The sequence below is a fragment of the Triticum aestivum genome, chromosome 2A (assembly GCF_018294505.1).
Source record: "Triticum aestivum cultivar Chinese Spring chromosome 2A, IWGSC CS RefSeq v2.1, whole genome shotgun sequence".
Classification (NCBI taxonomy): Eukaryota; Viridiplantae; Streptophyta; class Magnoliopsida; order Poales; family Poaceae; genus Triticum; species Triticum aestivum.
In genome coordinates this window covers 331437025-331509113 of record NC_057797.1, presented here as the reverse complement: position 1 = coordinate 331509113, position 72089 = coordinate 331437025, and the positions used below count along the sequence as shown (strand labels likewise).

Sequence of the window (72089 nt, the reverse complement as noted above, 5' to 3'; positions counted from 1 at the left end):
CATTTTATACTTTTGAATATATTTATAATTAATGAAAATTTACCCTTGGACTGTTCTATGATCTTCGGGTGAGAAAAAAGGAGACCCGTGTTGCGTGTATCAACGGAGCTCGTGCATGTGTGTCGGTGGCTGGGGAGGTTACCAACCTGTTACTACTAATGTTGTGTGCTGCATGTGTGCTAAAGATTGATGGGAGAAGAAAAGCAGCGGGAAATATGTCATTGATTGAGGTTTGCTGCTGGTGTGTGCTTCTGTGCATCAAATAATGGTGGGGCCCTCTCGAGAATTTTATTGAGAGAGAGGAGACTGGGAGACAATGAGCGAAACTTGGTTATCTATTTTATGTGGTTGCTGCTCTGTGTTTTGTGCTGTTATGCTTTGTATGCTCCTGCCAAAGTGGGATATTGCTATTATAATCAGTTGTTTTTATTGTTGCTACCCAATGCACACTATTCTGACTGAAAATCAATAGTTTGTTCGATATTTTGCAAAGCAATGTCAGATCGAATGATTGATTTAGAGTGAACCACAACAAGTCGAGGATCTTGAAGATGGGCCTGAACAACCTGCAGTCCTATGGAAGGAAGCTCAAAGGGGTGAAGCAATTTGAGTGAGCTTGAATTGATGGATGCATAAATATAACTCACAATTCAGTCATAGAAGTCAACCAGTCTCGTGCGTGTTATTGGAAAAGTAAGAAGTCCATGTTTTCTTCCATGCCAACAAGCAAGAAGATTCAGACCGGTCTCAGAGTTCTCTTCGATATCTTTGGAGTGTTATCTGACTACAATGGATAGGTTCCGTCAAAGGGGAGTTATTTACTGAAAACCACCACACTTGGGGCTAGGGTAACAGCTTGATATCAGATTTGAGTCAGGTCACAAAGAACCACCAGTTCTGAGCCTAATGCGTAACACGGAGCACTGCTGCTGGAATTTGGTCGTGAAAACAGTAAAACCGACAGGTGGGTCCTGCTTGTCAAGCCGGCATGGCAAAGACTAATCCAAGTCAATGTTTGACCCGCTGAGGTGGACAGGGGACCCATCAGTCAGCCACTCATCTGTTACTCTTATACTCCTTTTGTTTTCTACTTCCTCCCGTGTTACTCTGCCCTGCGGTGACTGATTCGGAGCAGAGGCAAGCATGCAGGCGTGTTGGCGGGAGATGGCCTTCGAGAGGAAACAGAGGAGGCGCGGAAGGGCCCGCCAGCGGCGGCCGCACCGGCAGTAAGATGCTAGGGTGTCCAGCAGCATTAACGGTGGCGAGCTGCGCGGTGGCAAGCAAGCGAGCGAGTGAGCTAAGCAGCTAGATGGTATCGCTGGAGCTCCATGGTCTCTGTACAGTGCTCAGGCACAATCAATTCGTGCTCAAACAACGACGGTGGAGAGGCACGACGGCCGGAGCTCTCCGGCATGGCGGAGGAATTAGTTACAGAATGAATTCTACAACGATAGAAAGGGATAAAAGGAGAGGAGCTCATGGCGATTCAGATGAGCAGGCTGGCAAGGTCATGGGTGCTCTGAAGATGTTGGATTCAACAGCGACGGCTGGCGGCTCCGAGGTTGAAGACGCGGTCGATTCAGTCATTGTGCGGCTTATTCGCTCATATTTGTCGTCAAGGATGACCAGAGTGAGGAGTCAAAGCTCTAGGACACCGTGTCTCGGCGAAACTATGGTGGTGGCCACGCTAGTGCGGAGCGGCGTCGACGGCCAGCTCTCAGACGGCAGGGGGAGGGGGCTGGAGGATGGGAGCAAGCTCCACACGAAGGGAAAGGGAGAGGACGATCTGGACATCGAGCTAGGGTACGCCTAGCTTGAGCAAGTGCTCGGCTGTCATGGCCATGAACCTCCCAGTTCGCATGGGCTCGACCGCTCACAAGCTGCTCGACGCAATGTCCATAGAAATAGAGATGGGATGAAGATGACCATGTAGTCAATGACTGGCGGGGCCCGCATCTCATGTGCCACCTCAGCTGGTCGAAGTTGTTTTTGTGCTTGGCCTTTGCCACGTTAGCTCGCTAGGTGGGACCCACCTGTCGGTTTTGCTGTATTCGCGATCAAATTTCAGCATCAGTGCTCCGCGTTACGCATTAGGCGCAGTTTTGGTGGTTCTTTGTGACCTGGCTCAAATCTGGTACCAAACTGTTACCCTAGCCCCAAGTGTGATGGTTTTGGGTAAATAACTCGTCAAAGGGAGAAATTACAGTGAAAATGTGTGCATCAAGATACGCGTAATCATCTACTCCTTCCATTCCATAATGTAAGATGTTTTTTAACACTAGTATAGTGTCAAAAAACGTCTTTCATTATGGGACGGAGGGAGTAATATTTATGAAGCTTCGTTGAGCAACCACACACTTTCTTAGTGGCCCTCAAAGCATGTACTAAAGTTAGTACAAAGTTGAAACACTTATATGCTACGACACTCAAAATGCAATAATTAATTTAGTGAACACACATAAAAAAAGGGGGGAAATGTTTTTGCCACTCTAGATTTTGCCAATTTTCCTTATGCCCATCTAAAATTTGTCATTTCACTTCTGTCACTCGTAGGTTTTGACAATGTATCACAATAGCCATTCCATACCAAAGGTAAAATAATTTGATTTCACTTTTTCCACTCTTAGCTTTTGACAATACATCACAATTTTCACTTTGAAAATTGGCAAAAATGAAATTCCAAAAGTGGCATAAAGAAAATTGGCAAAAGCTGGAGTGGCATAAACAAAATTTTCCCCAAAAAACATAAGACTTGGTATAAAATGATACCTTCCCACACAAGGAATAGAGTAGAGATTGGCTTGGATGATCAACTCAATGCACTTTTAGGATGGAGCAAAACAATCAGATGCCTCACCTGTTTTTCAGAGACAACCACTAATAATACGGTAGTACCTTAGGAATCATAGGTTATGACTGAAAAGTCTACTTCGGTTGCAAAGAGATCGAAAGCACAAAAATCATATCTTCATTTACTACATACTACAAAGATGCAAATAATTTGTGAGAAAATATCTTTATTTATTACATATTATAAACATGCAAATAAATTGTGAGATAATTAATAATTATAGGCATGTCACACAAGAGCAGACCCAATATCATGTTCTATGTTTCTAATGAATGATTAATAATATCAAAACTGCAGCTAAGGGAAACAAGTTATGCAAGCAGAAACCAGGATAAATGACCATGTGTTGTCCAACATTAGCCTATAGAGGCATCAACCTCTTCCTCCCTTAGCTATATAGGATTGATAATTCCTTCTTTAGCACTTTAACTTCCGAGGGGTACTATCTTTACCAAGTAAGGGGTATGGACTTAACAATATAAAATCGTGAAGTGTGCACACTGAGCAACTCAAGAAATCTAGATTGTATGGGTCATTTTTCATGTTATGGTTAAGCTTAGGCACACAACATCTACAAGTTGAAGCTCAAACTTAAGGAATATCAAATGTGACGCCCCCGATTTGACCATACACTAATCATACACGCAAACGTGTACGATCAAGATCAGGGACTCACGGGAAGATATCACAACACAACTCTACAAATAAAATAAGTCATACAAGCATCATATTACAAGCCAGGGGCCTCGAAGGCTCGAATACAAGAGCTCGATCATAGACGAGTCAGCGGAAGCAACAATATCTGAGTACAGACATGAGTTAAACAAGTTGCCTTAAGAAGGCTAGCACAAACTGGGATACAGATCGAAAGAGGCGCAGGCCTCCTGCCTAGGATCCTCCTAAGCTACTCCTGGTCGTCGTCAGCGGGCTGCACGTAGTAGTAGGCACCTCCCGAGTAGTAGTAGTCGTCGTCGATGATGGCGTCTGGCTCTTGGACTCCAATGTCTGGTCATAGCAAACGGGTATAGGAAAGGGGAAAAGGGGGAGAAAAGCAACCGTGAGTACTCATCCAAAGTACTCGCAAGCAAGGAGCTACATTACATATGTATGCATTGGTATCAAATGTAATAAGGTTATCATATGTGGACTGAACTGCAGAAAGCCGGAATAAGAGGGGGATAACTAGTTCTGTCGCAGACTACGCTTCTGGTAACCTCCATCTTGCAGCAGGGGAAGAGAGTAGATGGTAAGTTCACCAAGTAGCATCGCGTAGCATAATCCTACCCGATGATCCTCCCCTCGTCGCCCTGTGAGAGAGCGATCACCGGTTGTATCTGGCACTTGGAAGGGTGTGTTTTATTAAGTATCCGGTTCTAGTTGTCATAAGGTCAAGGTACAACTCCGGGTCGTCCTTTTACCGAGGGACACGGCTATTCGAATAGATCAACTTCCCTGCAGGGGTGCACCACATTTCCCAACACGCTCGATCCCATTTGTCCGGACACACTTTTCTGGGTCATGTCCGGCCTCGGAAGATCAACATGTCGCGGCCCTACCTAGGCACAATAGAGAGGTCAGCACGCCGGTCTAAATCCTATGGCACAGGGGTCTGGGCCCATCGCCCATTGCACACATACACATTGCGTACATGGCCGGTGAGTAGACCTAGCAACCTCCATTACGAAGGAAGTTGCGTTACGCGGTCCAACCCGGCATGCGCCGCTCAGTCGCTGACATCACGAAGGCTTCGGCTGATACCACGACGTCGAGTGCCCATAACTGTCCCCGCGTAGATGGTTAGTGCGTATAGGCCAGTAGCCAGACTCGGATCAAATACCAAGATCTCGTTAAGCGTGTTAAGTATCCGCGAACGCCGACTAGGGCCAGGCCCACCTCTCTCCTAGGTGGCCTCAACCTGCCCTGTCGCTCCGCCACAAAGTAATAGTCGGGCGTCGGGAACCCAGGCCCACCTCTACCGGGATGGAGCCACCTATCCCTTCAGCCCCCATCTCCAAACAGTATCACCGGTAATGTAACAGTGTAAAGTATATAGTATACGCCCGTGATCACCTCCCGAAGTGATCACGGCCCAGTAGTATAGCATGGCAGACGGACAAGAGTGTAGGGCCACTGATGATAATCTAGCATCCTATACTAAGCATTTAGGATTGCAGGTAAGGTATCAACAGTTGTAGCAACAATGTCAGGCTAGGCATCAGAATAGGATTAACGGAAAGCAGTAACATGCTACACTACTCTAATGCAAGCAGTATAGAGGAGAGTAGGCGATATCTGGTGATCAAGGGGGGGGGGGCTTGCCTAGTTGCTCTGGCAAGGAGGGGTCGTCAACACCGTAGTCGATCGGGGGTACCGGCAGCGGTCTCGGGGTCTACCGGAAAGAAGTAACGGAGGGGGAACACAATAAATAACAGAGGAAACAAAGCAACACAAAGCATAACATGGTAATGCGCGGTGCTAGGGGTGACCTAACGCAGTATGAGGTGATACCGGTGAAGGGGGGAACATCCGGGAAAGTATTCCCGGTGTTTCGCGTTTTCGGGCAGATGAACCGGAGGGGGAAAGTTGCATGTTCACTATGCTAGGGATGCGTGGCGGACGAACGGGTTGCGTATCCGGGTTCGTCTCGTCGTTCTAAGCAACTTTCATGTACAAAGATTTTCCATCCGAGCTACGGTTTATTTTATATTAATTTTAAAAGATTTATATCATTTTTAGGATTTATTTAATTATTTAATTCAACATTATCCAGAATAGTGTTTGCTGACGTCAGCATGATATCAGCAGTTGACCTGGTCAACCTGACAGCTGGGTCCCACCTGTCAGTGACACATCTAATTATCCAGCTTAATTAACCTAATCAGCATTAATTATGGGGGTGGGCCCCACTGGTCATAGACTGTTTAGTTAATTAACAGTAGTTAATTAGTCATTAGGTTAATTAATTATAATTAGTTAATTTAATCATAATTAATTAAGTTAATTATTTACTTAACTAATTAGTTAATTGTTTTTAATTATTATTTATCTATTCATTTTTTATATAAAAACGTTCTGGAGATGGCCCCACTTGTCATTGGCCCAAGGGGCCAAACGGGCGCAGGGTGTCGGGCGCAGGCGCCGGGTGCGGGCGCACCCGAGCGGGCACTCGCCCGCAGGGCGGGACGAGGCCGCCGGGGCGCGGTGAGGCTCCGGCCAAGGGGAGGTGGTGGTGGCCGTGGCGGCCGACGGAGAGGCGGATGCCGGCAGCAGCAGCGTGCAGCAGGGGGAGCGACGGCGCCTGGCGGTAGCAGGCGGAGCAGGGGGGCGCAGGGGCAAGCTGCAGGCGGAGGCGGAGCGCGATATGGGCGCAGGCGGCGAGCGCCAGAAGGTGCGGTGGCGGGAGGAGTAGGAGGTAGCGGCAGCAGGCAGCAGCAGCATCGACCGGACGGGGCGCGGCCTCGGTGCGGTGAGCGCGCATGGGTGCATGGGTGGCCGCGGGCGGAGCGCGTGTAAGCACGGCGTACGAGCGCGGGCGGGACAAGGCCGCGGTGAGTACGACGAGCGCGAGCGCGACGCGTTCAGCGCAGGGGGAGAGAAAGCACGGGGCGGTGCTCATTATCGATGCAGGGAAGGGGCGGCGTGGCTTGATGGCGTCTGGCGAGGAGGAGGTGGGGACGAGCGATGTAGGGAAGGAGATCCGGCGAGGAAGCGCTCCGGCGAGGCGGCTTCGGGCGACGGCGAGGTTGAGGGAGAGGAAGGAGACCAGGAGGGGCGGCACCGGTGAGGTGGCGTCGCGGGTGATGACGGAGGCGCCACGGGACGACGACCGATGAGGGCCGGCAGCGGCAGGGGCGGGGCGCCGCCCAGATCAGGAGAGGGGGAGGGGGTGAGTGGGAGGAATGGGGCGATGGGGTCGGGGCGCTTGCTCGATCCAGATGGGGAGGAAAGGGGGGAATGAGTGCGAGGGGTGGGGGTTTGGTCTAGGGTTAAGCTGTGGTGGGGGTTATAAGGTAGGCGGGGTGGGCCGGCTTGGTGGCCCAGTTAGGCCACTTGGCCCAGTGGGGTGGGGGTTTCTTTTACCTTTTTTTTGTTAGTTTGTTTTCTGGTTTTTGCGCTTTCTTTTCTTTTTCTTTATTTCTTTTACTCTTTTATTAAACCTTAGTATTTATACAATACAAAAGTTGTATCAAAAATAGTATTAATAAATGCCACTGCCACGATTAATTTATGATTAATTTGGCACCTAAAACAATTTAGTTTGAAATTGTTTATTATTTTAGAAGCATTTAAATAATTGTTCTTGCTAAGTTTTATTCATTTTAGAGTATTTAACTATTTTATAAAAGTGGGGTTTCTCCACCATAATTACCTAAGCAATATTTGGTTCACTACGAACACTATAGTTTTAATATTTGAAAACTTTTATTGTTTGCTTGATTTTGAATTCGAATTTGAATCGGTTTCGAACTAACGCGAGATTAGCAACAGTAATCGAAGTGACGTGGCATCGCTAGCAGAGAATTATTGTAGCTGAATTATCCAGGCGTCACATCAAAGTAAGCCAGTAAGTTGTGATAGCTAGCCTGTTACTACAGAACAAACTATGAAAGGCAAAATGAAAGCTCTTGGAGACACTGGAGCTCATTCATTTGTCCCTAAATGCGGGGATAAATAGATAGTGAAATATTTTGTAGTATGCTTAAACAAAGGTGTCAATATTATCTATATAGAAATATCCTTAAACTAACTTTTATGTTAAACCAAAAAGAATATGAAGTGAATTACTAAGCTATTTCTTAAGAAGGTTTACAATTGTTTCCTTCTGTTGGCATGTACAATGTGTATTTCTCAAATGCTATGTAACTTTCTTTTGTTGGCATCTTTTTTTACTATTCACTTATCCTTGATATGTTGCAAGCCCAGAACAATAATAACCATATCTATAGCCTGGTTGCCAAGTGACAAGGCAATGTACATGACTACCAAAGGAAGGACATGGAGATTGTAAAACTGTGCGTGCAACTATATGCTTGTGATGGCAAAAATTAAAATTGTAAAAGCAATGACATGTCTATCTATATAGTTACTGTAAAATAGAGTACTTACTCTATGCCTTAAAAAACTTCATTTTAATTGTCAAAAGAATTTTCTGACGGAAAAATAGTCATTTGTTGCGGTCATGCCAATAGTATGTGTTACCTATTACTTTAAACAGTTTGTAGTTAAATCATGATCATAATGCAAACTAAAATATGACCCATGATAATCACACCTAGACATCAATGTCTCTAGATACAGTAAGTGAATATCTAGAAGTAGTAACCTGAACAACATGATAATCACACCTACACATCATATAATGAACAATCCAGAAATTGCAGACCGTAGACCCACCTTAGTCTTCCATAGCACCTGATCTTGATTGTTGTTGCCGGATGGAAGAGTGATTTGTGGGCGCTAGTAATGTTGAACCATAGATGGACGGAGGTACGTATCCATGGTGCACGGAGAATTAGGAGATTGAGTTCGAAACAAAAAGCTACTCCCTCCATTCCAAAACATAGTGCGTATGCGCTTCCTGAGGTCCAACTTTGATCATAAATTTAACCAACGAGACCGACTGCGGTGAGAGAAAAAATTATATATTTGGAAACTTATTTTGAAAACAAATTCACTAGTATAACTTTTGCTCCCGTCGTAGTCGGTCCCATTGGTTAAATTTATGATCAAAGTTAAAGAACGGAAATAGATAAAGCACTATATTTTGGAACGGATGGGAATAGTAGATGCACAGGAAGACACAGTTGACCATGTAACTCATGTTCCCTGAAACGCGTAGTTGGTCATGGTACAGTCACTGTTGCAGGTATTTCGGCACTGCGCACCCACCCGAGGTGCAGGAATCGCAAGCTTTTCTATAAGGGCATCTCCAACAGTTTGTATGTTAGCTTGCTGGTAAAATACGCCATGTCATTAACCAACACCTTAGCATACAACAACTCCAATTAATTGTATCTAGTTTGCCCAATAGGATGTGAGATAATAAATAAGGTGCTCTCTCATTCTACATTGGAGCTTGTGCAAGGGTGTTGGTTCATGTACATACAATCTTCCTCTCGTCCCTCATATATTGTATGACACATCATCAAAGACCCTATGTGGCAAAGTCTACCAACAACTATCTTAAAACCATTGGAGATGCCTTAATTTGAAAAGAAAACCCAAATTACGAAAAACTCTCGCAATAACGCTGCAGCACATACTCCTGCTCCAACAACTGCCCACCTGCACCTTGCTGCAAGATGGGAATTGGAGTCACAGGAGCTTTTTTCCATGGCCTCATAAGAGGTGACCCGGCTGCTGACCAAGGGACGAACTCAGGGAAGATGCAGGCGAGGCTAGGCTAGTTTACCATGTCGGAGTATCGTATCGGAGTAGTAATGACCGCCGGCAATGGGTTGTTCTGTAACATCCCAAATTTTCAATTTGGAATGTTAAGCATTAGATCATCATTGCATATCATATTTTATTGCATTTTGGCTTGATCCTAGAAATTCTGCGCAACTCAAGGACCCACGGAGAGAGTTGGGAATTTCGTTATTTTCATATTTGAGTTTAGTCGAATTTTGAAAAAGAGGATCGTTTGATTTTAATTATTTTCTCTTCGAATAGTTCTTTTATAAAAATAAAAGAGAGGGGATAAAATGACTTCCTCAAAATAAAGAAATATTGGAGATTTAATATTAAAATCAAATATGATTTTTTTTATTCGGAGTTTTATCGCTATTTTATTTGAATTAGGAAAAATATGTATTTTTCAAAATTGCATTAGAGTCCCAAATAAATGTTCACCTTGTCTGGTAGATTTTTAGAGGACGGGGAAATTTTATTTCAGGACTTTTGGAGTCTGTTTGGTATTTCTTTTCTTCATTTTTCTGTGCGGATTTATTTTTTTAAAAAAAGAGGTTGAACCGACTTGGGCCACCGTGGGCGACCGGACTCCGCCTCGCCCCAGGCTTTATAAGCCCGCGACCCCGCCAGCCCTAGCCCACCCCAGCCGCCGCCGAACCCTAGCCGCGCCTCGAGCCCCGCACCGCCGTCGTCACTGCTGCCGCGCCCTGCGCCGCCGCCGGAGTTGACCGTCGTCGCCATTTTTTCTTCTTCGGTATATTTCGGTAAATCCTAGATCAAGATCCGGCTTTTTTAAAATTTTCCGGTTTATTTTTTTAGGTTGGTTTTCCGTTGGTTTATTTATTTAGCGAACGCCCGTTCGTTCATTCGTTTTAATGAACGATTTTCACCGTTTAGCCGCAGACAGCGAACGTTTGTTCGTTAGCCTTTTCGTCAGTTTTCCTTTCTCTCGGATTTTTCGCGATTATTTTCGATTGCTATTTCTGATCCGATTTTCGTTTTAGTTTATCTTTTCACTCGCTTATCGGAATCAGACGATTCAAGCGCCTAGAGTTTCGTCTCGAAGCCCTCTTTCTGTTTAATTGACTTAAACAATTTTTTGTTACTGTAAAATTTTACTTTAGTCTAGATTAGTAAATGAAGCTTGTTTCTTTCGCAGTTTGAGTTTCGTTGCTTCATTTGATTTGATTCTTTTTGCAAACCAGAGTTCTTAAGTTGAACTTTATGGTTAGATTTTCTTATTTGAGTTTTACCCGTGCATCTTTATTTGATTGCTTATTGTATGCTTGTTTGTTTGCGATAGAGTACTCGGAGTGCGAAGCGTGCTACTACGAGTCTCTAGATTTCACGGATCATCAGCAAGGCAAGTAACACTTTGATCATACCTCTTTACTACCCAGTTTTATTGCATTCGATCAATCCTCAAAAAATTGCATGATTAGGATCTGATTAATATGTGGGTTTTGGGAAGTAGATGAGGTAGTACATACTGTCCTGTTTATTACCAAACCTTTGGGAGTTATTTCTACGTTGCTTATATTGCTATGCTATGCTCGTAGACGTGGTTTGGGTTTGAGTGTATTCATGACAGATGTGAGTATTGTTAATTAATGGTTAACTTAAGGTGGCAACTTTAATACACATCTGGGTGGATTGAGGCACCTGGGGAACCCAGTGTTGCCTGTATTTTTGGAAATCTCGGGGTACCGTGTGATTCTCCTATGGACTGCCACCCAGGCTCAAAGGGATCATAAGATTATTCATGCTAGAAACTTCCGTGTGCAGCCACATGCCATTATGGGCTATGGCATAGTTGAGTAAGTTGTGGGAAAACTTTCCATGATGGGCTAGCAGATGTAGGGGATTGTAGGTGTACAGGCCTATCTATCTGTTAAGGGGGCCTCATCGAAAAGACTGTGTCTCGATCATCTGTTTCTCAAACATTATGCAGTGCGAGAAATCCAACGGAGGAGATCGAGTCTTGTGGGGAAAAGTGCACAAACCTCTGCAGAGTGTACAAACTAATCATGGTTAGCCGTCTCCCCGGTTATGGACATCTTGAGTATCTAGTTCTTGGATTATCATGTGCATCTCATCACTCTTAATATAATTCGATTAGGTTTAATGATGATCCTTCATTGGGACTGAGTTGGGTGAACCTTCTCAATGTTTAACAACCACCATGATAGTTAAATAAAATTTATTCCTTTGTTGCAGGGAAAATTTTGCTTTCCGCAAAACATATTAACCATACAGCCTCCACTAGCCATATATGCATGTAGTGATAGCATTATTCTGTTCATTACTTTCTTGTGTTACATTGCGAGCATATTCCATGTGCTGACCCGTTTCGGGCTGCAACGTATCATGTTGCAGACTTTTCAGACGACAGTAAGGAGCCATAGGTCGTTGTTTTTCACTCACTGATGTTGTTGGAGTTGATGGACTCACTTTATCTTCCAGGCCTTCCGTTGTTATCGTATTAGATGGCCTTAAGCCATATTTATTGTAATAAGTTCTCTTTTGAGACATTCGATGTAATAAGTGTGTGATTGCTACTCTGTTATAAATCCTCAAGTACTGTGCGTGTTAGCATTACCGATCCAGGGATGACACTGATGCACAGAGATCAGACTGTTTGAGGTCTGGTCGCTACAAGATGGTATCAGAGCACACGCTGACTGTAGGGCACGACCACTAAGCTAAAGCCCTAGATCACTACTCTCTTCTCATTTCTGACTCCTCTCCATTTTCTACTCTTTAGGATGGCGGACGCAAGGAACAAGTTTGCACAACCGGATGAAGACACACCTTTTGGACGCCACTTGAAGGAAGTCACTAGGTACCTGAACATCGGAATACCAAGCTTCACCGAGACTTACAATGCCACTTTACCAGAAGAGGAGTGTTGGATGATTCAAGTTCAAGTTCCAGGAAGGACATTTACGCCAGTCACTGAGCCCATAGATTTTTCCTTTGATGCACCAACTTGGAGTCTAGAAAAGAGTATGGTAGCCCACATCACCATGGGACGCATTGGAGAAGTTTACCACAAGAATCTCAAGGATACTATCTACCAGATTTGTGGGCGCCGAGATGAGCAATGGGAGATGATCAGCACCAGGAAGGATAGATCAATTATCGCTTTCATCCAGGAGTTAAACCAGCACATATGTCGCCAGGAGAACCAGATGTGCGCAGGCATGATAGATCTGAAGAAGGCAATGACAAGGATCACCGAGCTTGAAGAAGAACTCGAGGAAACGCGCGAAGATTATGAGGAGGAAATCGTCGTACTAGTGGAGAAGAATGACGACCTGACAAGGAAGCTAGGAGTCTTCATGGGAGACCCCGCGCCAGGAGGAGAAGATGACGATTCCACTTGCCCGGAGAACTACATCATCATCGACGACACCGACTCGGACCCCGATGATAGTGATGATGACTTTGTTCATGAAGCTGGAGCGGATATTATGGAGTCTTCTACCGATCCATTTCTCTATTCGACCACCAAAACAGTAGTAGTATTCCACCATGTATATAGTATAGTCCGAGCACTTTTGTAACGATAGTTCTAGACCGATTGTATGCCCTTGCTTGATTGATTGAGTGATATGATTGTGTTTGTCTCATGTGCGTATGGGTAGTGTTTCCCCCTAGACCCCATTCTACTCTGTTTTCTCATCTTTTCTAAACCCATCAGATGTCTCCGAGACGCGACAATGGATTTGCTTTCCCTCCAGAGCTCACTCAATTGATCCAGCAGCAGAATGCATTGATTCAGATACTAGTCCAGAATCAGAATCAGGGGAACAAGAACCCACCACCACCTGTTGATCACTTAGCCCGTTTTCTAAGGCTGAATCCGCCAGTGTTCTCCAGTAGCACCGAGCCGATAGTTGCAGATGATTGGCTCCGCAAGCTTGGAAGGGAGTTGACCTCTACAAGATGCACAGATGCGGAAAGAGTGCGTTTTGCCTCACATCAGCTTGATGGACCCGCAGCAGCATGGTGGGAGAATTACACTGTCACCTATCCCATCGAGACTGTTACATGGGACCAGTTCCAGCAGGCTTTTCGCACTGCCCATGTATCAGCAGGAGCTATGTCCATGAAGAAGTGTGAGTTCCGCAACTTACGCCAAGGAGGACGCATCGTTGGTCAGTATGTGGATGACTTTAGCAAGCTAGCACGTTATGCCCCAGATGACATTGCTACGGATGCAGCTAAATAGGAGAAGTTTCTGGAAGGACTGAATGATGAGCTAAGCATGCAGTTGATGGTAGCAACCTTTAATAACTACCAACAGTTGGTAGATAGAGATCTCGTGATTGAAGGGAAGCAGCAGCAGATTGACAACCGCAAGAGGAAGTATGGACAAGGGAAGTATAATTCTGGAGCTCGGCAGAGACCCCGTTTTACCCCGAACTCGGGAGGACCCTTTCAGCATAACGAAGGTCACAATCACATTGGGGAAGTTCGCACAACCATAGTGGCCCCAAGAATGGGCATGGTAATGGAGGAAGCAATGGCCAGAACCGTTCCAACCCAGCAACACCCGCCAAGAAAGATCTAAGCCACTTTACTTGCTACAAGTGCCAGAAAACTAGACATTACGCCAATGAATGTCCTGAAGCTAAGAATGGAAACGGCAATGGAAGTTCTGGGAAGAAGCCCAACCCTTTCAACAGGGGACAAGTGAACCATGTTAATGTGGAGGAGGTTGAAGCCCAGCCAGATGCAGTAATAGGTAAGCTTTTGGCTAAGTCATTTACTGCAATCGTTCTTTTTGATACTGGTGCATCGCATTCATACATATCAAGGGGATTTGTGGATAAGTATAAGCTGCCCACCAAAGTTCTTAGTACACCTATGTTAGTGAGCTCGCCAGGAGCAGAGTATATGGCAAGCCAATGATGTTTTCAGATGACATTGACCATAGGTAGTGTAACATCCCAATTTTATTAATTTGGATGTTAATAGAATCATTCAATGCATATCATATTTCTTTGCATTTTGGAGTTTTTGAAATATTCAAATAATATCTTTTCCACTCGAGAAAAACAAATGAGAGGGGATAAGATGACTTCCTCAAAATATAAAAAAAGGGCAACCTGGTGCATGTAGCTCCCGCTTGCGCAGGGTCCAGGGAAGGGTCCGACCACTTTGGGTCTATAGTACGCAGCCTTTCCCTACATTTCTGTAAGAGGCTGTTTCCAGGACTTGAACCCATGACCTCATGGTCACAAGGCAGCAGCTTTACCACTGCGCCAAGACTTCCTCAAAATATAAAATAGTGGGAAATTTTATTTTGAATATTATTTGAAGTTTTGGAGTTTATTGGTATTTATTTTATTTGCAAAAGGTGCATTAATTGCATTAGGAAAATATTTTCAAAGTGTTCTGTGCTTAAGTTAATGTTCATTAGGCTCTTAATATTACATATTTATTTTAGAAATTATTGTGGTGTTTTTATAAATTCATTTGAATTGTTTAGGGACATTTTAGTCTTAAGTTTAAAAAAAACACGCACTCACCCGCCTGGACCGAAACCAGTTCGGCCCAGGGACGCGCGTGCTCAGCCAGCCGCGTTAGGCGAGCCGGCCCAGCTGGCCATTTGGCCCAAGGCCAGCGCCCCAGCGCCCGAAAACCCCCGCATCGGTCGACCGCTCGCGCCCCCCTCTCTCTCGCCTCCTCTCACTGCCGCTGCCAGGCAGGCCCCACCCGCCAGGTCGTCCTCAACCTCCCGCACCGCGCAGGATAAACACTCGCCGCCGCGCTCCTGCAACCGTCGGCCGCCTCCCTCGCGGATAATGCTTATCCGTCGACCCCGAGCCCTCTGCCCTCGCCTATATAACGGCCAGGACCCCCTCTTCCATCGTCGCCATCTTGCTGCTTCCCACGCCGCCTCTGCTGCTCGTCGTCGCCGTTTGCATCTCGCCGGAGCCGCGCCACTCCGCCGTCCATTTCGTCGTCTGTGGCACCCCCTAGCCCTCCCTTCCTTTGTCATTTGGATCCCCGCGACAACGCGCATCGTTTTGACATTTTTTTGCCCCTAGGTACCGTCGGAGCCGCCGCACCGTCGACGCCGGAGTCGCCGGAGCTCCGAAGGCCACCGTCTTTGCCCCGCCCCGTCCGGACGTCGCTGACGCGCGCCGACCCCACCGTCACGATGCCCAAGCCGCGCCGCACCTCCCCGTCTTCTACCCCGACGTCGAGGACCACCGTAGCCGCCGTCCCCTCCGTCACCGACTCCGCGCCGCCGTCTTCATCGTCGCCAGCCACCGCCACCACCCACTGTAAGCCGCCGCCCTACTCCCGCTCGTTAGATCGATCCCCGACGGCCCAGATTAGATTAGGTTCAGGTTTTTTTATTTTGCGAAGAGGTACGCGGTTAACCGCGGTTCCCTTAGACCGTGCGGTTTATTTAAACCGAGCGTCGGTTTTATTTAGTTAGCCGCCGCCGCTGTTTTTTCTTATTTAGCGGCCGTTCGCCGTATAGCCTCTGCAGCGGATGCTGCCCGGCCAGCCAGGAGCTGCCACGTGGCCAGGGACCTATTTGCAGTAGTTTTTTTTTCACCTTTTAGTCCCTGTAAATAGCAGATTAGTCCCTGATCTTAGAATAGCCATAACTTTTTAACCGTAGATCCAAATTCGATGAAACCAGCGGCAAATTCTTCGTATTGTTTAGATCTATACAGTAGCATAGCTTTTGCAAACTTTTGTTAGATTCAAATTTGAATTTATTCAGATTCGAATTCAAACTTCAAATAGCCATATCTCCCAAACCGTAGCTCCGATTAAGTTGATTCCTTTTGCATGCTGTCACCGTAGCAAAGCCCTATCACCTGGACCTTTGTCACAATAATTTTCACACGCTAGATTCCGCCCTTTAATATTTTTACTAGTATGCATAGTAAGCACTATACTTCACATCACTCCTTGAACCATAGGACTATGTGGTTTTGCACTTAGTATATTTCTGTAGTAGCTTAGTGTGTTGTATGTTCATTTGGTTTTTCTGAGACTTTTTGCTATGCATGTTCTTTTGGTCTCTGGATTGTTGCTTATGTTTGTTTATTCTTCCTTGCGATAGATTGCCCGGAGTGCGAAGCAGAATATTATCAGTCTTTAGAATTCAACCAGCAGTACCAAAGCAAGTTGCATCTTGATCATGTTTCATTACCTATGATTTTATTATGCACTTAGTTCTTTGCGGTAGGACTGCATGGTAGGAAACTGGTGCCACATGACTTTGCTTTTCACCCAGTAGTTCATTGAGGTAGGTCTGAACCATATAACTTTGTCACCATCGTTTTACTTTATGTTGCTATGCTAATTAAACGTGGATTGGGGAGTGATCATTGTGAGAGATGAGTGACAATGTAGTAAATAAGACCTAAGTTAAAAGAATGAACTACCTGGGCGGAAACTTGTGGGAATGGTGGCGAAGTACAGTGGGGCACACATGGAAAATCCATGGTGGTGCACCACTAGTGGACCGTCCGCTCAGGCTCAAAGAGATCAATCGTATTCTCACGTCTAGAAGCTTACGTGTGCAGCCACATGCCAATATGGGCTCTGGCTTAGTTGAGTAGTTAGTGTGCCCCCTTCCGGGATGGGCTAGCAGATGTAGAATGATGTAGGTGTACCGGCCCATCCGTGGGTTAAGGGGGAACATTTTCGAAAAGCTATGTCTCGATCTTCCGATCATGGAGGTGGTCGAGTCTTGTGGGGAAAAGTGCACAACCTCTACAGAGCCTTCAACCTAATCGATTAGCCATGTCCCCGGTTACGGACAACTTGAGCATCTAGTAGTGGAAATGTCGGGAGATCTCCTCACCTTTAATTAAACAGTTGGGTTTTAAATGAAACTTGGGGACGGATGGAGTTGGATTTGCCAACTCATCCTATGCAAATGTGTAGTAGTAGAATAACAATCTTTTCTAATAGGAAAAAACTAGCTTTATGCAAACAACTAAACTTAGAGCTTTCCACCAGCCAAACTACATGTAAAAGTAGGTTCATTACACTATGATGTGACTTGCCAGTACATTCAATGTACTGACCCATTTGGCTGCAACTTATCATGTTGCAAATATATCCGACGAGGATTAAGGTGTGATAGGTCGATGTTCTACACTCAACCTTGCTCGTGGAGTTGAACTCATTTACTTCTTTGCTTCCGCAGTATTTGCTTATTGGCTTTATGCCCTATTTTGTAATAAATGTATTGCTCCTGGACTATCGATGTAATAAAGAGATGTGTGTTATTTCTGTTATTTCATCGAGTACTGTGTGTGCTAGCAAGTCGATCCAGGGACTAGCACGGTAAGCATAGAGACTTCGACTCGTACCGAGTCGGGTCGCTATAGGTAGGCATATTTTCCCCTCAGATCTGATAATTTTGGAGTCGCAAGGTTTGGATGTGATTCTGGGTATGGATTGGCTATCGATGTATGGATGAAACATCGATTGCGCCAGTAAGTCAATTTTGCTCACCATCCCAGAAGGAAGAAGGATCAAGTATGTATCCCGGCACGTGCCGATTAGGACTCAAGTAAATTCCTTATTAGGAGTTGTATAGGAGGAAGTACCAGTGGTGAGGGATTTCCCAAATGTATTTCCAGAAGAGTTGCTAGGCATGCCACCGGATAGAGACATCGAGTTTTTGATTGAGATTCTGCCAGGCACAGGGCCAATATCTAAGAGACCGTACAGGATGCCCGCACAGGATTTAGAGGAAATTAAGAAGCAGATTAAGGAGTTACTGGATAAAGGATATATTCGCCCAAGCTCGTCACCTTGGGGATCACCGGTACTTCTAGTGGAGAAGAAGGATGGATCGTTGAGGATGGTTGTTGATTATCAAGGATTGAATGAGGTGACGATCAAGAACAAGTACCCACTGCCGATGATCAATGATTTGTTTGATCAGCTGCAAGGAGCTAAGGTGTTTTCCAAGATCGATCTGCGATCAGGGTACCACTAGCTGAAGATTCGAGAGCAGGACATACCTAAGACAGCTTTTACCATGAGGTACGGGCTATATGAGTATACCGTTATGTCATTTGGCCTGACTAACGCACCTGCCTATTTTACGAACATGATGAACAAGGTGTTTATGGAGTTTTTGGATAAGTTCGTTGTGGTGTTCATTGATGATATTCTGGTCTACTCGAAGAATGAAGAGGAGCATAAAGAGCATTTGCATTTAGTACTTGGGAAGCTCAGAGAACATCAAGTGTACGCCAAGTTCAGCAAGTGTGAGTTTTGGTTGAAGGAAGTTGAATTCCTTGGACATGATATATCTGGAGAAGGAATAGTGGTAGACCCCACCAAAGATGTCACTGTGAAAAATTAGGAGGCACCCATGTCAGTTGGAGAGATCCGGAGTTTTCTTGGACTCGCGGGATACTACCGGAGGTTCATTGAGAATTTCTCGAAGATTGCAAAGCCTATGACGGAGTTGTTAAAGAAGGACACCAAGTTCAAATGGACTGAGGAATGTGAGGCCAATTTTCAGGAGTTGAAGAAATGCTTGGTTACATCACCAGTGTTGATTCTGCCAGATCAACGCAAGGATTATGAAGTGTATTGTGATGCTTCTCTTCGAGGACTTGGAGCCGTACTTATGCAGGAGGGAAGAGTTGTTTCATATGCCTCACGACAGCTTAAACCCCATGAGTTAAATTATGCTACACATGATTTGAAGTTAGTAGCCGTAGTAGATGCGTTGAAGACTTGGAGACATTTTCTCATCGGAAACCATTGTGAGGTATACATGGATCACAAGAGTTTGAAGTATATCTTCACGCAGAAGGAGTTGAATCTCAAGCAGAGGAGATGGTTGGAACTCATTAAGGATTATGATATGAAGTTGCATTATCATCCCGGAAAGGCTAACGTAGTAGCCGATGCGTTGAGCCGCAAGAGTCATGTCAATACACTCATGACCGGAGAGTTACCCAAGGAGTTAGCAGAGGATCTTCGCGAGCTATGTTTGGAGATAGTTCCGAGAGGCTATGTAGCAGCATTGGAGATTCAGTCTACTTTGATGTATAATATCAGAGAAGCTCAGAAGACGGACAAGGAGATTGCCGAGATAAAGGAAAGGATGAGCAAAGGAAAGGCTAAAGGATTTCGTGAGCATGAGCACGATACCTTATGGTTCGAGGAACGTGTATATGTGGCAAATGATCAGGAGATCAGGAAGCTGATTTTGCAGGAGGCCCATGATTCGCCATATTCGATTCACCCAGGAAATACTAAAATGTACCTGGATTTGAAGGATAGTTTCTGATGGACCGGAATGAAGAAGGATATTGTGGAGTATGTAGCAGTTTGTGATGTATGTCAGAGAGTGAAGGCAGAGCATTAGAAGCCAGCAGGATTGCTACAACCATTGCCGATACCCGAATGGAAGTGGGACAAGCTAGGCATGGATTTTATCATGGGATTGCCCAGGACTCGTTCAGGCTATAACTCGATATGGGTTGTAGTCAATCGTTTGACGAAAGTAGCTCATTTCATCCCAGTGAAGACCACTTACACCAGTGCTAAGTTGGCAAAGATATACATGACCAGGATCGTATGTTTGCATGGAGTTCCGAGGACCATTGTATCAGATAGAGGAACCCAGTTTACCTCAAAGTTTTGGAATCAGTTGCATGAAACTTTGGGAACCAGGCTAGAGTTCAGTACAGCTTTTCACCCACAGATAGATGGACAAACTGAGAGAGTCAATCAGATTTTGGAGGACATGTTGAGAGCTTGTGCACTAGATTATGGATCTAGTTGGGACGACAATTTTCCTTATACAGAGTTCTCTTACAACAACAGCTATCAAGCCAGTTTGAAGATGGCCCCTTTCGAAGCATTGTACGGAAGGAGGTGCAGGACATCATTGTTGTGGGATGAAGTTGGAGACCGATAGTTGTTTGGACCAGATTTGATTAAAGAGTCTGAAGAGAAGGTTAAGTTGATTCACGATAGACTCAAAGTAGCCCAGTCCAGGAAGAAGAGCTATGCGGATTCTAAACGCAAGGAGATAGTTTACGAAGTTGGGGACAGAGTGTATCTTCGTGTATCACCACTTCGAGGAGTGAAGCGCTTTGGAGTTAATGGAAAGTTAGCACCACGTTTAGTGAGACCATACAAAGTTTTGGAACGTATGGGGGAAGTTGCTTACAAGTTGGAATTGCCCGAAGGATTGTCAGGAGTTCACGATGTGTTCCACGTTTCTCAGTTGAAGAAGTGCCACACAGAGATGGCCGATATTCCTCTGAGAGATACAGTGCCACTGGAAGCGATTCAGTTGGATAGCGACTTGAACAAAGGTGTCAATATTATCTATATAGAAATATCCTTAAACTAACTTTTATGTTAAACCAAAAAGAATATGAAGTGAATTACTAAGCTATTTCTTAAGAAGGTTTACAATTGTTTCCTTCTGTTGGCATTTACAATGTGTATTTCTCAAATGCTATGTAACTTTCTTTTGTTGGCATCTTTTTTTACTATTCACTTATCCTTGCTATGTTGCAAGCCCAGAACAATAATAACCATATCTATAACCTGGCTGCCAAGTGACAAGGAAATGTACATGACTACCAAAGGAAGGACATGGAGATTGTAAAACTGTGTGTGCGCCTATATGCTTGTGATGGCAAAAATCAAAACTGTAAAAGCAGTGACATATCTATCTATATAGTTACTGTAAAATAGAGTACTTACTCTATGCCTTAAAAAACTTCGTTTAATTGTCAAAAGAATTTTCTGACGGAAAAATAGTCATTTGTTGCGATCATGCCAATAGTATGTGTTACCTATTACTTTAAACAGTTTGTAGTTAAATCATGATCATAATGCAAACTAAAATATGACCCATGATAATCACACCTACACATCAATGTCTCTAGATACAGTAAGTGAATATCTAGAAGTAGTAACCTGAACAACATGATAATCACACCTACACATCATATAATGAACAATCCAGAAATTGCAGACCGTAGACCCACCTTAGTCTTCCATAGCACCTGATCTAGATTGTTGTTGCCGGATCGAAGAGTGATTTGTGGGCGCTAGTAATGTTGAACCATAAACGGACGGAGGTACGTAGCCATGGTGCACGGAGAATTAGGAGATTGAGTTCAAAACAAAAAGCTACTCCCTCCATTCCAAAACATAGTGCGTCTGCGCTTCCTGAGGTCCAACTTTGATCATAAATTTAACCAACAAGACCGACTGCAGTGAGAGAAAAAATTATATATTTGAAAACTTCTTTTGAAAACGAATTCACTAGTATAACTTTTGCTTCCGTCGTAGTCGGTCCCATTGGTTAAATTTATGGTCAAAGTTGAAGCACGGAAATAGATAAAGCACTATATTTTGGAACGGATGGGAGTAGTAGATGTTGGGTTTCGTAGTAATTTTAAAAAAATTCCTACGCACACGCAAGATCATGGTGATGCATAGCAACGAGAGGGGAGAGTGTGATCTACGTACCCTTGTAGATCGACAGCGGAAGCGTTAGCACAACGCGGTTGATGTAGTCGTATGTCTTCACGGCCCGACCGATCAAGCACCGAAACTACGGCTCCTCCGAGTTTTAGCACACATTCAGCTCGATGATGATCCCCGGACTCCGATCCAGCAAAGTGTCGGGGAAGAGTTCCGTCAGCACGACGGCGTGGTGATGATCTTGATGTTCTACTGTCGCAGGGCTTCGCCTAAGCACCGCTACAATATTATCGAGGACTATGGTGGAAGGGGGCACCGCACACGGCTAAGAATATGATCACGTGGATCAACTTGTGTCTCTGGGGTGCCTCTTGCCTCCGTATATAAAGGATCCAATGGGGGGGTGCGGCCGGCCCTAGTAGGAGGCGCGCAGGAGGAGTCCTACTCCTACCGGGAGTAGGACTCCCCTCCCTTTCCTTGTCCAAGTAGGAGAGGGGGAAGGAAGGGAGAGAGGAGAGGGGGCGCCGCCCCTTCCTCCTTGTCCAATTTGGACTAGGGGGAGAGGGGGCGCGCGGCCTGCCCTGGCATCCCCTCCTCTTCTCCACTTTAGGCCCATGAGGCCCATTAACCCCTCGGGGGGTTCCGGTAACCCCCCCGATGCTCCGGTTTTATCCGAAACTTCCCCGGAACACTTCCGGTGTCCGAATATAGCCGTCCAATATATCAATCTTTATGTCTCGACCATTTCGAGACTCCTCGTCATGTCCGTGATCACATCCGGGACTCCGAACTAACTTCGGTACATCAAAACTCATAAACTCATAATATAACTGTCATCGAAACCTTAAGCGTGCGGACCCTACGGGTTCAAGAACAATGTAGACATGACCGAGACACGTCTCCGGTCAATACCCAATAGCAGAACCTGGATGCTCATATTGGCTCCTACATATTCTACGAAGATCTTTATCGGTCAGATCGCATAACAACATACGTTGTTCCCTTTGCCATCGGCATGTTACTTGCCCGAGATTCGATCGTTGATATCTTAATACCTAGTTCAATCTCGTTACCGGCAAGTCTCTTTACTCGTTCCGTAATACATCATACCACAACTAACTCATTAGTTGTAATGCTTGCAAGGCTTATGTGATGTGCATTACCGAGAGGGCCCAGAGATACCTCTCCGACAATCGGAGTGACAAATCCTAATCTCGAAATACGCCAACCCAACATGTACCTTTGGAGACACCTGTAGAGCTCCTTTATAATCACCCAGTTACGTTGTGACATTTGGTAGCACACAAAGTGTTCCTCCGGTAAACGGGAGTTGCATAATCTCATAATCATAGGAACATGTATAAGTCATGAAGAAAGCAATAGCAACATACTAAACGATCGAGTGCTAAGCTAATGGAATGGGTCAAGTCAATCACATCATTCTTCTAATGATGTGATCCCGTTAATCAAATAACAACTCTTTTGTTCATGGTTAGGAAACATAACCATCTTCGATTAACGAGCTACTCTAGTAGAGGCATACTAGTGACACTCTATTTGTCTATGTATTCACACATGTATTATGTTTCCAGTTAATACAATTCTAGCATGAATAATAAACATTTATCATGATATAAGGAAATAAATAATAACTTTATTATTGCCTCTAGGGCATATTTCCTTCAGTCTCCCACTTGCACTAGAGTCAATAATCTAGTTCACATCGCCATGTGATTCAACACTAATAGTTCACATCACCATGTGATTAACACCCATAGTTCACATTGTCATGTGACCTATACCCAAAGGGTTTACTAGAGTCAGTAATCTAGTTCACATCGTTTATGTGATTAACACCCAAAGAGTACTAAGGTGTGATCATGTTTTGCTTGTGAGATAATTTTAGTCAACGGGTCTGTCACATACAGATCTGTAAGTATTTTGCGAATTCTATGTCTACAATGCTCTGCACGGAGCTACTCTAGCTAATTGCTCCCACTTTCAATATGTATCTAGATCGAGACTTAGAGTCATCCAGATGTGTGTCAAAACTTGCATCGACGTAACTTTTTACTACGAACCTTTTTGTCACCTCCATAATTGGGAAATATTTCCTTATTCCACTAAGGGTAATTTTGACCGATGTCCAGTGATCTACTCTTAGATCACTATTGTACTCCCTTGCTTAACACAGTGTAGGGTATACAATAGATCTGGTACACAGCATGGCATACTTTATAGAACCTATGGCTGAGGCATAGGGAATGACTTTCATTCTCTTTCTATCTTCTGCCGTGGTCGGGCTTTGAGTCTTACTCAATTTCACACCTTGTAACACAGCCAAGAACTCTTTCTTTGACTGTTCCAATTTTTGAACTACTTCAAAATATTGTCAAGGTATGTACTCATTGAAAAAAACTTATCAAGCGTCTTGATCTATCTCTATAGATCTTGATGCTCAATATGTAAGCAGCTTCACCGAGGCCTTTCTTTGAAAAAATCCTTTCAAACACTCATTTATGCTTTGCAGAATAATTCTACATTATTTCTGATCAACAATATGTCATACACATATACTTATCAGAAATGTTGTAGTGCTCCCACTCACTTTCTTGTAAATACAGGCTTCACCGCAAGTCTGTATAAAACTATATGCTTTGATCAACTTATCAAAGCGTATATTCCAACTCCGAGATGCTTGCACCAGTCCATAGATGGATCGCTGGAGCTTTCATATTTTGTTTAGCACCTTTAGGATTGACAAAACCTTCTGGTTGCATCATATACAACTCTTCTTTAAATCCATTAAGGAATGTAGTTTTGTTTATCCATTTGCCAGATTTCATAAAAATGCGGCAATTGCTAACATGATTTGGACAGACTTAAGCATCGCTACGAGTGAGAAAATTTCATCGTAGTCAACACCTTGAACTTTGTCAAAAACCTTTTTCGACAATTCTAGCTTTGTAGATAGTAACACTACTATCAGCGTCCGTCTTCCTCTTGAAGATCCATTTATTTTCTATGGCTTGCCAATCATCGGGCAAATCCATCAAAGTCCATACTTTGTTCTCATACATGGATCATATCTCAGATTTCATGGCCTCAAACCATTTTGCGGAATCTGGGCTCATCATCGCTTCCTCATAGTTCGCAAGTTCGTCATGGTCTAGTAACATGATTTCCAGAACAGGATTACCGTACCACTCTGGTGTGGATCTCACTCTGGTTTACCTACGAGATTCGGTAGTGACTTTATTTGAAGTTACATGATCATCATCATTAGCTTCCTTACTAATTGGTGTAGTAGTCACAAGAACAGATTTCTGTGATGAACTACTTTCCAATAAGGGAGCAGGTACAGTTACCTCATCAAGTTCTACTTTCCTCCCACTCAAACTCCTTCTCTAGAAAGGATCCATTCTTAGCAACGAATGTCTTGCCTTCGGATCTGTGATAGAAGGTGTACCCAATAGTCTCCTTTGGGTATCCTATGAAGACATATTTCTCCGATTTGGGTTTGAGCTTATCAGGATGAAACTTTTTCATATAAGCATCACAATCCCAAACTTTTATTTTCTTGTTACGATGATTCTCCACTTCACTCTGAAATTCTTTGAACTTTTCAAATATTTCAGACTTGTGTTTCATTAAGTAGATATACCCATATCTGCTCAAATCATCTGTGAAGGTCAGAAAATAATGATACCCGCCACGAGCCTTAACACTCATCGGATCTCATACATCAGTATGTATTATTTCCAATAAGTTAGTTGCTTGCTCCATAGTTCCGGAGAACGGCGTTTTAGTCATCTTGCCCATGAGGCATGGTTCGCAAGCATCAACTGATTCATAATCAAGTGATTCCAAAAACCCATTAGCATGGAGTTTCTTCATGCGCTTTACACCAATATGACCTAAACGGCAGTGCCACAAATAAGTTGCACTATCATTATTAACTTTGCATCTTTTGGTTTCAATATTATGATTATGTGTATTACTACGATCGAGATCCAGCGAACTATTTTCATTGGGTGTGTAACCATATAAGGTTTTATTCATGTAAACAGAACAAGAATTTATTCTCTTACTTAAATGAATAACCGTATTACAATAAACATGATCAAATCATATTCATGCTCAACACAAAACACCAAATAACACTTTTTCAGGTTCAACACTAATCCCGAAAGTATAGGGAGTGTGCGATGATGATCATATCAATCTTGGAATCACTTCCAACACACATCGTCACTTCACCCTTAACTAGTCTCTGTTTATTCTGCAACTCCCGTTTCGAGTTTAGCAACTGAACTAGTATCAAATACTGAGGGGTTGCTATAAACACTAGTAAAGTACACATCAATAACATGTATATCAAATATACTTATGTTCACTTTGCCATCCTTCTTATCCGCCAACCATTTGGGGTAATTCCGCTTCCAGTAACCAGTCCCTTGCAGTAGAAGCACTTAGTCTCAGGCTTAGGACCATACTTGGGCTTCTTCACTTGAGCAGCAACTTGCTTTCTGTTCTTCTTGAAGTTCCCCTTCTTCCCTTTGCCCTTTTATTGAAACTAGTGGTCTTGTCTACCATCAACACTTGATGCTCTTTCTTGATTTCTACCTTCATCGATTTCATCATCATGAAAAGCTCGGGAGTCGTTTTCGTCATCCCTTGCATACTATAGTTCATCACGAAGTTCTACTAACTTGGTGATGGTGACTAGAGAATTCTGTCAATCACTATCTTATCTGGAAGATTAACTCCCACTTGATTCAAGCGATTGTAGTACCCAGACAATCTGAGCACATGCTCACTAGTTGAGTGATTCTCCTCCATCTTTTGGCTATAGAACTTGTTGGAGACTTCATATCTCTCAACTCGGGTATTTGCTTGAAATATTAACTTCAACTCCTGGAACATCTCATATGGTCCATGACGTTCAAAATGTCTTTTGAGGTCCCAATTCTAAGCCGTTAAGCATGGTGCACTAAACTATTAAGTAGTCATCATATTGAGCTAGCCAAACGTTCATAACGTCTGCATCTGCTCCTGCAACAGGTCTGTCACCTAGCGGTGCATCAAGGACATAATTCTTCTGTGCAGCAATGAGGATAAACCTCAGATCACGGATCCAATCCGCATCATTGCTACTAACATCTTTCAACACAATTTTCTCTCGGAACATATCAAAATAAACACAGGGAAGCAACAACGCGAGCTATTGATCTACAACATGATTTGCAAAATACTACCAGGACTAAGTTCATGATAAATTTAAGTTAAATTAATCATATTACTTAAGAACTCCCACTTAGATAGACATCCCTCTAATCCTCTAAGTGATCACGTGATCCAAATCAACTAAACCATGTTCGATCATCACGTGAGATGGAGTAGTTTCATTGGTGAACATCACTATGTTGATCATATCTACTATATGATTCACGCTCGACCTTTCGGTCTCTGTGTTCCGAGGCCATATCTGTATATGCTTGGCTCGTCAAGTATAACCTGAGTATTCCGCATGTGCAACTGTTTTGCACCCGTTGTATTTGAACGTAGAGCCTATCACACCCGATCATCACGTGGTGTCTCAACACGAAGAACTTTCGCAACGGTGCATACTCGGGGAGAACACTTCTTGATAATTAGTGAGAGATCATATTAAAATGCTACCGTCAATCAAAGCAAGATAAGACGCATAAAAGATAAACATCACATGCAATCAATATAAGTGATATGATATGGCCATCATCATCTTGTGCTTGTGATCTCCATCTTCGAAGCACCGTCGTGATCACCATCGTCACCGGCGTGACACCTTGATCTCCATCATAGCATCGTTGTCGTCTCGCCAATCTTATGCTTCCACGACTATCGCTACCGCTTAGTGATAAAGTAAAGCATTACAGCACGATTGCATTGCATACAATAAAGCGACAACCATATGGCTCCTGCCAGTTGCCGATAACTCGGTTACAAAACATGATCATCTCATACAATAAAATTTAGCATCATGTCTTGACCATATCACATCACAACATGCCCTGCAAAAACAAGTTAGACGTTCTCTACTTTGTTGTTGCAAGTTTTACGTGGCTGCTACGGGCTTAAGCAAGAACCAATCTTACCTACGCATCAAAACCACAACGATAGTTTGTCAAGTTGGTGTTGTTTTAACCTTTGCAAGGACCGGGCGTAGCCACACTCGGTTCAACTAAAGTTGGAGAAACTGTCGCTAGCCACCTTTGTGCAAAGCACGTTGGGAGAACCGGTCTCGCGTAAGCGTACGCGTAATGTCGGTCTGGGCCGCTTCATCCAACAATACCGTCGAACCAAAGTATGACATGCTGGTAAGCAGTATGACTTATATAGCCCACAACTCACTTGTGTTCTACTCGCGCATATAACATCAACACATAAAACCTAGGCTCTGATACCACTGTTGGGTTTCATAGTAATTTCAAAAAAATTCCTACGCACACGCAAGATCATGGTGATGCATAGCAACAAGAGGGGAGAGTGTGATCTACGTACCCTTGTAGATTGACAGTGGAAGCGTTAGCACAACGCGGTTGATGTAGTTGTATGTCTTCACGGCCCGACCGATCAAGCACCGAAACTACGGCACCTCTGAGTTTTAGCACACGTTCAGCTCGATGACGATCCCCGGACTCCGATCCAGCAAAGTGTCGGGGAAGAGTTCCGTCAGCATGACGGCATGGTGACGATCTTGATGTTCTACTATCGCTGGGCTTCGCCTAAGCACCGCTACAATATTATCGAGGACTATGGTGGAAGGGGGCACCGCACACGGCTAAGAATATGATCACGTGGATCAACTTGTGTCTCTGGGGTGCCTCTTGCCTCCGTATATAAAGGATCCAAAGGGGGGGTGCGGCCGGCCCTAGTAGGAGGCGCGCAGGAGGAGTCCTACTCCTACCGGGAGTAGGACTCCCCTCCCTTTCCTTGTCCAAGTAGGAGAGGGGGAAGGAAGGAAGAGAGGAGAGGGGGGCGCCGCCCCTCCCTCCTTGTCCAATTCGGACTAGGGGGAGAGGGGGCGCGCGGCCTGCCCTGGCAGCCCCTCCTCTTCTCCACTTTAGGCCCATGAGGCCCATTAACCCCCCGGGGGCTTCCGGTAACCCCCCCGGTGCTCCGGTTTTATCCGAAACTTCCCCGGAACACTTCCGGTGTCCGAATATAGCCGTCCAATATATCAATCTTTATGTCTCGACCATTTCGAGACTCCTCGTCATGTCCGTGATCACATCCGGGACTCCGAACTAACTTCGGTACATCAAAACTCATAAACTCATAATATAACTGTCATCGAAACCTTAAGCGTGCGGACCCTACGGGTTCGAGAACAATGTAGACATGACCGAGACACGTCTCCGGTCAATAACCAATAGCGGAACCTAGATGCTCATATTGGCTCCTACATATTCTACGAAGATCTTTATCGGTCAGACCGCATAACAACATACGTTGTTCCCTTTGCCATCGGTATGTTACTTGCCCGAGATTCGATCGTCGGTATCTTAATACCTAGTTCAATCTCGTTACCGGCAAGTCTCTTTACTTGTTCCGTAATACATCATCTCACAACTAACTCATTAGTTGTAATGCTTGCAAGGCTTATGTGATGTGCATTACCGAGAGGGCCCAGAGATACCTCTCCGACAATCGGAGTGACAAATCCTAATCTCGAAATACGCCAACCCAACATGTACCTTTGGAGACACCTGTAGAGCTCCTTTATAATCACCCAGTTACGTTGTGACGTTTGGTAGAACACAAAGTGTTCCTCCGGTAAACGGGAGTTGCATAATCTCATAGTCATAGGAACATGTATAAGTCATGAAGAAAGCAATAGCAACATACTAAACGATCGAGTGCTAAGCTAACGGAATGGGTCAAGTCAATCACATCATTCTTCTAATGATGTGATCCCGTTAATCAAATAACAACTCTTTTGTTCATGGTTAGGAAACATAACCATCTTCGCTTAACGAGCTAGTCTAGTAGAGGCATACTAGTGACACTCTGTTTGTTTATGTATTCACACATGTATTATGTTTCCGATTAATACAATTCTAGCATGAATAATAAACATTTATCATGATATAAGGAAATAAATAATAACTTTATTATTGCCTCTAGGGCATATTTCCTTCAGTAGATGCATAGGAAGACACAGTTGACCATGTAACTCATGTTCCCTGAAACGCGTAGTTGGCCGCGGTACAGTCACTGTTGCAGGTATTTCGACACTGCTCACCCACCCGAGGTGCAAGAATCGCAAGCTTTTCTATAAGGGCATCTCCAACAGTTTGTATGTTAGCTTGTTGGTAAAATATGCCATGTCATTAACCAACACCTTAGCATACAACAACTCCAATGAATTATATCTAGTTTGCCCAATAGGATGTGAGATAATAAATAAGGTGCTCTCTCATTCTACATTGGAGCTTGTGCAAGGGTGTTGGTTCATGTACACGCAATCTTCCTCTCCTCCCTCATATATTGTATGACACATCATCAAAGATCCTATGTGGCAAAGTCTACCAAAAACTATCTTAAAACCATTGGAGATGCCTTAAATTGAAAAGAAAACCCAAATTGCGAAAAACTCTCGCAATAACGCTGCAACACATACTCCTGCTCCAACAACTGCCCACCTGCACCTTGCTGCAAGATGGGAATTGGAGTCACAGGAGCTTTTTGCCATGGCCTCATGATAGGCGACCCGGCTGCTGACCAAGGGACGAACTCAAGGAAGATGCAGGCGAGGCTAGGCTAGTTTACCATGTCGGAGTATCGTATCGGAGCAGTAATGACCGCCGGCAATGGGTTGTACTATAACATCCCAAATTTTCAATTTGGAATGTTAAGCATTAGATCATCATTGCATATCATATTTTATTGCATTTTGGCTTGATCCTAGAAATTCTGCGCAACTCAAGGACCCACGGAGAGTGTTGGGAATTTCGTTATTTTCATATTTGAGTTTACTCGAATTTTGAAAAAGAGGATAGTTTGATTTTAATTATTTTCTCTTCGAATATTTCTTTTATAAAAATGAAAGAGAGAGAGGATAAAATGACTTCCTCAAAATAAAGAAATATTGGAGATTTAATATTAAAATCAAATATGATTTTTTTATTCGGAGTTTTATCGCTATTTTATTTGAATTAGGAAAAATATGCGTTCTTAAAAATTGGATTAGAGTCCCAAATAAATGTTCACCTTGTCCGGTAGATTTTTAGAGGACAGGGAAATTTTAATTCAGGATTTTTGGAGTCAGTTTAGTATTTATTTTCTTCGTTTTTCTGCACTGATTTATTTAAAAAGAAAGTGGTCGAACCGACTTGGGCCGCCGTGGGCGACCCGGACTCCGCCTCGCCCCAGGCTTTATAAGCCCGCGACCCTGCCAGCCCCAGCCCACCCCAGCTGCCGCCGAACCCTAGCCGCGCCTCGAGCCCCGCGTCGTGCCTCGATCCCCGCGCCGCCGCCGCCGTCACCACTGCCGCGCCTCGCGCAGACGCCGCCATTTTTTTCTTTGGTTTATTTCGGTAAACCCTAGATCTAGATCTGGTTTTTTTAAAAAAATCGATTTATTTTTTTAGATCGGTTTTCCGTCGGTTTATTTATTTAGCGAACGCCCATTCGTTCGAATGGTTTTCACCATTTAGCCGAAGACAGCGAACATTCGTTCGTTAGCCTGTTCATCAGTTTTTCTTTTTCACAAATATTTTGCGATTATTTTCGATCGCGATTTCTGATCCGATTTTCATTTTAGTTTATTTTTTCGCTTGTTTATCGGAATCAGGCGATTCAAGCGCCTAGAGTTTCGTCTCAAAGCCCTCTTTCTGTTTAATCAACTTAAACAAGTTTTTGTTACTGTAAAATTTGACTTTAGTCCAAATTAGTAATCAAAGCTTGTTTCTTTCGCAGTTTGAGTTTCGTTGCTTCATTTGATTTGATTCTTTTTGCAAACCAGAGTTAAGTTGAACTTTATGGTTAGATTTTCTTATTTGAGTTTTACCCGTGCATCTTTATTTGATTGCTTATTGTATGCTTGTTTGTTTGCGATAGAGTACTCGGAGTGCGAAGCGTGCTACTACGAGTCTCTAGATTTCACGGATCATCAGCAAGGCAAGTAACACTTTGATCATACCTCTTTACTACCCAGTTTTATTGCATTCGATCAATCCTCAAAAAATTGCATGATTAGGATCTGATTAATATGTGGGTTTTGGGAAGTAGATGAGGTAGTACATACTGTCCTGTTTATTACCAAACCTTTGGGAGTTATTTCTACGTTGCTTATATTGCTATGCTATGCTCGTAGACGTGGTTTGGGTTTGAGTGTATTCATGACAGATGTGAGTATTGTTAATTAATGGTTAACTTAAGGTGGCAACTTTAATACACATCTGGGTGGATTGAGGCACCTGGGGAACCCAGTGTTGCCTGTATTTTTGGAAATCTCGGGGGTACCGTGTGATTCTCCTATGGACTGCCACCCAGGCTCAAAGGGATCATAAGATTATTCATGCTAGAAACTTCCGTGTGCAGCCACATGCCATTATGGGCTCTGGCATAGTTGAGTAAGTTGTGGGAAAACTTTCCATGATGGGCTAGCAGATGTAGGGGATTGTAGGTGTACAGGCCTATCTATCTGTTAAGGGGGCCTCATCGAAAAGACTGTGTCTCGATCATCTGTTTCTCAAACATTATGCAGTGCGAGAAATCCAACGGAGGAGATCGAGTCTTGTGGGGAAAAGTGCACAAACCTCTGCAGAGTGTACAAACTAATCATGGTTAGCCGTCTCCCCGGTTATGGACATCTTGAATATCTAGTTCTTGGATTATCATGTGCATCTCATCACTCTTAATATAATTTGATTGAGTTTAATGATGATGCTTAATTTGGATTGAGTTGGGTGAACCTTCTCAATGTTTAATAACCACCATGATAGTTAAATAAAATGTATTCCTTTGTTGTAGGGAAAAATTTGCTTTCCGCAAAACATATTAACCATACGGCCTCCACCAGCCATATATGCATGTAGTGATAGCATTATTCTGTTCATTACTCTCTTGTGTTACATTGCGAGCATATTCCATGTGCTGACCCGTTTCGGGCTGCAACGCATCATGTTGCAGACTTTTCAGACGACGAGTAAGGAGTCATAGGTCGTTGTCTTTCACTCAGTGGTGTCGTTGGAGTTGATGGACTCACTTTATCTTCCAAGCCTTCCGCTGTTATCGTATTAGATGGCCTTAAGCCATATTCATTGTAATAAGTTCTCTTTTGAGACATTCGATGTAATAAGTGTGTGATTGCTACTCTGTTATAAATGCTGAAGTACTGTGCGTGTCAGCATTACCGATCCAGGGATGATACTGATGCACAGAGATTACCCTGTTTGAGGTCTGGTCGCTACATGTTCCAATCGAGTGAATTACATCTATAGTACTCAAACTTGACACTAGGGTTCACTTTCATCACTGTATTCAGGATGTGTCAGAATACGATCACTGAAGTTGCGTAAATGTGTCACTCTACGATCATTGCTACCGTATCCAACGTATTTCACTGATGTGGTATATGTTGACCTGTCCTAACAGTTGACTTGCTTACGTGGCAAGCTCATCCTTCTCATCTCTCTTCGCATCCGATGAATGAACCTGAGCACTGGCTGCCACGTATGCCCACCAGCCATGCAGGAGCCCATGACGATGTACCGCATGGCTGCTCGGCTCTCTTCTGTCAACAGCCTTTACTTCCCCACCGCCCTTCTTCACGCCGTGTCGTCCCTGTTAAGGTGGAAGACCGCCCTACTTGAGCTCCTCTCGTGCGATGCCCCGCTCTTCATCGAGCAGTACGGCTGCTCGCTGCACCCGGACGAGTTCGCCTTCTTCGACATGCTCCGAGATGACTACGGGGTCTGCTCGCACCTCAACCGCCTGCGCGCGCTCCGCCTCCTGGAAAGGCGGTTCCCCTCATGTGTACCTCATCTGCTTGCCTAGCTAGTGCGCCACAAAGAGCACTTCTCCCACCCGAGAACCTCCTGCGAGCGACCAGCACTCACAGAGGCCATGTTGCCGCTGTCGCCGCAATTTACATCCCCTCCAGCATTGCCAAACTCATTTGTGGTGTTCAGAATACAGAGCAAGCCACCATGCGGGGCAACCTCTGTGCATTTCCCCGGCTCAATGGGAGGCATACGATGGTTAGGTTGTAGCCTCGCCGAACCCGTGGAGCTCGACACCGTCGCCCGCGACGGCAGAAAGAACAGGCGAACATGATGTTCCGCTAGGTGTAGCCATACGCGAGCAGTCCGACATCGTCGCAGCTCTCCGCGTCGACGCCGCCCAACTTGGCATCCGGCATGGCGACTAGTACACCAACCGGGAGTATGCCTGCGATTGTGGGGGTGTGGCTGGACGAGAGGTGGGAAAGAACATGTTGGACAGCCACGTAAGGCAGGTGGAAGGCCTATGTTGACAAAATCGCAAACATGGTGTCGATCGGCGCCACGCACCCGTGCACTTGCAAACATGGCGCCGGCAGTCGGCCAACGACGCCGATGAACTTGAAGTTGGGCGTGGCGCGCGAGTTGGGGATTCAAGTTAGCATCGTTCATGGACAACACGAGGCTTCGGGAGCTCTAGAACGCGGCGCTGGAGAGCTACAGCAGCGGCTGGAGCTCGGCGTGCTGTTCAACGGTGAACGCAGATAAGACGTTCGACAGAATTTTAGAGAGGAGTGGCAATAGAGAGTGAGGAGTATTTGCCACGTTCGACAGAATTTTAGAGTGGCAGTAGAGAGTGAAGAGTATTTGCCACGTCAGCAAAATACAAAGGATACGGTACTGGAGGAGTATTTGCCACGTCAGCAAAATACAAAGGATACGGTACTGGTGACCATAGAGTGACACGTCCTGGCAACCTCGGTGACCGTATTTTGACCTTTATTAAATACAGTGACCAAAGTGAACCCTAGGATCAAGTTCAGGTATTATAGATGTAGTTTACTCGTCCCAATCCCACGGAAGGAAGCCATTGTCTGACACACAGTAAAATGCAGCGAGACGATTTCCTGAGCTTAGAAACTTTACTGATAAGCAAGGAGCAATAAGCAATATACGAAACGAACAGCTAAAACAATAGAATTTTATATATTTACATTATTTCATTTCATTCTTAATGGAGAGAAGCGAACCATGAAGGAGAAGGATAGACACAATTGAGACCCTAGCAACCTAGTCCAGACCAGAAGAAACCTACTGATTCAAGTAAAGACGAATCCGGTACCACCACGAATAGCAAGCAAATGAACCCAGTGTGATTATCGATCATATCTTGTTGATCTTCTCGGCTATCACAACAGGGTTCTGCTTGGCAATCTGCTCCCGGCCAGCCTTCTTGTAGTCGAAAGTGCATTCGTGGGAGTCAGCGTAGCGGTGCATGGAGCAGAATGTTCCCCCGCACCGGCACTGGAAACCGGTCAAGCCTACCTTCTTGCGGCATGAAAGACATCTGTTGCTGGGCGGCTTTGGAGGCTCCTGTGCTGCTTGGCTATCAGCTACAGCCACGGCTGGTACTTCATCTGCCTTTGCTTGCTCCAAGGTCACACTGGAAGATGATGCCACTGAGAACACCTTCTCCACTACAGGGGCAGCCATTGTCGTGGCCTTAATGAAGTCCCTGTAGCACTTGGAGCACATGTTGTTCGTCATGCTGCTACCGAAGAAGCCGCAGTTGTTTACACACAATATTGGTGCCTCAGGTGTTTGGACAGTCTCCTCAGACTCCTTCCAGCTCTCTTGTGCCATTGCTGCCAACGGGCTGCAGGCACAGAAGTATGACAACTCGTTACCAAGAAATGGTGATGCAAAAATACCAACAGCACGGGTAACAAGCATAAAAAATATACATTATGAGGATCATAGGTGAATCCAATGTTGGTGCACAGGCGGCTGTAAAGAAGAAATTGCTACATATTTTTATTTAAAAGCAATAATAGCCCAAATATGTGATCCTGGTTCAGGCCGTAAGCTAAACTGCTAAAGAACTACTGCAACCATGAAAGCACAAGGCATGTATGCATGACGGCCCTGCTCTCTAGCTACATAGTTTTGGATTAATCAGTTCATAAGTCAAGCAGGGAATGAATAGACTTTCCTGACTATGGCAGTTGGCATACATTCAGATTAGATTTTTCTAGGTGTGCAAGTGGCATTTTAGAAAGACACACAGAAAATTATATATAAGATTAAAAATCACTGTCCATGATTCTTCCTGACCAGACTACACCCTATTAGCACATAGGTACCACTAGAAACTAGATTGGACTTTAAACAGATTCATATTAGAGTGTGCAATTCCTGCATAACAAGATCACAGGTGAAAGCATGATATTCCAATGCCTTGTCTGGTATGCTATGTGAATGACCAATCTTTTTTTATCTCATCCTTAATTCCTTTGTCCACATAATTATTCTAGACCTTTGGTTTATAACTTTATCCATCATGTCGCACAGTCATATAAAAGCCGGGTCAAGGAAGGCACGGAGCTGGATGAAGCAACAAATCCTTTCCCGGAGCATAAGTCAAGCAATCCAATTTCTTGCCGGGACCTTGGACCTCATGTCTAAGCAACTGACCTTCGAGGATCTTCCAATGACAAGACATGGGTCTCATAGGGCGGCCGGTGGTAGCCAGCAGAGGCCTCAATGCATTCGTTTTGATCATTATCCATCGAATCACCTGCTCCCCTTTGTGCTGTTCGAATCCAAAAGACCAATCACCTTCCCTGCACCGGTCTGGTCCCCAATCTATAAATTCACACGCCGGCGCAAATCACCACAAAAAATTGAACGGAAAATCAACCGCCTCCTCTAAACTAGACACCCACCACGACGATTACGTCGCACACGGAGGCGGACGCGCAAATCAAACCATAGCCGAAGAATCCTACCAACCGAAGATGAAACAATTCCTGCGCAGATCCAGCGACACCGAACCCAAAATTAAAAAGAAAAATCCTCCAACGAGAAAAGCACGGCAACGCGCGCATCAGGAGCGAACAGACGCCGGATCGGCGGCGCGGCCTCCGGCGACCGGATCTGGGGCGGTGGAAGGAGGAGACGGGCGGCGGGCACCAACTAACCTGTGGGCGAGACGGCACGCGACTTTCCTCCAACGGAGAAGTTTTTCTTTTTCCCTGGGGCCTGCGCGTCGACGAGGAAGAAGAAGGGGCAGGGCGATATTGCGTTTCGTTGTGAGGCGGTGTGTGGCGCGCGTGTTATAAAGGCCCAGGCTTTCTCGATTCCACGCTCCCATTTCCTTTAATCTCTCCAGATTCATAATTACTTAAAGAAAAGCAATCTCTTTTTTAGCGTAACCAATATTTTGTATATCTTTCCCTACTAATAAAGCGCTTAGTGCTTCTGGTCGTACGCCATCGGTGTTTTTCAGAAAAGTCACTCCGTTTCTAGAAATTTAACCCGCACTCCTTTTTTAAATGGCTAATCTGAGATAACGTTTCGATTTTTTTAAAGGCCCTGTATTTTGCTATATTCAACCCGCGGTGCATATGTCTATGTCTGGGGACCGGATCAATGTGGGCAGGCGGCGACTCGAGCGGCGTTGGGACGGCGGCGGCGACTGGAGCTTGCAGGGGCTGGATCCGTGCGCGGCAGGGACTGGGGAGGCGGATACAGAGGCGGAGGTCGCCGGAGCGCGGATTCCCGGGCGGATCCATGGCATCTGCGGTCCTAGGCAGAAAGGAGACGGGGAGGTGAGGAAGAGAAGAAGGAAGAAAGGAGGGGCGGTGCTGCGACCTAGGCAGGAGCTCACCGGAGTCGGGCGGAAGCGGGAGACGGAGGGATCCGGCGTGGTGGCGCGAAGTCCTTGCAGGTGGAGGCGGTCCTTCATGGCTGGCAGGGAGATCTCCAAGGCCATGGCGGGTGTTGAGCAACGTTGATAGAGGCAAAGGTGTCCCGTCTTTCGATGAGATGATGGATATCGCTTTGGTGGAAGTCGACTTTGACGATCCGACTACGAACATGCGAGGACGTCGCGCCTTAGCAATCGCTAAACCAACTCCGAGAGGTTATTGACCACGCCGGAGCACGATCAACCTGACCACGAGGGTCTGTTTCCTGCGAGCAAACGAAGAACAAGCAAGAAACTGAGATTGCAATCTGGATATTGCGAATATAAGATGAAAGCTTTATTGATCAAGGTGGGGTTCTGTGACGCCTTTGTCTGGTCGTTGAACACAAACGAAGTACGCGAAGTTGCAGCTATGGCGAACTTTTAATCTAAACAAAACCCAAAGTCTAAACGGTGCCCTAAGGGCTGTATATATGGAGGAAGAGAGGGGAATTTCGTGGCCCTTGGTGGAGGGGTCCGAAATCAACTCTATCTCTTGTTTCCCCACACATATGGACTCTAAAAATAGCCTATACTTATGTATTTCGAAATTACATGGGCCTGCCCCAATAAAAAGGTGACGCAGCACCTATAATAGCCTCGGGACGAAATTTATGAAATGGCATCTTGTATATTTCGTCCAAGGCTTCATGCACCCATTATGGTGGCTTCAAAGTCCTGAAATCATCACTTGTAACTCCGTTCTTGTTCCCCTTGCGCATGGCATCATCTCCATGCTTGTTCTTGCTCCAATGTTCATCCTTCTCCAAGCTAGGCCCTTCATTTGTAAGCAAAACAAATGTATCCAATTTAAGCAGCATCATATTCTCATGAACATTAGAATCATTACCAAGAAACGAAAGTACCTGATAATTTAATTGGCGTGCGCGAGCTCTAGTAATTGGTCCCGTATATGTAGCAGTAGGGGCTGTGGGTGTAACAATGGTATTGATGTCCTCATCATCCTCCCCTTCTTGAAATGAAGTCGTCCTCGACAGAAGCTCATCTTCCTCACCCAAATAAGGCTTCAAATCTGCAATGTTAAAAGTGGGACTAACCCCAAAATCTACAGGCAGCTCAAGTTTATATGCATTATCATTTATTTTCTCTAACACCTTAAAGGGACCATCAGCACGTGGCATTAGCTTTGATTTGCGCAAATCAGGAAATCTATCCTTACGCAAATGTAACCAAACAAGATCTCCAGGTGCAAACACAACATGTTTTCTACCCTTATCTCCAGCAAGTTTATATTTAGCATTCATACGCTCAATGTTTTCCTTAGTTAACTCATGCATTTTTAAAATCAATTCAGCACGTTGTTTAGCATCAAAATTAACCTTCTCCGAAGATGGAAGAGGCAACAAATCAATAGGTGCACGAGGTAGGAAACCATACACAACTTCAAAAGGGCACATCTTAGTAGTAGAATGCAATGAACGATTATAAGCAAATTCAATATGAGGCTAGCATTCCTCCCACATTTTCTTATTATTCTTCAAAACAGCCCTAAGCATAGTAGACAATGTTCTATTGACTACTTCAGTTTGTCCATCAGTTTGGGGGTGACAAGTAGTACTAAAAAGCAGTTTAGTCCCCAACTTGGCCCATAAACATCTCCAAAAGTGGCTAAGAAATTTAGTATCACGATCTGAAACAATAGTATTTGGCACACCATGCAAGCGAATAATTTCACGAAAGAACAAATCAGCAACATTAACAGCATCATCGCTTTTATGACATGGTATAAAGTGTGCCATTTTCGAGAATCTATCCACGACAACAAATATGCTATCCCTCCCCTTCTTTGTTCGAGGTAAACCTAAAACAAAGTCCATAGATATATCCTCCCAAGGAACTCTAGGTACAGGCAAAGGCATATATAAACCATGAGGATTGAGTCGTGACTTAGCTTTTTGACATGTAGTGCAGCGAGCAATAAAACGCTCAACATCCCGTCTCATCTTTGGCCAAAAGAAATGTGTAGCAAGTACGTCCTCCGTCTTCTTCACGCCAAAGTGTCCCATTAATCCTCCTCCATGCGCCTCCTGCAACAACAAAAGACGAACAGAGCTAGCTGGAATGCATAGCTTGTTAGCACGAAACACAAATCCATCGTTAACGACAAACTTGTTCCACATTCTTCCTTCTTTACAATTCTGCATTACATCTTTAAAATCAGCATCATGCACATATTGATCTTTGATGGTCTCCAAAGCAAATATTTTGAAGTCAAGTTGTGAAAGCATAGTATAGCGACGAGACAATGCATCAGCAATAACATTTTCTTTTTCCTTCTTGTGTTTAATGACATAAGGGAAAGTCTCAATAAATTCAACCCATTTAGCATGTCTACGATTCAGTTTAGCTTGACTTTTAATATGTTTCAAAGATTCATGATCAGAATGTATAACAAATTCTTTGGGTCATAAATAATGTTGCCATGTTTCTAAAGTCCGAACAAGAGCATATAATTCTTTATCGTAAGTAGAATAATTCAGACTAGGCCCACTCAATTTTTCAGAAAAGTATGCAACAGGTTTGCCATCTTGTAATAACACACCTCCTAATCCAATTCCACTAGCATCACATTCAAGCTCAAAAGTCTTATTAAAATCAGGAAGTTGGAGTAAAGGAGCATGTGTCAACTTATCTTTCAATACCGTGAAGGCTTCTTCCTGTGCGGTACCCCACAGAAAAGGCACATCTTTCTTTGTAAGCTCATTGAGAGGTGCAGCAATGGTGCTGAAATCTCTCACAAAACGCCTATAGAATCCAGCGAGGCCAAGAAAACTCCTCACTTGTGTGACCGTTTTGGGCTGCGGCCAACTCTCAATAGCTTCAATCTTGGCTTTGTCAACTTCAATTCCCTGTGGAGTAACAACATAGCCAAGAAAAGATACTCGGTCGGTGCAAAAGGTGCACTTCCCAAGGTTACCAAACAAACGTGCATCACGTAGAGCAATAAAAACAGCACGTAAATGTTCCAAATGTTCTTCCAAAGATTTGCTATAAATCAGTATATCATCAAAATAGACTACCACAAATCGTCCAATGAAAGCACGTAAAACTTCGTTCATTAGTCTCATGAAAGTACTAGGCGCATTAGTTAACCCAAAAGGCATGACTAACCACTCATATAAACCAAACTTTGTTTTAAATGTTGTTTTCCATTCATCACCCAATTTCATACGAATTTGATGGTAACCACTACGCAAATCAACTTTGGAGAATATTGTAGAGCCACTCAATTCATCAAGCATATCATCTAGCCTAGGAATAGGATGACGATAACGAATAGTAATATTATTAATGCCTCTACAATCAACACACATACGTGATGTACCATCCTTTTTCGGCACTAGAATAATAGGAACAGCACAAGGACTAAGGGATTCGCGTATATAACCTTTGTCGAGAAGCTCTTGTACTTGACGCATAATCTCCTTCGTCTCCTCTGGATTGGTACGGTATGGCGCACGGTTTGGCAGTGACGCACCGGGAATTAAGTCAATCTGATGCTCAATCCCTCGAATAGGCGGTAATCCCGGTGGCACGTCTTGTGGAAAGATGTCAGCGAACTCCTGCAAAATGTTAGTGACAGCAGGAGGCAAAGAGGAAGGCACGTCCTCGAATGAAAATAATGCCTCTTTGCACACAAAAGCATAGCAAACAGATTTGCTGAAATCTAGCTCATCAATATCAGATTTGGTGGCAAATAAACATGCACTTTTCAATTTAATTTCAGAAGCAACACTAGATGGTTTATTATTAGGCTTCATTTGTTGCTCAAATTCTTTTGCCACAATCTGATTTTCACTCTTATTCTTCTCCTGTTTTGCTTTATTAGCTCTATTAATATCATCTTTCAAAATAGAATCAGGAGTCATAGGAAGCAAAGTAATATTTTTATCCTTATGAACAAGAGTATAATGATTGTTTCTACCATGGTGTACAACATTTTTATCAAATTGCCATGGTCTACCAAGTAATAAGGAACATGCTTGCATAGGTACCACATCACAATCAACATAATCAGCATATGTAGAGATACTAAAATGCACACGAACAGTACGTGTTACCTTAACCTTGCCGCTGTTGTTGAACCATTGGATGTAGTAAGGATGTGGATGTGGTCTTGTGGTGAGAGAAAGCTTCTCCACCATCTCCATGCTAGCCAAGTTGTTGCAGCTACCTCCGTCTATGATGACGCGCACAGAACGTTCCTTCACAACTCCCTTGGTATGGAACAAATTGTGCCTCTGATTTTGCTCAGCTTGTGTGACCTGCACACTCAAAACACGTTGAGCAACTAAACATTCATACCTGTCAGCGTCTTCAGGAGCCATGTATTGCGTCTCATGATCAGAATCATCTCCACCATGTTCTTCACGTGTAATAAGAGCCAAAGTCTCCTCATCATAGTCACTAGCGGACTCATATCCACCATCCGCGGTAGCAATCATCACACGCGGAGATTTGCATTCTCTCGCATAATGACCTCCTCCCTTACAACGACGACAAATAATATCACTTGTGTGCCCTGTTGATGCCATGGAAGAAGAAGAACTCCGTGCAGGCCCAGCAGGTGCGCTCTTGGCAGATAATGGTGGTTGTGCCTGTTTTCTTGTATCACGACTGGAGGAGGCACCTAATTGAGGTGCTGGTGCAGTTGAAGTAGAAGATGCACGCGGTGTCCATGATGAAGGTCGGCCTGCAGAAAAGTTAGTTCGCGCCAATGCTTGTCGATCCTGCACTTCACGTTCAGCTTTACAAGCAAGATGGAATAAACGAGTGATATTAGTATACTCCTTATAGTCTAGAATGGTCTGAATCTCTCTATTTAATCCACCCAGAAAACGTGCAAGCATAGCTTCATTCTCCTCAACAATACCACATCTAATCATGCCAGTTTGTAATTCCTGATAATATTCTTCTACAGAATTTTTTCCTTGTCTTAAGCGCTGTAATTTTTGAAGCAATTCACGTTGATAATATGGTGGAACCCAACGAGTACGCATAGCAGTTTTCAAAGCAGCCCAAGTAGCGGGAATAGGATATAATCTACAATGTTCAGACCACCATACACATGCAAAACTAGTGAAAGCACAAACAGCAGCAGCAACCCGTCTCTCCTCGGGATATTGTAAACATGTAAAACGTTGTTCAGTTTCTAACTCCCAAGTAAGATATATATCAGGAACATATCTACCCTCAAATGGTGGAATATTCAATTTCAGTTTAGGAATATGGACATCATCTCGTACCTGAGGTGGTGGTGCAGGCCTACCATTACGAATATATACCTGAGGTCGACCTGCTGGTGGTGGTGCAGGTGGCTGCACGTAGTGCTGATTTTGATCGACCTCATCCTCATAATCTCCCACATAATCATCCTCCTCCGCATCAGCAGCAGGAGCCACAGAAGTATCAACAGCAGCACCAACAGTTTGGCCAAACGCAAGAGGAACACGGCTCGCTCGGCGGAGATCTGTTTCGCGACGTGGAGGTAGTCGTTGTTGTTGTTGTTGGAGAGGTGCGTTAGGTGCAGCGGGTGGTGGTGGTGGAAGACGCGCGAGCAATTCATTAAACTTGTTATCGAGCTTTGTTTCGAACGTCTTCTCCATGCCATCTATCTTCTCCATGGCCTCTTCAAATCTGTTTAGCACATCTTGCACCTGTCCACTCATCATTTGCTGAAATTTATCATGCAAATCCTTATTCGTCATGTTCTCCCAGTCAGTCTCGTCGGCTTGTGATCCTGGCATGGTTAGCAGCAATAGAAACACACAAGAATATGATCCTACAGACTACTAACAAGAGGTGGTGGTGGGTGTCACAAATCCGTCAAGCAAATCTCAAATTCTTACCAGTTCTTACCCAGCAGCAGGCGGTGATCGGCAACCGTTGTAGTCAAAAACTCTCAAAGCTTGGATAGAGCGATTACCAGGGAGAGTCAAACGCACGACGTAGATGTATGTGGAGCTGGGAAGGCTTATAATATGGTAGCAAAAAGGGTCAGCAATAATCAATTCAGAGATGCAAAGTTGAATAAACGCTCAACGACGGTACTGTGCTGGTCCTAGGCTAGACCGTGCTAGAGACGCGAGCCTAGAACACTAACAAAATCACGGCGCTGCACGTAAACAAGGGAAAAGCCCACTCTGGAAAAAAATTCGCTCTTTTTTTTTGCGCTGCTCTTTTTTTTTGCGAAAAATCACTGTAGTGGCGAGTGTCTCAAAACTTTTCCCAGGTCAAACTGACAGGATGGGCACGAAATTTTTTTTTTGACCAATTTTTTTTTCGACTGCCCGGACCCAAAAACTAGAAACGGGTCAAAAAAAACTTTCTATAACGGCGACTGTCTCAATACGCTTAGAAACACCTAAAAATAGGATAGACAGAAATTTTTTCGACAAGTGCGTTTTCGGAAAATTTTGGGCCTAAACGGAGGGTGGTTTCCGGACTCTTTTTTTTTCGAAACCTACTCCGGCAAGGAAACACGAATCGGAAACTAGATGGATCCCGAAAACAAACCTAATAAGCAAGGAACTCGGATTGGTGGTGGATATATGGTGGTGGTATATGGCAGCGATGGTGGTATATGGCAGCGGTGGTAATATATGGATATGGATCGGTGGTGCTATATGGATACGGATTGGTGGTGGTATATGGATACAGATTCGGAGCGGTGGTGGTAGGTGACAGGGGCGATGATGATGGTGCGGTGGCGGCGTGACAACTTATGACCAGAACTCGAAACTCTAAAAGACTAACTCTAAGACCAGCAACTAGACACGACGATGCAACCGCAAATTCAACAAAGCAAAACCCTAAAAAGATTATGCAAAGGCTCAGATTGGTTCGGATATGATGAACTAACCCTAATTTTTTTATGGCTTTTTCGTGGACTGTAGGTATGAAGAACAGACTCGATCTAAACTACGAAAAACTGTAAAATCTCACCGAGCAACCTGGAAATCTGATACCACTTGATAGAGGCAAAGGTGTCCCGTCTTTCGATGAGATGATGGATATCGCTTTGGTGGAAGTCGACTTTGACGATCCGACTACGAACGTGCGAGGACGTCGCGCCTTAGCAATCGCTAAACCAACTCCGAGAGGTTATTGACCACGCCGGAGCACGATCAACCTGACCACGAGGGTCTGTTTCCTGCGAGCAAACGAAGAACAAGCAAGAAACTGAGATTGCAATCTGGATATTGCGAATATAAGATGAAAGCTTTATTGATCAAGGTGGGGTTCTGTGACGCCTTTGTCTGGTCGTTGAACACAAACGAAGTACGCGAAGTTGCAGCTATGGCGAACTTTTAATCTAAACAAAACCCAAAGTCTAAACGGTGCCCTAAGGGCTGTATATATGGAGGAAGAGAGGGGAATTTCGTGGCCCTTGGTGGAGGGGTCCGAAATCAACCCTATCTCTTGTTTCCCCACACATACGGACTCTAAAAATAGCCTATACTTATGTATTTCGAAATTACATGGGCCTGGCCCAATAAAAAGGTGACGCAGCACCTATAATAGCCTCGGGACGAAATTTATGAAGTGGCATCTTGTATATTTCGTCCAAGGCTTCATGCACCCATTATGGTGGCTTCAAAGTCCTGAAATCATCACTTGTAACTCCGTTCTTGTTCCCCTTGCGCATGGCATCATCTCCATGCTTGTTCTTGCTCCAATGTTCATCCTTCTCCAAGCTAGGCCCTTCATTTGTAAGCAAAACAAATGTATCCAATTTAAGCAGCATCATATTCTCATGAACATTAGAATCATTACCAAGAAACGAAAGTACCTGATAATTTAATTGGCGTGCGCGAGCTCTAGTAATTGGTCCCGTATATGTAGCAGTAGGGGCTGTGGGTGTAACAATGGTATTGATGTCCTCATCAAACGTAGGAGAGGTGCCCTCCGTGGGGATGGGGGAAGATTGTCTACAGCAAGAGCGGGCAATGGAGGTGGAAGTATGGAGAAGGATGGGACAATGTTCTTGCACTACTGCGATGGAGGGAAGGCGAATTGAGTGGTAGGTGGATGCTTTATGCTTTTTGAACTATGTGAGTGCAATCTGATTCATTTAATCTGAGTTAATGTAGTTTTAGATACCAAAAGGATTGTATAGTCAGACTGAATGACATTACGACTGAATTACCTTGCATCAGGTAATCTTGTGTTATATTGGCATCAGGTAATCTTCTGGCATTATGACTGAATTACATTTGCTACTGGTTTTATCTGCTGCTCATATTGTGCAGCTTATCTTGTTCTTCTATACACAGTTTAGATTGATGTTCTGAAGATTGAAATGTGTCTGCAGTGTCTTGGGCAGCCGGGCTCTTCCTAGGAGTAGTCACTTCATGTCCATCTAGTGATGAGGACATCAATACCATTGTTACACCCACAGCCCCTACTGTTACATATACTGGACCAATTACTAGAGCTCGCGCACGCCAATTAAATTATCAGGTACTTTCGTTTCTTGGTAATGATTCTAATGTTCATGAGATTATGATGCTGCCTAAATTGGATACATTTGTTTTGCTTACAAATGAAGGGCCTAGCTTGGAGAAGGATGAACATTGGAGCAAGAACACGCATGGAGTTGATGGCATGCGCAAGGGGATCAAGAACGGAGTTACAAGTGATGATTTCAGGACTTTGAAGCTGCCATAAGGAGTGCATGAAGCCTTGGACGAAATATACAAGATGCCACTTCATAATATTCGTCCGTAGGCTATTCTAGGTGCTGCGTCACCTTATTAATGGGCCAGGCCCATGTAATTTCGAAATACTTAAGTATAGGCTATTTTTAGAGTCCGTATGTGTGGGGAAACAAGAGTTAGGGTTGGTTTTGGACCCCACCCTCAAGGGCCACGAAATTCCCCCCTCTTCCTCCATATATACAGCCCTTAGGGCGTCGTTTAGACTTTGGGTTTTGTTTAGATTAAAAGTTCGCCATAGCTGCAACTTCGCGTACTTCGTTTGTGTCCAACGACCAGACCAAGACGTCACAGAACCCCACCTTGATCAATAAAGCTTTCATCTTATATTCGCAATATCCCGATTGCAATCTCAGTTTCTTACTTGTTTTTCGTTTGCTCGCAGGAAAACAGACCCTCGTGGTCAGGTTGATCGTGCTCCGGCGTGGTCAATAACCCTCGGAAGTTGGTTTAGCGATTGCTAAGGCGCGACGTCTCGCACGTTCGTAGTCGGATCGTCAAGGTCGACTCTCATAGAAAACGATAGCCACCATCTCATCGAAACATCGGGACACCTTAGCCTCTATCATCTAGGGCATCCAATCATCCATCTTGCTGGTCCAGAATTTGTATAAGACTGAACTATGTAAGGTTCCATTGTCTTGCAATGGAGCCGAGGAGAGCCTCCCTTGTTTTCTAAAAGAAAAAGAATTAAGTATCATTTCCTCGTCTCAGGTAAGCAAGAGAATATCGGCGCACATATTCTAAGACTATCTCCAATATTGTTTGATTTGGAGCTCTTAGGTGCAAAATTCACCAAAATGAATCACAATGCAAATGGTCCAATCCCTTTTTATTTTCGTGGAGCCGTTGTACATTGATTTTTGCCTCAACTGCTCCATAACAATCATATCGCTTGCTGGTGTAGCCATCTATCTCAGAGCAGCAGTTGGCAAACCAAATCCAAGGTGCAATCTTTTTCCGGTAACTAATATAGTGGCATATACCATATAGTATTGTCTTAAAAACATGCATAATTGGTCATACCTATCATACCAATCTTAGAACATGTTTTGAATTCAGGTAAACTTAGGAACATGTATCTTGGTAGTTCGAACTTGAACTCTATTTGGTCCTAATAAGGCGATATGGTTACATAGCTGGTTGACATATGCACAATCATTTTTTAAAGAAACAGAAATAAATAGATTCAACATTGAATTAGTAGAACATGATGGTGTGTCCTGTTCCATCTGTCCCTGGCTCGTTAACATCGAAGGTGCCGTCTGCTGTGGTCATCAGAGGCGTAGCTGCCCGTACTCATCACAAGTTGTTGGCACTGGATTTATTATGTAAACTCAATGATTTTGCTTGCTAGATTTTCTTCAATTTTTGACCCACATGAGGAGTATTGCGAGGGCCTGGACAAACTTGATTAAATTAGTTTCTATTTTGGTATAGGTGGGATGATAGAGGCAAAGGTGTCCCGTCTTTCGATGAGATGATGGATATCGCTTTGGTGGTAGTCGACTTTGACGATCCGACTACGAACGTGCGAGGACGTCGCGCCTTAGCAATCGCTAAACCAACTCCGAGAGGTTATTGACCACGCCGGAGCACGATCAACCTGACCACGAGGGTCTGTTTCCTGCGAGCAAACGAAGAACAAGCAAGAAACTGAGATTGCAATCTGGATATTGCGAATATAAGATGAAAGCTTTATTGATCAAGGTGGGGTTCTGTGACGCCTTTGTCTGGTCGTTGAACACAAACGAAGTACGCGAAGTTGCAGCTATGGCGAACTTTTAATCTAAACAAAACACAAAGTCTAAACGATACCCTAAGGGCTGTATATGTGGAGGAAGAGGGGGGAATTTCGTGACCCTTGGTGGAGGGGTCCGAAATCAACCCTATCTCTTGTTTCCCCACACATACGGACTCTAAAAATAGCCTATACTTATGTATTTCGAAATTACATGGGCCTGGCCCAATAATAAGGTGATGTAGCACCTATAATAGCCTCGGGACGAAATTTATGAAGTGGCATCTTGTATATTTCGTCCAAGGCTTCATGCACCCATTATGGTGGCTTCAAAGTCCTGAAATCATCACTTGTAACTCCGTTCTTGTCCCCCTTGCGCATGCCATCATCTCCATGCTTGTTCTTAATCCAATGTTCATCCTTCTCCAAGCTAGGCCCTTCATTTGTAAGCAAAACAAATGTATCCAATTTAGGCAGCATCATATTCTCATGAACATTAGGATCATTACCAAGAAACGAAAGTACCTGGTAATTTAGTTGGCGTGCGCGAGCTCTAGTAATTGGTCCTGTATGTATAGCAGCAGGGGCTGTGGGTGTAACAATTGTATTGATGTCCTCATCACATAATCTCCCACATAATCATCCTCCTCCGCATCAGCAGCAGGAGCCACAGAAGTATCAACAGCAGCACCAACAGTTTGGCCAAACGCAAGAGGAACACGGCTTGCTCGGCGGAGGTCCGTTTCGCGACATGGAGGTAGTCGTTGTTGTTGTTGTTGGAGAGGTGCGTTAGGTGCAGCGGGTGGTGGTGGTGGAAGACGCGCGAGCAATTCATTAAACTTGTTATCGAGCTTTGTTTCGAACGTCTTCTCAAGGCCAGTGATCTTCTCCATGGCCTCTTCAAAATTGTTCAGCACATCTTGCACCTGTTCAGTCATCATTTGCTAAAACTTATCATGAAGCTCCTTGTTTGATAAATTCTCCCAGTCAATCTCGTCGGCTTGTGATCCTGGCATGGTTAGCAGCAATAGAAACACACAAGAATATGATCCTACAGACTACGAACAAGTGGTGGTGGTGGGTGTCACAAATCCGTCAAGCAAAACTCAAATTCTTACCAGTTCTTACCCAGCAACAGGCGGTGATCGGCAACCGTTGTAGTCAAAACTCTCAAAGCTTGGATAGAGCGATTACCAGGGAGAGTCAAACGCACGACGTAGATGTATGTGGAGCTGGGAAGGCTTATAATATGGTAGCAAAAAGGGTCAGCAATAATCAATTCAGAGATGCAAAGTTGAATAAACGCTGAACGACGATATTGTGCTGGTCCTAGGCTAGACTGTGCTAGAGACGCGAGCCTAGAACACCAACAAAATCACGGCGCGGCACGTAAACAAGGGAGGAGCACACTCTAATTTTTTTTTCTCTTTCTTTTTTTTTGCACTTTTTTTCCTCTTTTTTTTTGCTCTGCAACAATTTTTTTCGAAAAAGTCTACAAATGGTCTAAAAACTGCCTAGCCAGAATTTTCCAGACTTAGTATTTTTTTTTGAAATTGGAACTATTTTTCTTCTGTGGATGGCTCGGAAGTTGGGGAGTCCTTCTCTGTCACGACTAGGAGTGTCGCGTGATCTGGAAATCGAGAACAATGCAACAATTACTGGACTCGGACTAGGACTGGTGGCGGAGATGAATCTGGTGGAACTCGGACTGGTGGCGGAGATGAATCTGGTGGAACACGGACAAGTGGCGGATATATGTTGCAGGTGAACTCGGATTGGCGTGATGGCGGCGGATATGTGGTGGCGTATATGGATTCGGATTGGCGGTGAATATGTGGTGGTGGTATATGGCAACAGCGACGATGATGATGCGGTGGTGATATATGGCAGCGGCGACGTGACAACCTGTGAACAGAACTCGAAACTCTAAAAGACTAGACGCTAAGACCAGCAACTGGACACGACGATGCAACCGCAAATTCAACAAAGCAAATACAGAAAAGATTATGCAAGGCCCAGATTGGTTCGGATGGGATGAACTAACCCTAATTTTTTTTGGCTTTTTCGTGGGACAAGCAAGAAACTGAGATTGCAATCTAGATATTGCGAATATAAGATGAAAGCTTTATTGATCAAGGTGGGGTTCTGTGACGCCTTTGTCTGGTTGTTGAACACAAAGGAAGTACGCGAAGTTGCAGCTATGGCGAACTTTTAATCTAAACAAAACCCAAAGTCTAAACGGTGCCCTAAGGGCTGTATATATGGAGGAAGAGAGGGGGAATTTCGTGGCCCTTGATGGAGGGGTCCGAAATCAACCCTATCTCTTGTTTCCCCACACATACGGACTCGAAAAATAGCCTATACTTATGTATTTCGAAATTACATGGGCCTGGCCCAATAAAAAGGTGATGCAGCACCTATAATAGCCTCGGGACGAAATTTATGATGTGGCATCTTGTATATTTCGTCCAAGGCTTCATGCACCCATTTGGTGGCTTCAAAGTCCTGAAATCATCACTTGTAACTCCATTCTTGTTCCCCTTGCGCATGGCATCATCTCCATGCTTGTTCTTGCTCCAATGTTCATCCTTCTCCAAGCTAGGCCCTTCATTTGTAAGCAAAACAAATGTATCCAATTTAGGCAGCATCATATTCTCATGAACATTAGAATCATTACCAAGAAGTGAAAGTACCTGATAATTTAATTGGCGTGCGCGAGCTCTAGTAATTGGTCCCGTATATGTAGCAGTAGGGGCTGTGGGTGTAACAATGGTATTGATGTCCTCATCACTCCGAGAGGTAATTGACCACGCCGGAGCACGATCAACCTGACCACGAGGGTTTGTTTCCTGCGAGCAAACGAAGAACAAGCAAGAAACTGAGATTGCAATCTGGATATTGCGAATATAAGATGAAAGCTTTATTGATCAAGGTGGGTTTCTGTGACGCCTTTGTCTGGTCGTTGAACACAAACGAAGTACGCGAAGTTGCAGCTATGACGAACTTTTAATCTAAACAAAACCCAAAGTCTAAACGATGCCCTAAGGGCTGTATATATGGATGAAGAGGGGGGAATTTCGTGACCCTTGGTGGAGGGGTCCGAAATCAACCCTATCTCTTGTTTCCCCACACATACGGACTCTAAAAATAGCCTATACTTATGTATTTCGAAATTACATGGGCCTGGTCCAATAATAAGGTGACGCAGCACCTATAATAGCCTCGGGACGAAATTTATGAAGTGGCATCTTGTATATTTCGTCCAAGGCTTCATGCACCCATTATGGTGGCTTCAAAGTCCTGAAATCATCACTTGTAACTCCATTCTTGTTCCCCTTGCGCATGCCATCATCTCCATGCTTGTTCTTAATCCAATGTTCATCCTTCTCCAAGCTAGGCCCTTCATTTGTAAGCAAAACAAATGTATCCAATTTAGGCAGCATCATATTCTCATGAACATTAGAATCATTACCAAGAAACGAAAGTACCTGGTAATTTAGTTGGCGTGCACGAGCTCTAGTAATTGGTCCAGTATTTATAGCAGCAGGGGCTGTGGGTGTAACAATTGTATTGATGTCCTCATCATCCTCCCCTTCTTGAAATAAAGTCGTCCTCGACGGAAGTTCATCTTCCTCACCCAAATAAGGCTTCAAATCTGCAATGTTAAAAGTGGGACTAACCCCAAAATCTGCAGGCAGCTCAAGTTTATATGCATTATCATTTATTTTCTCTAACACCTTAAAGGGACCATCAACACGTGGCATTAACTTTGATTTGCGCAAATCCGGAAATCTATCCTTACGCAAATGTAACCAAACAAGATCTCTAGGTGCAAACACAACATGTTTTCTACCCTTATCTCCAGCAAGTTTATATTTAGCATTCATACGCTCAATGTTTTCCTTAGTTAACTCATGCATTTTTAAAATCAATTCAGCACGTTGTTTAGCATCAAAATTAACCTTCTCCGAAGATGGAAGAGGCAACAAATCAATAGGTGCACGAGGTAGGAAACCATACACAACTTCAAAAGGGCACATCTTAGTAGTAGAATGCAATGAACGATTATAAGCAAATTCAATATGAGGCAAGCATTCCTCCCACATTTTCTTATTATTCTTCAAAACAGCCCTAAGCATAGTAGACAACGTTCTATTGACTACTTCAGTTTGTCCATCAGTTTGGGGGTGACAAGTAGTCCTAAAAAGCAGTTTAGTCCCCAACTTAGCCCATAAACATCTCCAAAAGTGGCTAAGAAATTTAGTATCACGATCTGAAACAATAGTATTTGGCACACCATGCAAGCGAATAATTTCACGAAAGAACAAATCAGCAACATTAACAGCATCATCGCTTTTATGACATGGTATAAAATGTGCCATTTTCGAGAATCTATCCACGACAACAAATATGCTATCCCTCCCCTTCTTTGTTTGAGGTAAACCTAAAACAAAGTCCATAGATATATCCTCCCAAGGAACACTAGGTACAGGCAAAGGCATATATAAACCATGAGGATTGAGTCGTGACTTAGCTTTTTGACATGTAGTGCAGCGAGCAATAAAACGCTCAACATCCCGTCTCATCTTTGGCCAAAAGAAATGTGTAGCAAGTACGTCCTCCGTCTTCTTCACGCCAAAGTGTCCCATTAATCCTCCTCCATGCGCCTCCTGCAACAACAAAAGACGAACGGAGCTAGCTGGAATGCATAGCTTGTTAGCACGAAACACAAATCCATCGTTAACGACGAACTTGTTCCACATTCTTCCTTCTTTACAATTCTGCATTACATCTTTAAAATCAGCATCATGCACATATTGATCTTTGATGGTCTCCAAACCAAATATTTTGAAGTCAAGTTGTGAAAGCATAGTATAGCGGCGAGACAATGCATCAGCAATAACATTTTCTTTTCCCTTCTTGTGTTTAATGACATAAGGAAAAGTCTCAATGAATTCAACCCATTTAGCATGTCTACAATCCAGTTTAGCTTGACTTTTAATATGTTTCAAAGATTCATGATCAGAATGTATAACAAATTCTTTGGGCCATATATCATGTTGCCATGTTTCTAAAGTCCGAACAAGAGCATATAATTCTTTATCATAAGTAGAATAATTCAGACTAGGCCCACTCAATTTTTCAGAAAAGTATGCAACAGGTTTGCCATCTTGTAATAACACACCGCCTAATCCAATTCCACTGGCATCACATTCAAGCTCAAAAGTCTTATTAAAATCAGGAAGTTGGAGTAAAGGAGCATGTGTCAACTTATCTTTCAATACCGAGAAGGCTTCTTCCTGTGCGGTACCCCAAAGAAAAGGCACATCTTTCTTTGTAAGCTCATTGAGAGGTGCAGCAATGGTGCTGAAATCTCTCACAAAACGCCTATAGAATCCAGCGAGGCCAAGAAAACTCCTCACTTATGTGACCGTTTTGGGTTGCGGCCAACTCTCAATAGCTTCAATCTTGACTTTATCAACTTCAATTCCCTATGGAGTAACAACATAGCCAAGAAAAGATACTCGGTCGGTGCAAAAGGTGCACTTCCCAAGGTTACCAAACAAACATGCATCACGTAGAGCAATAAAAACAACACGTAAATGTTCCAAATGTTCTTTCAAAGATCTGCTATAAATCAATATGTCATCAAAGTAAACTACCACAAATTGTCCAATGAAAGCACGTAAAACTTCGTTCATTAATCTCATGAAAGTACTAGGTGCATTAGTTAACCCAAAAGGCATGACTAACCACTCATATAATCCAAACTTAGTTTTGAATGCTGTTTTCCATTCATCTCCCAATTTCATACGAATTTGATGGTATCCACTACGCAAATCAACTTTGGAGAATATTGTAGAGCCACTCAATTCATCAAGCATATCATCTAGCCTAGGAATAGGATGACGATAACGAATAGTAATATTATTAATGCCTCTACAATCAACACACATACGTGATGTACCATCCTTTTTCGGCACTAGAATAATAGGAACAACACAAGGACTAAGGGATTCGCGTATATAACCTTTGTCGAGAAGCTCTTGTACTTGATGCATAATCTCCTTCGTCTCCTCTGGATTGGTACGGTATGGTGCATGGTTTGGCAGTGAAGCACCGGGAATTAAGTCAATCTGATGCTCAATCCCTCGAATAGGCGGTAATCCCGGTGGCACGTCTTGTGGAAAGACGTCAGCGAACTCCTGCAAAATGTTAGTGACAGCAGGAGGCGGAGAGGAAGGCACGTCCTCGAATGAAAATAATGCCTCTTTGCACACAAAAGCATAGCAAACAGATTTGCTGAAATCTAGCTCATCAATATCAGATTTGGTGGCAAATAAACATGCACTTTTCAATTTAATTTCAGAAGCAACACTAGATGGTTTATTATTAGGCTTCATTTGTTGCTCAAATTCTTTTGCCACAATCTGATTTTCACTCTTATTCGTCTCCTATTTTGCTTTATTAGCTCTATTAATATCGTCTTTCAAAATGGAATCAGGAGTCAAAGGAAGCAAAGTAATATTTTTATCCCTATGAACAAGAGTATATTGATTGTTTCTACCATGGTGTACAGAATTTTTATCAAATTGCCATGGTCTACCAAGTAATAAGGAACATGCTTGCATAGGTACCACATCACAATCAACATAATCAGCATATGTAGAGATACTAAAATGCACACGAACAGTACGTGTTACCTTAACCTTGCCGCTGTTGTTGAACCATTGGATGTAGTAAGGATGTGGATGTGGTCTTGTGTTGAGAGAAAGCTTCTCCACCATCTCCATGCTAGCCAAGTTGTTGCAGCTCCCTCCATCTATGATGACGCGCACAGAACGTTCTTTCACAACTCCCTTGGTATGGAACAAATTGTGCCTCTGATTTTGCTCAACTTGTGTGACCTGCACACTCAAAACACGTTGAGCAACTAAACATTCATACCTGTCAGCGTCTTCAGGAGCCATGTATTGCGTCTCATGATCAGAATCATCTCCACCATGTTCTTCACGTGTAATAAGAGCCAAAGTCTCCTCATCATAGTCACTAGCGGACTCATATCCACCATCCGCGGTAGCAATCATCACACGCGGAGATTTGCATTCTCGCGCATAATGACCTCCTCCCTTACAACGACGAGAAATAATATCACTTGTGTGCCCTGTTGATGCCATGGAAGAAGAAGAACTCTGTGCAGGCCCAGCAGGTGCGCTCTTGGCAGATAATGGTGGTTGTGCCTGTTTTCTTGTATCACGACTGGAGGAGGCACGTGATTGAGGTGCTGGTGCAGTTGAAGTAGAAGATGCACGCGGTGTCCATGATGAAGGTCGGCCTGCAGAAAAGTTAGTTCGCGCCAATGCTTGTCGATCCTGCACTTCACGTTCAGCTTTACAAGCAAGATGGAATAAGTGAGTGATATTAGTATACTCCTTATAGTCTAGAATGGTCTGAATCTCTCTATTTAATCCACCCAGAAAACGTGCAAGCATAGCTTCATTGTCCTCAACAATACCACATATAATCATGCCAGTTTGTAATTCCTGATAATATTCTTCTACTGAATTTTTTCCTTGTCTTAAGCGCTGTAATCTCTGAAGCAATTCATGTTGATAATATGGTGGAACCCAACGAGTACGCATAGCAGTTTTCAAAGCAGCCCAAGTAGTTGGAATAGGATATAATCTACAATGTTCAGACCACCATACACATGCAAAACTAGTGAAAGCACAAACAGCAGTGGCAACCCGTCTCTCCTCGGGATATTGTAAACATGTAAATCGTTGTTCAGTTTCTAACTCCCAAGTAAGATATATATCAGGAACATATCTACCCTCGAAAAGGTGGAATATTCAATTTCAGTTTAGGAAGATGGTCATGATCTCGTACCTGAGGGAAAGCCCTACCATTGTGATTAATTGCATGTGGACGACCTGGTGGTTGTGGTGCGGGTGGTTGCACGTAGTTCTGATTTTGAGCAACCTCATCCTCGTAATCTCCCACATAATCATCCTCCTCCGCATCAGCAGCAGGAGCCACAGAAGTATCAACAGCAGCACCAGCAGTTTGGCCCGACTGAAGAGGGACACGGCTCGCTCGGCGGAGGGCTGTTTCCCGACGGGGAGGTAGTCGGTGTTGTTGCTGTTGTTGCAGAGGTGCAGCAGGAGCAGCCGGTGGTGGTGGTGGAAAACGCGAAAGCAATTCAGCAAACTTGTTATCGAGCTTTGTTTCAAACGTCTTCTCCATGCCATCTATCTTCTCCATGGCCTCTTCAAATCTGTTTATCACATCTTGCACCTGTACACTCATCATTTGCTGAAACGTATCATGAAGCTCCTTGTTCGTCAAGTTCTCCCAGTCAGTCTCGTCGGCTTGTGATCCTGGCATGGTTAGCAGCAATAGAAACACACAAGAATATGATCCTACAGACTACTAACAAGAGGTGGTGGTGGGCGTCACAAATCCGTCAAGCAAATCTCAAATTCTTACCAGTTCTTACCCAGCAGCAGGCGGTGATCGGCAACCGTTGTAGTCAAAAACTCTCAAAGCTTGGATAGAGCGATTACGAGGGAGAGTCAAACGCACGACGTAGATGTATGTGGAGCTGGGAAGGCTTATAATATGGTAGCAAAAAGGGTCAGCAATAATCAATTCAGAGATGCAAAGTTGAATAAATGCTCAACGACGGTACTGTGCTGGTCCTAGGCTAGACTGTGCTAGAGACGCGAACCCAGAACACCAACAAAATCACGGCGCGGCACGTAAACAAGGAAACAAGGGAAAAGCACACTCTGGATTTTTTTTATTTCACTCTTTTTTTTTGCGCTGTTTTTTTTGCGCTGCTTTTTTTGTTTTTTTTTTGCGAAAAATCACTATAATGGCGAGTGTCTCAAAACTCTTCCCAGGTCAAACTGACAGGATGGGCACGAAATTTTTGTTGACAAATTTTTTTTTTGACTGCCCGGACCCAAAAACTGGAAACGGGTCAAAAAAAACTTTCTACAACGGCGACTGTCTCAATACGCTTAGAAACACCTAAAAATAGGATAGCCAGAAATTTTTTCGACAAGTGCGTTTTCGAAAAATTTTGGGCCTAAACGGAGGGTGGTTTCCAGACTCCAGCAAGGAAACACGAATCGGAATCTAGATGGATCTCGAAAACAAACCTAATATGACAAGAACTCGGATTGGTGGTGGATATATGGTAGTAGATGGCAGCGGTGGTGGTATATGACAGCGGTGGTGGTATATGGATACGGATTCGAAGCGGTGGTGGATAAGCGGCGGTGGTAGATGGCAGGGGCGATGATGATGGTGCGGCGGCGGCGTGACAACTTATGACCAGAACTCGAAACTCTAAAAGACTAGACTCTAAGACCAGCAACTAGACACGACGATGCAACCGCAAATTCAACAAAGCAAAACCCTAAAAAGATTATGCAAAGGCTCAGATTGGTTCGGATATGATGAACTAACCCTAAATTTTTTTTGTGGCTTTTTCGTGGACTGTAGGTATGAAGAACAGACTCGATCTAAACTACGAAAAACTGTAAAATCTCACCGAGCAACCTGGAAATCTGATACCACTTGATAGAGGCAAAGGTGTCCCGTCTTTCGATGAGATGATGGATATCGCTTTGGTGGCAGTCGACTTTGACGATCCGACTACGAACGTGCGAGGACGTCACGCCTTAGCAATCGCTAAACCAACTCCGAGAGGTTATTGACCACACCGGAGCACGATCAACCTGACCACGAGGGTCTGTTTCCTGCGAGCAAACGAAGAACAAGCAAGAAACTGAGATTCCAATCTGGATATTGCGAATATAAGATGAAAGCTTTATTGATCAAGGTGGGGTTCTGTGACGCCTTTGTCTGGTCGTTGAACACAAACGAAGTACGCGAAGTTGCAGCTATGGCGAACTTTTAATCTAAACAAAACCCAAAGTCTAAACGATGCCCTAAGGGCTGTATATATGGAGGAAGAGGGGGGAATTTCGTGACCCTTGGTGGAGGGGTCCGAAATCAACCCTATCTCTTGTTTCCCCACACATACGGACTCTAAAAATAGCCTATACTTATGTATTTCGAAATTACATGGGCCTGGCCCAATAATAAGGTGACGCAGCACCTATAATAGCCTCGGGACGAAATTTATGAAGTGGCATCTTGTATATTTCGTCCAAGGCTTCATGCACCCATTATGGTGGCTTCAAAGTCCTGAAATCATCACTTGTAACTCCGTTCTTGTTCCCCTTGCGCATGCCATCATCTCCATGCATGTTCTTAATCCAATGTTCATCCTTCTCCAAGCTAGGCCCTTCATTTGTAAGCAAAACAAATGTATCCAATTTAGGCAGCATCATATTCTCATGAACATTAGAATCATTACCAAGAAACGAAAGTACCTGGTAATTTAGTTGGCGTGCACGAGCTCTAGTAATTGGTCCAGTATTTATAGCAGCAGGGGCTGTGGGTGTAACAATTGTATTGATGTTTTCATCAAAGGCTTCATGCACCCATTATGGTGGCTTCAAAGTCCTGAAATCATCACTTGTAACTCCGTTCTTTATCCCCTTGCGCATGCCATCATCTCCATGCTTGTTCTTAATCCAATGTTCATCCTTCTCCAAGCTAGGCCCTTCATTTGTAAGCAAAACAAATGTATCCAATTTAGGCAGCATCATATTCTCATGAACATTAGAATCATTACCAAGAAACGAAAGTACCTGGTAATTTAGTTGGCGTGCGCGAGCTCTAGTAATTGGTCCAGTATTTATAGCAGCAGGGGCTGTGGGTGTAACAATTGTATTGATGTCCTCATCATGGGACCATCACTTTGGGATGTTTTTCCAATCTGTCATGTGCAATTGTGCATGATGATCCTAATTGTATATGTTGGACATATTAGTGTTGAGTATATGTTGAATGCATGATTGTTAAACCAATATAATATGTATAGCCCGTTGCAACGCACGGGCTGGAGGAGAAGAGGTAGGGAAAAGAAGGACGTGGGAAGAAGGAAGGGTGCGGCAGGGGCGCGACGGTGCGAGAGCGCTGGTCTTGTGCGCATGGAGCACCTCTCCTTGGGCGGTTGCGCTGGTTGGTTTGGCACGCAAACGCCCACCTTGCCCACGTCTGATAACTCATCGCCGGCGCGGAAGACATGGACTCCTACCACAGGGAGCTCGCATGCCCTGCAACTGCTGGAACTGGCTGAAGGTCATCCCGCATCTTCGATTTCATCCTTTCCTGCGCCCTCCTCCATCCACAACCTCTGGTACACTACTTCTCCTCCCTCCCCTCTCCTTCCAATTCCACCACGTAATTTCTCTGTTCGCAGTCTCGGCAATCCTGAATTTGGCTTGCTTCCCCTTCCTAGCCAGTACCCCCTCGGTTCTTAAATATATGTCTAAATACATCCGTATGTAGCCTCTATTGAAATCTCTAAAAGTCTTATATTTAGAAACGAAGGGAGTACCAACTAGGCCTTATGCTGCTCTCAGCTCGAGCTCCACAAGCACGTTACTCCAGGTCTTCGTCCTCGAGGTATGGGACTTACACTACCTCTCTGCACCAGTCGATGGCCCTGGACCAACTGTCCCAATGGCCTTGTCACCTCCCTCGGTCCCTCATGTTTCCTTCCACGATGTAACAGATATAGCAATTTTTTGATTTGTTGAGAGATAAATGTGCCGCAATGTAAATAGGCTATGCTAGGAGTTCAGTTGCCCAGGGAACGATAATCTGTCCATGATACTCTGACTGAACCTATTTTCAGCATCACCACTAATGTTTTCAGATGTCACCTTCTGAAGTTGCTTCATTGTTGACGAGCTAATGTCTTATGCAACCCCGCCATCTACAATTTGCCAGTCAGAAGGTGACCTGAAGCTTAAAATAGAGAAAATGACCATGAGCTCTGGCAAGTAAGAGATTTTCTATATCGAGATGCCTTAGGCTCATAGTCCCCTTTCTATTGTCTACGTCCTTGCTCATTGGTTAATTCGGACCAACAGTTTGTCCAGCATGATCAATCTATGTTACTTTTCTGAGTTTAGATTGTTGCCCCTTAGAAAATTTTGACTTAATGCATCAGAATGGTTTCTTTGTTGTTTTATGTGGATATGGATTCTGGTCATATTTTTACGCATTAAGGATTTTTAGTGCGAGCTATGTAGTCACTGAAACCTAATGTGTACAGTGTGTACATGTAGCTAATGTATTTGATTCTGAAATAAAACATACTTTTCTTTGGATTGTGTTCTTCAGATTGCATACATGCATACACCATGTTTCTGTTTTGGTACCAGTAAAAAAATGTTTATTTGGAGCGAGCAGTAATTCCCATCTGGAGGCAAAGAGCATCCTCCTTGCGCCGGTGCACTGGATGACTACATCATACCACTTCTCTTAACCTGCGACTGGCTATCTGCTATGGGCATAAGGTTCTGATTACACAACATCAAGGTTTGACCAATGTACTCATTTGATCTGAAATTAGATTATATAAGGGTTATCAAATTGTCAGAGATTCGAGCCCAACGATAAGAAGCATTTGGAGCTGCAAATGTGACATTTATTTCTTGAAATACCTACATCTTGTATTATGACTGGTTGTTCTTTTTGCAGGGCTTGATATATAGGTATGGAAACAGAGGTTGCTGGATGTTAACTGGTAATCACAATGTATCAGTATTGATTATATGCTATTGTTTTTCTGGATTCAAAGTAGTACATTTTTGGGTAGAAAGACAATACGACCTTTGTCTCTGATGTAATCAATTTGCACTCAGTACGGTTGTGTTCCATCCGGCAGGCTGCCTGCACATGCAATAATTTGATTAAGGATGACACGAATTTGGGAAGCATGTTGCTGTACTTGCGAATAAGCTAAACTGACAATGGCAATGGCGCATGAAACGTCATGATGCAGAGCAGGATGGGTATCAACCAGGACATGGTGAGGAATTAAAAACATACATAATCATTTCATTATTTTTTTTGGGTGTATCTCGTTGCAACGCACGGGCAACTTTCCTAGTACTATACCTATATATTTAGGGAAACGTTTTTGTGCGACGCGCCAGCCGAGCATTGGGCTGGTCGCGCCATGTGCGTTCAATCACAACAAATCGTACGTCTCGGACTTGATACGTGGAGCTGGGACCATGCACCGCGCCTCCCCTCCTCTCCTTATCTCTTCACCCCCTCAGAGGATCTTATCCACTCACTCTTCCTGGTCCCCTTCTTCCAATCGCTGAAGCGCACCGCTACCATGGAGTCCGACAACGCCGGTGACCTCCTCTAGCCCGACGACCTCCACATCCCACATCCCAACCTCTCTCACTCTTCTTCCTAGCCCGACGAGCTCCACTCCATTCCGGACACCGGTGATGCGCTGCCTACCGCCTGACCCGGAGCTGAAACCGGCACCGCGAGGTGTTGCAACCCGCCGCCGGCGATGCTGGAATCAACCATCAGAAAGCTACAACCGGGCGCCATAGCTGCAATCGGGCAAAGAAAAAGCTGGAACTATCCACTGGCAGAGGTACAACCAGCAAGCAAAAGAGCTGCAATCACAGCGCTTGTGAGCTACAACGACAACAGGGGGATGCAACGGTGCTGGAACCAGTAGAAGGAGATGCTGGAACTAGCAGTAACTATCCATGGCAGGTGTTGCAACCATAATTGCCGGAAGCTGGAACCGGCTTTTGTTTTTGCTACGACCGGCCAGAAATTTTGCTACGACTCCACGACGACAATCTATGGTATTTGCTGGAACCGGCAGTTTTGTTTGCTGGAACCATCTAATTTTTTGCTTCAACTGGCTTTTTTGGTTTCTCTGGTTGCTCAGAATTTTTTTGGCTGGAAAACAGTGTTGCAAAATCGACGGTGGCGGCGAGCCAGGCGGTGGGCGCCGCCATGCTTCGATTGGTTGCTGGAACCGGCTTGGCGGCAAGCTGCATTAGGCTTCGGTGGAGTTGCATCTGGCAGTGGGTGTCGCTGGAAACGACTGCGAGATTAGGAGGTCGTGCGACGACGGGGACGGCGAGGGGCAACGAGCTACGTTTGACGGTGACGACGGCGGCCATGGAGAACGCCGGGGGGGAGGGGCGGCTACCATGATGTGCACTAGGTGTGTGGGCGTGTTGTGCGCGTGCAAATCGGAATCATTTTTGGGAGGAAGAAGAAATCAACAGCTGTAGACATCCAGATCGGACGCTCAGGCGCTGACCGGCCGAAAGTTAGGCCAGCGCACCAACGCCTATTAGTCGCCATATATCTACGGCCTGGTTCGGGCGGGCTAATCCTTTGATTCGGCTTCTAGTAGCGTGGGGACGCTTCTGGACCATGAGGAAGCCGACGTCCGTGGGGATGCGGGTGAGCAGCATCTTCAGCGCTTCCGTGCTTCCAGAATAAATCACACACGGTTAAAAAACAAATCACCTACATTATAAAAAAGGTTACTACTATACCTAAGTTTATGTTAACTTTATGGAAAAAAACTTCCGATCTATTCATTATGTATCAAAGCAGCACAAAGAACACTAAAAGTAAAAAATTACATTCAGTTCTGTAGACCACCTAATGACGGCTACAATCACTAGAGCGAGCCGAAGACGCGCTGCTGTCATTGCCCCTCTCTCATCGGAGCCGAACAAACCTTGTTGTAGTGGACCGTCAGAAAGTCGTCGTGCTAGTGCCCAATAGGACTAGCGCACCAGAACACAACTGCCGTCAATGAAGAGAAGCGTAGATTGGAAGGATCCAATCTGAAGGCACACGAACACAGATGAACAAAGACCGGATCCAAGTGGATCCACCGAAGACAAACGCCGACCGAATCACGCGAGATCCGCCGGAGACATACCTCTGCACGCTCTTCGATAGCGCTAGACGCACCACCAGAATAGGGGCTAGGCACAGAGAACTTTATTCCAACTTCAGGGAGCCGCCGCTGTCTCGTCTTTCTGAGCAGGACACAAACACTAAACGAACATAATAAACACATCAAAAAACAGAGTCGGAGCCCTCCTTTTGGCAAAGGCTGAGATCCACCGCACCTTCATGGCCTTAAGGCCATAGAAGACGAAGCCGATCTGGGTGGCCCCGACGGGAGGCTTGAGATCCCTAATTGTCCTCGTGCGAGATGTATACTATACCTAAATTTATTAGGTTATCAACAAAAACACCTCATTTTCACCCACACATAGGACAGTAAAACTGCACCGAATCCCAGTCCTCTCACGTGCTTAGCATTTCTGGCTGTTTATTTTTTCCGATTTATGTGTGTCTGATCATTAGATCCGCTGTCCTAAGGGGTTGCTGCTCCAGGAGAAAAAACACAGCTCTCTGTTGGACATATGCCCTAGAGGTAATAATATTCTATTATTATATTTTGATTTCATAATTAAAGTGTTTATATTCTATTCTACATATGCTATGATCTTGAATACGCGATTCAGTGGAAAATACATATGTACGTGTGGAATGATAAATGGTAGCATAAAAGGTTCATAGTTTTGCCTCTATGACTAGCTCAAGTGTTGTTGGTGATCACGTTTTTCGGATCTTAGGATATCATTAAGTGTAAACGATAGTCCTAAAACAACAATGAGATTATGACGTTGGAAGAACGATCATATTAAATCAACCCAAACTTATCTATTATGAATTGAGTTTATATCGTCTGTAATAAATCTATAATACCTAAATAGTTTTTTTGAAAGAAAGGGGGTTGCCCCCCCTGCCCCATTTTTATAGAATGAAGCAGACAACACCAGACACCAGTTTTACATAATAGCATTCGACTACTACAGAGCAGCTAAATCAACGACAAAAGCCTACAGCCAACATAGCAACTTTAAGGCTAGGAGCATAAATGAAGACTTTTACTTATTACAGAGCACCAGCAGAAATGAGAAACGAAGGAGAACGAAAAAGGCAGATCTTCAGGAATGATCCATCATCTCCAGCGCCCAGTTTTTCAGTTGGTCTCTCCCAGCATCATCTCCATGCGATCCGGAGGAGTTCCCCACGCCGTTTGTCCAGCAGAAGGATGCATCGTAGCAGTAGAGTTGCCTGCCCATCGTCGCAGAGAACTTTCCATTGGTGTAAAAAGCAGCTTAGTTTTGCAAGAATGCATTTCACACTTCTCCATTTGCACCCCTGAAAGCAAAACTCATTTCTTAGTCTCCACAGGCTCCACAAGGCAGCAGTTGTCACCATATTCAAAACAGCATTTTCCTTATGCATATGCCAGAAGGACACAATACTTCCAAAACAAGATATTCTGTCGATATCAAAAGCTTCTGCAACAAATTCCCAAACTTGTTGGGCCACCACACAGCCAAACAACAGGTGTTGAACAGTTTCAAAGTCAGAGCAAAATAAACAGGAAGGGTCTTCAACTCCCCTCCTTTTCGCAAGGTTATCTCTAGTAAGTATCTTATTGTGAACACATAACCATAGGAAAATATGGATGCTCTGCGGACATAAAATTTTCCACATTTTATCACTAATAGCAGGAACTATCCCACTAAAATTGATTTGTTTATAAAAGGATTTAACCGAGAAAGTCCCATTGGATTCTAAGCCCCAAATCAGGGTATCCACTCCATCCAGAGGAGGATTTTGCTTGATCACATAAACAAGTTGCATGTCAAGAGAATTAGCAGGCTAATTCTCTTGACATGCAACCTATCCACATCACCAATCAACATGCAACCATCCACCTAAGCAAATCTGCCACCTCATCAAAGAAAAAACATGAAACAATATGCCCAAGTCTTCCGTTCAGTTACCAGCGCATAGGTCGGACTACTCCTCTCCCGAACTTTTTTGCTTGGACTCCTCTCCTAATCTGTAACGGATGTTCTCTCCCCTTCCCCTCCACACCAGTTTATTTCGGCTCTTTAGTTCTCCGGTAGTTTCCTCAACTTTTAATCTCCTCCTGCGAGCTCCTCTCAATCGGCGATCCACTCTAAAAGCTTGGCAGCCAAAGATAGACGAAGAAGGGAGATGGATCTCATCTATAGTTTGTCCTCCCCATCACTCACCTGCACTCCACCAAGAACAAACAAAAAAGGAGAGATGGATATCACGTGCCTTGGCTGGCCAGTACCATACGATGCCATCGTGGTGCAGGACCGAGGGCTGTAGGATGGGGGCATCTCCTTCTTCCCCGGCGCTCTTCTTGCCTTCTTATTGCACCAGATCGAGGAAAGATTTAGATCCACTTGTTGTTGTTTCATGCCACCACGGTTGGGCCTCGCCTGGTTGCCGAGCAAGTTCTCCTCTGAACTGCACTTGTGCATCCTACTAGGTTGGTCCCCATGGTCGTGGTGAATGCCTCCTGTCTCGCACTAGAGGACATTGGTGAAAACTTGGGCAAGGCTGTGCAGGCGGCAAACTCCATTCTCCGGGAAGGGGTGGCCAACAGGTGATGCCTCGATGTGTGGTTAATTGATGGTTGTTCTCCATTATGTATTCAGTTTTTGCAGTATTTAATATTAATCTTAGATCTTAGTTTGTGTTGAGTATAATGTTTATTAAGAAAGACGAGATAGACTAGGATTTGTTCTGTCTTGTCTTGTACTTCAAGTAGATGATTGTATTCCTATATATATGTCCACGAGGCTCAAGCAATACAATGAACTATTTCGTCCGCGGTCATGTTGGCCGGCTGCCCTAGAGAGTCTTTTCTCCGAGTATTGCTTCGGGGTTTCTCTCCCGCCGGTTATCTTGATCACGTGGTTTCTTTTTGTTTTCCGATCTATTCTTGATCGGTTTGCGTCGTCCACCGCCGCCGTTGACTCCGAGCGTCTCTACTCCGACCCCGGCGCGACCAGCCGGCCTCTCCTTCGACCCGGCGGCCATGCACGCCGAGACGGCCCGTCTGGGCCAGCCGTCGGTCCGCCCGTAGCCCTGCGCCGGACGTCACCGCCCTACTCCGACCGGGACACCTGCATCGCCCCGACCCGGCGGCCTCGAGCTATGCGACGGCCAATCATAGCCGTCGCTCACACGCCGGCCCGCCCATCGATCCACATCACCCGCTTCCGTCGCGTCTGCACGGCGGCCCGGCGGTCTACCTCGCCGACCTCGTCCTCGGCTGCGTCGGGAAGACTGCGTCAGGCTCGTCGGCTGCCTCAACTCGGAGGCCGCTGCTCCGTTGGTCGCTCGAGCCTCGCTGTCCGGGCGCCGATGTCGCTTTGGCAGCCCGGGTGCCGGTGCTGACAAGCTCGTTCGCACGACGTCCCACGCCATCTCCTACCTTGTGCACGATCGACTTGATCACCCGCTCGCCGCCACGATCCGCCTCATCTCCGCTGCGCAACCGACCTGGCCCGTCGGTTATGCGCGCCTCCGCAGGTCCCGTGAAGATCGTCCCCGAATTCAGCGCGTCTCTCCACCGATCGAGCATCGGGCTGCCGCCGTTGCCCCGTGGTTCTCCTCGCGGCTGCATCGACTTTGTGCGTCGCTGCTGCGTCGCCCCTTCGGGCCGTAGTGTCGCCATACGCGGTCCCCGCTGTCGCCCCGAGGCCGTCCCCGCGGTTGCACCGACTCGCAAACCGCCATTGTGTCGCCCCTTCGGGCCGTAGCGTCACGGCCAGCGGTCCCCGCCGCCGCCCAGAGGTCTTTCCGCCATCGCCGCGACCCGACTGCCGCCGCTGCGTCGCCTCCTCGGGCCGTAGCACCGCGGCCCGCGGTCCGTTCCGCCGTCACAGTGCGTCGACCTCCCGTGGTATGCGCCGCACCGTCTTCCTTGGCGCGGGAACGCCACCGTCCACGCCAATCTTCGTCATGCTGTCCGGGTTCTTCGCCTACTTAGAGCACCACCGCCTAACTCCTAACCTCGTCGCCGCCGCCGCCCGTCCACCCCCTTCGTCTTCGTCCAAGCATCAGCCCGTCGCCAGCGTCGCCGTCATCTACCCCGACCACTTTGTCTACTTCGACCACCGTTGGTGACATCGGCCCCGCGCCGATGGACGCTACAATCGTCGTCGAGTTCTTCTCTGCTGGCCCCTCCGACTTCTCCGACATGGCATACAGCTCGTGCAGGTCCCTCGTCTACGCATGCCCACTCTACAAGAAATATGTCAACTTGTGACCCTCACTATTGGCCGCTAAAAGGTCATAGTTTTTCATTTACGACTTTTTGTGACGAAAAACAGAAGGTCAAAAGCTGGCGGTCGTAAACTGAAATTAGTGACCTTCTCCGTGATATGTAAAAGGTCGTTGGTTCTTCGACCAAATTTTTGGTCACTAGCAACCTCCTTAGGCCACGTAGGCATCCAGCTTGGCAAGCTGATGTGGCACAAGAATCAGCCCAGTCCGATTCGGCGTTTTACATGGGCCGAGCCCAACAATTCGGCCTTTTTAATGTATTTTTTCCTGTTATTTTTTACTAGCTACATGGGCTTGGGCCATTGGTTCGGCCTTTTTTTCTTTCTGAGGTGCAGCCTTTTCACATTCCATATATTTTTTATTTTTGGGTTTTCTTTTTTTTGTTACATTCAATTTTCAGATTATTGTAGTCAACTGGATGCACATTGTCAGATTCTTCAAGGCACTAGATCCCAAACATCAGGTTTTAATTTTTCACAACTTGTAACTCGATGATATACCAATCAGAGAACACATTTTAGATATATTCAAATAACAGCCAAATCACCAATATACCAATCAAGTTTATTATATTCCACCAATCACAATATAACCATACAATATTACACCAATCACAATATAGCACTCTACAGATAAAACGCTCAACAAGTACATGCATGTCTCCAACACCTTAGCGCCTTGAGCCTGCAAAACATCACATCCAGCCACATATTAACGATCAAATCAATTCACCCCTTGACGGCAATAAAAAACGATGCTCATGTATGAACGAAAATAAAATAAACAATCTTTGAGGCCATAGCATGTGCTACAAAAATCTTAACAAATGCATAGATGTCCACACAGAGCACATCCTACATGCACCAAGCATCAGGCATATGTTCAAGAAGACAAGTAATTTGAGATGGAAACAAGTACAACTAACAATCTGACATGTGTAGTAGCACCAGCAAAAGAGCAAGACATGGAAGAATTTACAGGAACAACACCCTGGGAGTCCAATTACATGTACATGAGGTACTGCTGCTAGTGTATAACAAAGCATGAGTCCAGCTTGTGTAGGAGCAGAGCATGAGTCCAACAAAGCATGCTATAGGAGCAGAAAAGAGGGAGCTAGGGGTAGGAGATGGAGCCAGCTCACCGAAGAACTTGGGAGTCCAGCTTGGGTCCTTGTTAATCTGCTGCTGCTCCGGTAGCTCTCGTGTGCGGGTATAAGATCAGATCCAACTGACTGGAAGCGGCCGTTTGTCGAGCGATCTTTCATTTCCTGGTCTGCAACAAGAGGTAAATGCTAGAGATTAGCAACTGCTGCCAAACCCAATGTGACAAAGAGGTAAGCACTATAAACTGGATTTATAAAAATTAACAGTATAAGTAAAAGGCAGAGCCTGTGCAAGTTTATCAGTACAAACTGGATTTATAAACAAAATCTAATGGTATAAACAAAAGGCAGAGACTGTACTGTGCAAGTTTAGCACTATAAACTGAATTTATAAACAGAATTTAACAGCACAGACAAAATGCAGATACTATGTACTGACTACTGTGCTAGTTTAAGATGAATTTTGTTCAGTGCTGCTGATGAATCTTGTGCTTGTTCTAGCCGAGGAGAACTGAGTAGTGAGCTATGTACAAACAAAAGTGGAGACTATATACTGGGTACTGATGCACTATTCTATGATCTGAGCTCCCCCACAATTTCATGTACTAGGATATACATCAACCAGTATAAATGAAAAGAAGAGAAAAGTCTATAGCTTACTTCTAGAGGTGCTGAACCGTGGTGAGAAGTGAGCTGCTGAAGCCGGACTGAAGGAGCAGCTGGGAAGCAGAGAAGTCGGACTGGGACTTGACTCTCGAGCAGAAGGGCTTGGCCGTAGGGGATCTAGCCGTCGAGCTTGAGGGTCACAGGGCCACAAGGGTGTGGATCTTGTGGGTCGCCGTCCTACTGAGAGCCCACGACGGAAGGGTGTCGTCGACCAGGGAAGGGTGTCATCGACCAGGGAAGGGCGTCCAGATTCTATCTTCTGCAAATCACAATAAACTCCAGTCACATTGTGTAGTATATCAAATATAAGCAACAATGCAGCAGCTGAAACCACTACCTAACTAATTTGTAGGAAAGCTCATGATGTAATCAAACATTTACTTAAGGACTAGGTTATTGATTACAAGCTAGGTGAAATGCAAACATACTCCTATTGTAGTGATGGATCCCAACTTGTTTAAATTAGAGTAGTTCGTCTAACTTGCACAATCCAGAGAGAAATATGTGCATGTCTCGGATTGATTTGGGTAGTCAACATAAGTGATTTGCATGTTGTGTATGTAAATGTAAAGTTCTTTTAGGTACAGTACAAATGGGTACTCCTGCTGCTTAATGATGCATCTTAATTAAGAAAAAAATCAGTTAATTTAATGATGCATCTTAATTTCTCATAAATTTGAAGAAAGCATCAATGCTGACAATAGGGAGTAAATCGGTTAAGAAATGTTTCAGTGCTGATCATGATCATGTACACTACTGAACAATGAACAAGAGGAGAAGAGAAGAGAATAGAGAATAGAAGAACACTAAATTCCTACACTACTAAACAAGATCAGTACACTACTAATGCACTTGCTACTCCAGTAATCGGAAGCAATACTCCAATACTGCTGTATTGGAAACAATACTGCAGTAGTTCAAGCAGTACTTCAGTACTGTAGTTCAGTGGAGTAGCTGCAAAGAATTAACACTAAGCACAAGATACACTAAAGAACTTTCAGTGGAGCAGCTACACATAATTAAGAAAGCATCAGCAAGTTAACAAGCTACTGAAAAACTACTGCAACCAAAACAGTACTGCAAAATACAGAATTTGCAAAAATTTGTAAACTGAATTTTTTGCCAAGGAAACAAAAATTTATAGCTTCAGGCCTACATAATAGCTTCAGGCTGGAGCACTACAGTTGTTGGTTAGACTTCATATAGCTTCAGGCTGGTTGGAGTACTACAGCAGCAACCATTTCATGGTTAGACTACTCCATTTGCAGTAGCCAAATATTCATATATCTACAGTAGCTTCAGGTTGGTTGCCTGACTAAATAGTCATCCTCTCGTGAGGATTCTGCAGCAAAAGAGTTGCTGCTTAGGTAGTGGCAATAGTTGACCCTGCGCTAAATTGCTCTTTGCAATTTTGGACTGAATGTATTGAGATGTTTAGCTACTATCAGCAGAGTTGTAGAGTAGTGATTTATGGATGGGGTGTGATGGGCTCACCAAAGTAGAAGGTGGCGTACTAGGCACAGACCTCGCCGCAGCGGTCGTAGGCATCGCCCAGGAGGCCCCAACCGAGTGCTTGTTTTAGCACCAAGTTAAATTCAGTCAAGCATGTAAGTAGATTCAGACCAGCAGCATACCAAGCAAAAAATGAAGTATGGCTCTGAAGGGATTTCTGGTGATCATCGGAGCATCCTGTAATGTTTAGAACCCCAAGATAGTGATATCAGTGCAGGACTGGAACAAAGAATGATGGCATACTAGACGAACAGTGAGTGGCAGAACAGAGCAAACATATATCAAGGTAAAGGTGAATCTATCTATGCACCATGATTCTTTTGTACATGAAAAGATATCATCTGAACTATAGTTGACCTAGAGTGTACGAGGGCATAGTATTTGTCTATCCAGAATATACTATTGAGTGTTGTATTCTTTTTCCAGAAGAAAACATTAAGCTATCTATCTAGTACAGTAGCTGCTAGCCATGAGAGCGGTGAAGATTGAGGTGACCTGAGTAAGCGCCAAGGGCTGATGGTCAGTCGGTGATGCTGAACCCGATGGCCCCATTTGTTCGCTGGTCATGGTCGCCATGGTTCCAAGGTCCTGCAGAAATTGGCAGCCACTCTGTTTCAAAGCTCCCCCGTGGCGCCTAATCAAAACAGAGCAAGAATGGGGGATCTAGCACACGGTGGATGCGATCTAGGACAAAGTGGGGGAGGCGATTTACCTCATGTGCTCGATGGACGAAGGCGGTGGATCTCAGACGAACAGGTCGCAGTCGTAGCTCTCCACGCCCACGCCGTCAGTGACGACGAGCGTCTCCCCGTCCTTGAGCATCTTCCGCGCCATGGCTTGGACTCCGGTCAGCCGCAGAACAGAACCCTAGGACGACGCTTGGGGGCGCAGGCGTGGGGGTGAGACATGGATCAGATGCCCACGGGTGTCGCGTGGTGGCGGCGGCAACGGCGAACGATGGAGGGATGTGTGGCCGCCACAAGGGTTTGGGGGGCCTGGCCGACGCCGTCAGTGCTCGGAACGGCGGCGCCGTCGCGCTCCGAGCGCGGTCGTCGGAGGTGCTGCAGAGCAAGCATGGACGGTACGAGGTCGTGGAGACGAGGCTGCGGTGCCGGCGCGAGGGTGGATCGAGGGGAGGAGACGAGGCTACGGTGCCAATGGTGGGTGGGTGTGGGTGGCGGCGGGGTTGCCTCGATGGAATCTGGGGGATCGAGGGGAGGGTGAGTGGGTAGGTTAGGGTTTCTGTTTCTCGGGAGAAGCTCCGCTGTTGGATGGACGCGCAATGTATGGCTCAGATTGCTCCAATTTGGTGATCCGCGTGAAGGCGGTTCCTTGCGTCTCATTGGTCGGCTGCTCACGCTTGTATCTCAAAATATTGAACTCAAATCTCTGAATATTTTTCAAAAAACATAACAATGGCATAGTTTATAAAAATGATCTCCTATTTCTCATAAGTATGCATCTTGGAATAGCAAACAATGTTGCCAAATGGAGCTTTCATTTTCTTTGCAC

At 44.7% G+C, this 72089-nt stretch overlaps 1 long non-coding RNA gene and 1 pseudogene across 2 annotated transcripts; both read right to left on the bottom strand.

The window, feature by feature from the left end:
• Positions 1 to 34889: 34889 nt before the first annotated feature.
• On the bottom strand, positions 34890 to 65484 carry LOC123188623 (uncharacterized; annotated as a pseudogene). Its single transcript, XR_006494970.1, has 8 exons — positions 65227 to 65484; positions 63039 to 63134; positions 62890 to 62940; positions 36901 to 36978; positions 36664 to 36746; positions 36412 to 36489; positions 36062 to 36132; positions 34890 to 35593 (listed from the first exon to the last, which is right to left on the bottom strand). The product of XR_006494970.1 is annotated as an uncharacterized protein (transcript).
• Positions 65485 to 68283: 2799 nt separating this feature from the next.
• LOC123185255 (uncharacterized) lies at positions 68284 to 70698 on the bottom strand. Its single transcript, XR_006493268.1, has 3 exons — positions 70560 to 70698; positions 69077 to 69324; positions 68284 to 68569 (listed from the first exon to the last, which is right to left on the bottom strand). It is a non-coding gene; the product is annotated as an uncharacterized lncRNA (long non-coding RNA).
• Positions 70699 to 72089: the final 1391 nt, after the last annotated feature.